Source organism: Staurois parvus, unplaced genomic scaffold (genome assembly GCF_062004578.1).
Source record: "Staurois parvus isolate SC_StPar_1 unplaced genomic scaffold, SC_StPar_1.0 ptg002113l, whole genome shotgun sequence".
In the NCBI taxonomy this organism is placed as follows: domain Eukaryota; kingdom Metazoa; phylum Chordata; class Amphibia; order Anura; family Ranidae; genus Staurois; species Staurois parvus.
Window position 1 is genome coordinate 4,434,359 of NW_028319909.1, and position 72,089 is coordinate 4,506,447.

At 43.9% G+C, this 72,089-nt stretch overlaps 2 protein-coding genes across 3 annotated transcripts; both read left to right on the forward strand.

Moving 5' to 3' along the window:
- Window positions 1-3,598: 3,598 nt before the first annotated feature.
- LOC149432756 (B-cell receptor CD22-like) lies at window positions 3,599-25,563 on the forward strand. 2 transcript variants are annotated; one of them, XM_089665004.1, is made up of 11 exons: window positions 3,599-3,682; window positions 3,770-4,126; window positions 8,161-8,451; window positions 13,000-13,263; window positions 14,484-14,747; window positions 14,834-15,079; window positions 18,104-18,221; window positions 19,049-19,112; window positions 22,543-22,637; window positions 22,771-22,825; window positions 25,262-25,563. In XM_089665004.1, exons 1-11 carry the CDS (start codon window positions 3,640-3,642, stop codon window positions 25,385-25,387), a joined length of 1,923 nt encoding a protein of 640 aa, XP_089521130.1. In that variant the 5' UTR covers window positions 3,599-3,639; the 3' UTR covers window positions 25,388-25,563. The 2 variants fall into 2 exon arrangements, with proteins under 2 accessions (XP_089521130.1, XP_089521131.1); XM_089665005.1 differs by lacking the exon at window positions 14,484-14,747.
- A 4,639-nt stretch (window positions 25,564-30,202) lies between these two features.
- Window positions 30,203-56,541, forward strand: LOC149432757 (B-cell receptor CD22-like). Its single transcript, XM_089664950.1, has 8 exons — window positions 30,203-30,341; window positions 32,443-32,562; window positions 35,404-35,760; window positions 38,394-38,690; window positions 43,458-43,545; window positions 45,232-45,310; window positions 56,119-56,175; window positions 56,356-56,541. Exons 2-8 carry the CDS (start codon window positions 32,523-32,525, stop codon window positions 56,431-56,433), a joined length of 996 nt encoding a protein of 331 aa, XP_089521076.1. The 5' UTR covers window positions 30,203-30,341; window positions 32,443-32,522; the 3' UTR covers window positions 56,434-56,541.
- Window positions 56,542-72,089: the final 15,548 nt, after the last annotated feature.

A 72,089-nucleotide genomic window follows, 5' to 3' on the forward strand; every position in this document is an offset into this window, starting at 1 on the left:
TGTGAAAGTGTCTCTAACGCGGGGCGGACTGAACATTCGAGCACTTGGGCATTGCCCGAGGGCCCGGGGTCAGTAGGGGGCCCCATGAGATGTCCCTGGTACCTTTCATGAGCTTGTTTGGGTGTGGTTTGAGTGTGAGCAAGGACACAGGGGCCCCATGATCCCCTACTGCCCTGGGGCCCCATGAGTTGTCAGTCCGCCCCTGCTCTCACGTATTCTAAACTTGGCCATATTCATGTACCTGGCTGGAATTTGGCGCACGCTGAGCCATTTTTAGAATGCACGAAAGACGCTTTCGTAAAATCTGTCTGCGTCAGTTTCTCTCTCTGTACGCCAAGAGAGTTGGTCCTAATTAGCTCCACTTTTGTAAGATACAGACTGTCGGTATTTTATTTTGAATATGGTGCATTCAATGCGACACAACGTAAAGCGGCACAAGTTGCTGTCAGAACCAAAAGTGTCGCAGATGCTTCATGAATTTGGCGCAACACAATAACATGAGGTATTGATGCCAGAAAAGTGGGGCAGCAGATTTATTGAATTCCCCCCTCCCCAGTTTGTTTTACGTATTATTATGAATCCCAACCATGACACCACCTGCCTGGAGTTTGTATGTTCACCCAGTGTCTGCGTGGGTTTCTTCCGGATACTCCAGTTTCCTCCCACACGCCAAAGACATGCTGGTAGGTTAATTGGATCTTGTCTAAATTGGCCTTAGTCAGGGGTGGACTGACAGCTCATGGAGCCCCCGAGCAATAAGGGATCATGGGGCCCCTGTGTCTTTGCCCAAACTCAAAAAGCCTATGAAAAAGGTACCAGGGGCATCTCATGGGGCCCCCTACTGACCCTGGGCCCTCGGGCAGTGCCCGAATTTCCAAATGGACAGTCCGCCCCTGGCCCTAGTATGTGTAGGTATGAATATGAGTTAGGAACTTTAGATTGTACACCCCTTGAGGGTCAGGGACTGATGTGAATGTACAATATATATGTAAAGCGCTGCGTACATTGACAGCACTATATAAGTACCTGAAATAATAATAATAATTATTGCTGTCATTCATAAAAGTACAACCCCACATAAAGGTGTTATATCTATTAATGTCTTGGCATTGATGCATTAAAGCTGAGATCTAGGCAAGCAGCTATATATATTATATATACTATAGAAGTTCACATATCCTGATTAAAGTTTTGTATTTTGTCCACCCAGTCCTGATATATACACAGCTCTGCACGGCCTTCCTGGCATGGCAGCAAACCTGATTTTTCTCTGCTACAATTAAAGCTGATCTCAGGTAGAGATTTACGATTGCAGTAAGTCCCCTTCCCCTCTCCAAACGTTTTTTGCTTGTTTTGCCTAGAGCAGGGGTCTCCAAACCTTCTGAACAATGGCCAGTTTAGTGATAGTTTGCATGCTATGAATAAGGCTTTGTGAAGCCGAAACGCATTAGTTTTTGGATTCTGTATTTATGTAACCAATAAAGATTTCCATTAAGAACCTTTCCGAGTTTCCGGCTATTTGTATTGTGGATATTTGCTGTGAGGAGTAGATGCCTCAGCCAGTGCACCGGCCTCATGTGGTGAATAGAGCCGTTGAGCTTGGGTAAGATGTGTTTTCAAGGGCCAGTTTACTGTTCTTCAGACTTTAGGGGGTCCGGACTGTGGCCATTGGGAGTAGAAATTATCCTGGCATCAGTGGGAGAAAACAATGCATCTTTGGTTTTGGGGGGAGAAATAGCACCCCATTGTTGGTGTCAGCAGGAGAGATATTGCCCCACTATTGGTGTCAGTAGGAGAAATAGCGGCCTGTTGTAGGTGTCAGTGGGAGGAAATAGTGTTTGTTGGTCATGTTAGTAGCAGGAATTATGCCCCATTGTTGATGTCAGTGGAAGGAATAGTGTCTTATATCGGGAGGGTGGTGGGGGGGCAGGAACGGACTGACCATTTGGAAACTCGAGCACTGCCCGAGGGCCCAGGGTCAGTAGGGGGTCCCATGAGATGCCCCTGGTACCTTTTTCATAGGCTTTTTTTGAGTTTGGGCAAGGACACAGGGGCCCCATTATCCCCTATTCCCCGGGGGGCCCCATGAGTTGTCAGTCCACCCCTGGGGGGGGTGTCCCAAAGGCCGGATAAGGGCAAGCAAGAGGCCACAGTTTGGAGACTACTGACCTAGAGGATGATAAAGGTAATATACTTTCTTTATTCCATGCTCTCTCAGGCTTCCTCCTCTTTGTGCGATCAGTTCCTCAAAGCCTCCAGTCGCAGCTCCCTGAATTCCAAAACAATGCAAGACAAGTCGTATATGGGAGATATGGAGAGATATACCTTTTTATTTTAATTTGCCCCAACATACAATTAAATTAAATATTAGATGGTGTCCCCCCCAATCCTGATTCACTGCTACTTATAGTAGCCCAACGCCAGACCTTCCTCCACCTCTGCGGATACAATACATCCAGGCCTACCAGGAATAGGCAAGAACATGACCTCCACCTATGTGACAATGCTGGGCCTTAAGGCCAATCCCGAGTCCTCAACACTTACCTGCCAAAAAAATATTTAGTACGTTTTATTTCTCATCCTTGACCATAAAAAATATATATACAAATCCCCATACATTTATATTCCATGTAAACACAGTGCCATGGACTATATATGACGTTATTGTACCTTGACTATTTATTTGTTTTAAAGGTGCGGCATTACCCAACTCTTGGAAATGTATTAAAGTGGAACTAAAGTTCTGCTATTATTCACTAGGATCAGGAAGGTTTTTGACTGCAAATGAGACATGTCTCTTCTGCACTTAAATATGCCTAACCCCTTGCCCTCAGTGATCCCTGCATTCGCAGCTCAGCTTACAGTGGTTGGCCCCATCCCTGTGTGCTGGAATGATGGCAGAATTGACATCATCCACCGTTGGCCAGGGGAGGACTGACCATCGGGCACGCGGGCACTCAGTAGGGGGCACCATGTGATACCCCTAGTACCTTTCCTAGGCTTTTTCATAGGCTTTTTTGGGTGTGCTTTGAGTGTAGGTGAGGACACAGGGGCCCCATGATCTCCTATTGCCCGGGGGCCCCATGAGTTGTCAGTCCGCCCCTGCTATCGGCCAGTGGCCGGCCCCAACCCTGTGTGTTGGAATGATGGCAGAATTGACATCATCCACCGTCGGCCAGGGGAGGACTGATCATCGGGCATGCGGGCACTCAGTAGGGGGCACCATGAGATACCCCTAGTACCTTTCCTAGGCTTTTTCATAGGCTTTTTTGGGTGTGCTTTGAGTGTGGGTGAGGACACAGGGGCCCCATGATCCCCTATAAGCCCCATGAGTTGTCAGTCCGCCCCTGCCATCGGCCAGTGGCCGGCCCCAACCCTGTGTGCTGGAATGATGGCAGAATTGACGTCATCCATCCTCGGCTAATGATGATGGCCGAAAACCAGCACACTGAAGAAGATGCCGACACCGGCAAGGGATGGGGCTGTCGGAAGGAAGGTAAGCATTTGCTGCCTTCAGTTCTACTTTAATATCATCTTTGAAGGCCCTCGTTGTCTTTTTTGTTCAAAATTAAGGTGTATCATATATGCAATTTTTTAGAGTTGAACCTGTGACCGAACATTGTCTCTGACCAGCACAGGATGGGTATCACAAAGAAGTTTCTGCTCCTCACTCTTTTTCAAGGTAAAGTAGATTCATGTTTTGAGGAAACTTGATTACCATAAATTTAGTACCTTAGTAATCAACTTATATTTTTATGTTTTTGGCCAGGACTTGTGTGTCAGAGGTGGGAGTTCCCTACTGAAATTGTTGGATTAATTGGATCCTGTGTGGAGATTCCCTGTACATTCCAGCCTCATAAGAGTTCCACGACAACCAGTACTGTTTGGTATTTATTTCAAACTATAGGATATCCTCAGGTGTTTAACAGTCAAAGAAGTTCTTCAGTAATAAAGGAATACAGAGGCAGAACCTCACGAGTACCTGGGAGTAATAGCTGTTCCCTGAGGATAGACCCTGTGAGAAGTGATGATGGTGAGGAATACTATTTCCCAGGAATAGCAGAAGATCAGGACACTAATGCTTGGTCAAAACAAGGCCAGAGGAGGCTACATCTTGATGTCACAGGTAAACGTTTCTTTATGGAGGGAGTGGGTAGGCTGCATAAGGCAGCACAGTTCAGGGTACGGGATTGTAGGTTGCCGTATGCAAGGGCGGACTGACCATTTGGAAACTCGGGCACTGACAGTAGGGGGGCCCCATGAGATGTCCCTGGTACCTTTTCATAGGCTTTTTTGAGTTTGGGCAAGGACACAGGGGCCCAGGGGTGGACTGACCATTTGGAAACTCGGGCACTGCCCGAGGGCCCGGGGTCAATAGGGGGCCCCGTGAGATGTCCCTGGTACCTTTTTCATAGGCTTTTTTGAGTTTGGGCAAGGACACAGGGGGCCTATGATCCCCTATTGCCCGGGGGCCCCATGAGTTGTGAGTCCGCCCCTGGCCATATGTTATATTTATTTGCATATACAGTATGTAAGCTGTTTGGATTTGAGCACAGGCATTTTCTTCAGTTCTTTTGCTAGAAGTGTCAGAATCTTTATTGCAGTTTCTGTAACTACTAAAGTGGTCATAAACAGAGGAAGTGATCAGATCTCAATAATGAGGGTTCAAACAGTAGTTAATGCGGGTCTCCGTGAATTTTGGACCCCACCCCAGAAAAATGAGAAGAGAGCTGTAGCAGTATGATGACCAGCAGGGCTGTGCTGCCAATGAGGTCAACTGAGATGGCCAACCCAGACAGCATGGTGTCATGGTGGGGTGACAACGAGCCTTGATGTCTATGTACTTTGTACTTAGTGCAGCTCAGTAATAGAGAAAATGATAAAAGCACAGGTTCAAAATTAATGAGCTCTCTGCCCAGGCAGTATGCCATTCACACAGGCAGCAGCAATGCCTGAGGCTCCACAGTGATGGTTCAGCATCAACAAGTGCAGTCCTGCTCTTCATTCAACCAAGGACAGATACTTTTACTCAGTTACACTGATCTTGCACTTTTAAAAGGCTCTGTGTCACTAAACTGACTGCCTGTGTGTATGCTAATGCCCCCAAAGTAGCCATCTTTACTACTGGAATGAAGGGTTATGGTCAGGGGCAGACTGACAACTCACAGGGCCCCCGGGCAATAGGGGATCATGGGGCCCCTGTGTCCTTGCCCAAACTCAAAAAAGCCTATGAAAAAGGTACCAGGGGCATCTCATGGGGCCCCCTACTGACCCTGGGCCCTCGGGCAGTGCCCGAGTTTCCAAATGGTCAGTCCGCCCCTGGTTATGATGGAGATCAAGCTGCAGAGGGGGTTTCTCCTGCACCTTTTATCCAACACCCCTGGTGGTGATGACAGGGAGTGTGAAGACACGAGGATCGGGATAGCAGGTAGTGCCAGCTGGAGTTTGCAGGAAGCAGTGACCATGGATCACCAGGCAGGGACCAGCAGCTGGAACACGGTGATACTTCCTTGGCAGGAGTGTAGCCAGGACACGACCCAAAAGGTCATCAAACAGCTGGGCAATGAAGTACAGGAACAACAGGCCTCTGTTGTTTTCCTGACACCAAGAGAAAAAAGGTGACGGTTGTGGGGGATGGGGTGGTTAGCTCCAGCACACAGCATCAGTCAGGCGTTCCAACTTTTTTGCAAGTTACTTTTTTATACTTTGAAGAATCTGAACTGAAAGCATTAAAGTGTTACTAAATCCACGACAGTACAATCAGTCTGTAGATGCAGTAAAGCATGCTTGGTATACTCCCTGTGGAACCTAAGGGGTTAATTCTCTGCATTGTGTAAAAAGGCTGTTTGATTCTGTCTGCTCTGATCTTCCCCTTCTTCCAGTGTCCCCCTCTTATCTCCTGATAAGACATAGTGTAGAGTCACTCTGCATGTGCTCAGTTTGGTGTGTATTGCTAGAGAGGCCTTTTTTTTTTCCTTGGGAGAGTGCATGTGATCAGCACAGAGCCAATCAGCACTATCCAGACAGTGGTGAAAGAAAACTCCTCCTACAAGCTTTAACCAGTGCTCTGCTGGACACTTTAAAGCAAGCCTCATTCATTTCTATTGCTATAAGCATTGTTGAGAAATTTGTCTTCAAATTCAACTGGTTGTCTTTGAGGATGAAATAATTCACAGTACAAGCAGCTAGAGAGGTTGGGGATGACATGTTTTAAAGCTCTTTTACTGTTTGCTTGGACACTGATAGAAGTCACAAGACTGCTCTATACTGCAGATGAGAAAAGATATTTAGCAGTTTATATTTACTAAAATAATTGCATTTCCATGTTGTGTGTACTGTGGGAGACCAGATATAGTGAATGCAGGGTCCGGGGAGACCAGATATAGTGAATGCAGGGTCCGGGGAGAGCGGATATAGTGAATGCAGGGTCCGGGGAGACCAGATATAGTGAATGCAGGATCCGGGGAGACCAGATATAGTGAATGCAGGGTATGGGGAGACCAGATATAGTGAATGCAGGGTCCAGGGAGACCTGATATAGTGAATGCAGGGTCCGGGGAGACCAGATATAGTGAATGCAGGGTCCAGGGAGACCAGATATAGTGAATGCAGGGTCCAGGGAGACCAGATATAGTGAATGCAGGGTCCGGGGAGAGCGGATATAGTGAATGCATGGTCCGGGGAGAGCGGATATAGTGAATGCAGGGTCCGGGGAGACCAGATATAATGAATGCAGGGTCCGGGGAGAGCCGATATAGTGAATGCAGGATCCGGGGAGACCATATATAGTGAATGCAGGGTCCGGGGAGAGCGGATATAGTGAATGCAGGGTTGAGGGAGAGCGGATATAGTGAATGTAGGGTCCGGAGAGACCAGATATAGTGAATGCAGGGTCTGGGGAGAGCGGATATAGTGAATGCGGGGTCCAGGGAGACCATATATAGTGAATGCAGGGTCCAGGGAGAGTGGATATAGTGAATGCAGGGTCCGGAGAGGCCAGATATAGTGAATGCAGGGTCCGGGGGGAGCGCATATAGTGAATGCAGGGTCTGGGGAGAGCAGATATAGTGAATGCAGGTTCCGGAGAGACCAGATATAGTGAATGCAGGGTCCAGGGAGAGTGGATATAGTGAATGCAGGGTCCGGGGAGAGCGGATATAATGAATTCAGGGTCCAGGGAGAGCGGATATAATGAATGCAGGGTCCGGGGAGACCAGATATAATGAATGCAGGGTCCAGGGAGACCAGATATAGTGAATGCACGGTCCGGGGAGACCAGATATAGTGAATGCAGGGTCCAGGGAGAGCGGATATAATGAATGCAGGGTCCGGGGAGACCGGATATAGTGAATGCAGGGTCCGGGGAGAGCGGATATAATGAATGCAGGGTCCGGGGAGACCAGATATAGTGAATGCAGGGTCCGGGGAGAGCGGATATAGTGAATGCAGGGTCCAGGGAGACCGGATATAGTGAATGCAGGGTCCAGGGAGAGCGGATATAGTGAATGCAGGGTCTGGGGAGACCGGGTATAGTGAATGCAGGGACCGGGGAGACCAGATACAGTGAATGCAGGGTCCGGGGAGAGTGGATGTAGTGAATGCAGGGTCCGGGGAGAGCGGATATAGTGAATGCAGGGTCCCAGGAGACCAGATATAGTGAATGCAGGTTCCGGGGAGACCAGATATAGTGAATGCAGGGTCCGGGGAGAGCGGATATAGTGAATGCAGGGTCCTGGGAGAGCGGATATAGTGAATGCAGGGTCCGGGGAGAGCAGATATAGTGAATGCAGGGTCCGAGGAGACCAGATATAGTGAATGCAGGGTCCGGAGAGAGCGGATATAGTGAATGCAGGGTCCGGGGAGAGCGGATATAGTGAATGCAGGGTCCGGGGAGACCAGATTTAGTGAATGCAGGGTTCGGGGAGAGCGGATATAGTGAATGCAGGGTCCGGGGAGAGCGGATATAATGAATGCAGGGTCCGGGGAGAGCGGATATAATGAATGCAGGGTCTGGGGAGACCAGATATAATGAATGCAGGGTCCGGGGAGAGCGGATATAGTGAATGCAGGGTCCGGGGAGAGCGGATATAGTGAATGCAGGGTCCGGGATTTAGTAACACTTTAACCTCACTTTAAGAACTTAACCATAATATTTTTCAGATACTCCAAACATGCCGGAACTTACTGGAAATGGAGAAATGATTGAAGGACGTCCTGAAATTGTTTTATGCTCTGTGGCGCACACATGTGGCTCCAATCCACCTTCTCTAAGGTTTAACAAACCTGGCCAAACCGAGAGACAATCTGAAGATCTATCTGGAGGAAAATGGAGAGAAAGATTAACAATCAGATATTTTCCTTCACACGAGGACGATAAAACACAAATTCAGTGCACAGCAACTTATTATAATGGGATAACATCACGCAGGGCAGGAAGACTGAACATCAGATGTATGTATTGCAGTCATTTAAAATTTATCTTTAAGCAGAAAATTTCCATTTATTGAACCCCGTGCTATTGGCAAGAAAATCATAATAGTAGATTGTAAAGTGTTACTTTGGGGAATTGGTGAGATATTCACTGTCTATTCCTGCACGTGCACCGAGTACAATTGCCAGCAGAGAATGTTTTGTGAAAGGCAGATTTACTCCATAATAAATACACTACTTGGTGTTACGGATTGAGGGCAAGTTTAGGATTTGGATAAAAGGAGTAAAAATTAAAGCAAAGCTCCACCCAAAAGGGGAAGTTCCGCTTTAAGGACTGATCCCTCACTCTCCATTAAGGACTGGCACCTTTGGGAAGCGGGGAGGAGTGGGTACCTGAAGTCGACAGGAACCTACTCTCACTTCTGGAATCGGAAGGTGTCCTCCCTCCTTCCCTGTAGTCTTTTGGGACACGTGACAGTTCCCAGAAGACTACAGGACCATTCATGAAGCGCAGCACTACTAGCGCATGCGCAGTGGCTACCCGGCTGCGAAGCTGCAAGCTGTCACAGCCGGGTGCCCATAGTGTGTGTTTGTCTCAATCCAGAGCACTAAGTGTCATTTCTGTCTGCTGCCTCCTTCCTCTGCTATCAGCATGAATCACTTCTGACTAGTTTTTCTGACACCAAGAGAAAAAAGGTGACGGTTTTGGGGGGTGGGGTGGAGGTGGGCTGCTTAGCTCCAGCACACAGCATCAGTCAGGCATTCCAGCTTTTTTTGCAAGTTACTTTCTAATACTTTGAAGAATCTGAACTGAAAGCATTTATGTGTCACTAAACCCACGACAGTAAAATCAGTCTGTAGATGCAGTAAAGCATGCTTGTTAGACTCACTGTGGAACTTAAGTGGTTAATCCTCCACATTGTGAAAAAAGGCTGTTTGATCCTGTCTTCTATGATCTTCCCCTTCTTCCAGTGTCCCCCTCTTATCTCCTGATAAGACGTAGTGTGGAGTCACTCTGCATGTGCTCAGTTTGGTGTGTATTGCTAGAGAGGCCTTTTTTTTTTCTTGGGAGAGTGCATGTGATCAGCACAGAGCCAATCAGCACTATCTAGACAGAGGTGAAAGAAAACTCCTCCTACAAGCTTTAACCAGTGCTCTGCTGGACACTTTAAAGCAAGCCTCATTCATTTCTATTGCTATAAGCATTGTGGAGAAATGTGTCTTCAAATTCAACTGGATGTCTTTGAGGATGAAATAATTCACAGTACAAGCAGCTAGAGAGGTTGGGGATGACATGTTTTAAAGCTCTTTTACTGTTTGCTTGGACACTGATAGAAGTCACAAGACTGCTCTATACTGCAGATGATCCTGTCTTCTCTGATCTTCCCCTTCTTCCAGTGTCCCCCTCTTATCTCCTGATAAGACGTAGTGTGGAGTCACTCTGCATGTGCTCAGTTTGGTGTGTATTGCTAGAGAGGCCTTTTTTTTTTCTTGGGAGAGTGCATGTGATCAGCACAGGGCCAATCAGCACTGTCCAGTGCTGAAGTGTTAAAATGCACCTGTGTCCAGACTATGGACATTAACTGCTGTCCTGCTTCCCTATAGCAGATATACTGCTACAGGTCGGCAGGGGTGCTCAAAATCACGTATATATAGTGGGAAGAACAGTGTACTGCTGTTTCTCCTCCTGTAGCTCTCTGAATTCCTTATGCAGCTGAGAACTGAGGGTTTGTGATTACTTAAAAAAGGGGTTAAAAAAAGGTATTTATAGTACTTTCTATATACACTCACTGGCCACTTTATTAGTTACACCTTGCTAGTACCGGGTTGGACCCGCTTTTGCCTTCAGAACTGCCTTCATTCTCCGTGGCATAGATTTAACAAGGTGTTGGAAACATTCCCCAAAGATTTTGGTCAATATTGACATGATAGCATCACACAATTGCTCCAGACTTGTCGATTGCACATCCATGAACCGTTGATACAAGGCAGAATGGGTCCACCACACCATGACACCACCACCACCAGCCTGAACCGTTGATACAAGGCAGGATGGGTCCACCACACCATGACACCACCAGCCTGAACCATTGATACAAGGCAGGATGGGTCCACCACACCATGACACCACCACCTCCAGCCTGAACCACTGATACAAGGCAGGATGGATCCACCACACCATGACACCACCAGCCTGAACCATTGATGGATGGATCCATGCTTTCATGTTGTTTACGCCAAATTCTGACTCTACCATCTGAATGTCGCAGCTGAAATCAAGACTCATCAGACCAGGCAACATTTTTCCAATCTTCTATTGTCCAATCTCGGTGAGCCTGTGCGAATTGTAGCCTCCGTTTCCTGTTCTTAGCTCACAGGAGTGGCACCCATGGTGGTCTTCTGCTGCTGTAGCCCATCTGTGTCAAGGTTGGACGTATTGTGCGTTCAGAGATGGTATTCTGCATACTTTGGTTGTAACGAGTGGTTATTTGAGTTACTGTTGCCTTTCTATCATCTCCAACCAGTGTCCCCATTCTCCTCTGACCTCTGACATCAACAAGGCGTTTTCCTCCACACAACTGCCGCTCACTGGATATTTTCTCTTTTTCGGACCATTCTCTGTAAACCCTAGAGATGGTTGTGTGTGAAAACCCCAGTAGATCAGCAGTTTTTGAAATCCTCAGACCAGCCCTCCTGGCACCAACAACTATGCCACGTTCAAAGCATTGAAAAGCATACTTTTTGTTGGACATAGGGACTTTCCAAGCACCACCATCAATCTTGGACATAAACACCATAATTCTTCTATTATGACTGACCAGTGACTAATATATTTCATGCCACGTACCAAGTCACCGAAATCCCAGTTCTTCCCCATTTCTGATGCTCAGTTTGAACGTCAGCAAGTCGTCTTCACCACGCCTAGATGCCTAAATGCATTGAGTTGCTGCCATGTGATTGGCTGATTAGCAATTTGTGTTACCAAGCGATTGAATAGGTGGACCTAATAAAGTGGCCGGTGATCCCGAACAATTATTACCCACATACTCTTTGCAGCAAAAATTAATATTACTAGATTATGAAACATGAATAATACCCCCTCAATCACTTCATTAATTATAGACCTTAACACCCAATGTCAAATGGAAAAACTATCCGCAATCAACACTTCCTCCTACCACAAATTTAATACCCAGTGGACCCGATGGCTAAATCACCCAAAATGTTTTCTACAACCCCGATGACATTTCAAGAGATGAAATCACATCCCATACCAAGACTGGTATCTCCTCAATTTCCCAGTTATATCCTTCCCCCCTCATTCCTATCCTCCCCCACCTCCCCTCCAATACCACCCCCCCATAACCCCCAAAATCTCATCACCAAAGTTCATCAAATACACACGAATACCTCTGATGTTATTGCTAAAACAAGACCAACACCTCATCCGTCCAAGAACGGAATTACAACAAAATGCTCAACCATATTTTGTCTATTGTAATATTGTATGACTGAACCATTTATCTTTTTCCTGTTTTTTCCTTGTGTACCCTTGAAAAACTCAATACAAATTATTGAAATATAAAGCGGCCGGTGAGGGTATATACACAAATGTTTTAAGCAGGCCATACATGGGTTGAAAACCAAAAACATCTTTCATTCTGTAATGTAATGGTGCCACCAATGATTTAGAAAATTGGTAATTTCTCACGAATTTTCCAGCATGCCCGATAAACGAAATGGGGAAGAACCACGAAAATCGTCCGGTGCCATTGCCCCACTAACAGAGCAAAAATTGGCCGATTATTCTTAGGTCGTTCGAAAATCGACCCATGTATGGCCAGCCTTACCTTTCTTTTCTACTTTCAACTGAATGGGTTGTGTTACAAGGTGAGCGTTTACATATACTTTAAGGAGTTAAAGAACACCGAAGGGTTATCGCACCTTTGGGCTGACAACGGTGACTCCTGTTGGGAATGCAACAGCATGTACTATAATGTACTATATAGTATTGTGTGTTAATATCACTTGACCAGTAGATGGCACTATACACTAAAGGTTACTAGTTGTGTATATCTGAAAACTTGTTGGTTCTTTTCTTCTTCTCTATCATCTTCAGGAAGTAATCTGTCTGCTGTTATCACTGTCTGATGAAATGTGCTCTGTATGTTTGTAACTTAAGCCACACAAGTAAAGTCATAGTTCTGCCTCATCACTACCAGTGTCTTCTATAACACATAACCAACAACTCCCTGGCTTCTTATTCCATTGTTTCAAAAGCCCCAGTAATACAATTTGCTCCTTACTAAATTGTGCCTTTAATGACCTCTCAGCATTTTCTGTGTATTTTAAATTGTAGAGAAGCCACCATTTGGGCTTTTAATGACAGCCGTAGTAGGGTACACCTAGAAATTGTGCGGAGAATATTTTATCATTGAAAGTCCTGAGAGAGTTAGGAAGTCAGCATGTCATGAAATTCATCAACAAGCAGGAGAAATGGAAATAACAAGAAAAAAAAAGTTTATAGTGGAATTGTCTTTTAAGCAAAAATATTCTCTTTATCACCAGATGCACCAAAAGACGTGACGGTCAGCTTACCCAACACGGAAGTGTTTTTGGAGGGTAAAGATGTGACTTTAACATGCTCCAGCAGATCTAACCCTCCTCCACTCAGATACGAATGGTACCACGGGAATGACAAAATTAAATTAAGAAATGAAGATCCACTAATCATAGTACTGAATGTCAGCAAAGACATGGGACCTTTTTTTTGTGCTGCAATAAATCAAGTTGGGAGAGGAGAATCACCACCAACACGGATACCTGTGCAATGTACGTATATCATAACCCAGCAGTACTAGGCGGCCCAAGAGGGTTTGGTCAAAATGAACGGTCAGATAGTTTTTGAAGTCACTTTATATTTAGATGAGTTTTTGGCCTCAAAACCCTTCACTGGAAACCACCAGGATGTTCCTCGGCTCCCAAAAAACAAGGTGACTTTAAGTATCTAAAGAAAAGTAAATGGGATATCTGATCTTTCGGTCAGCAATAGTGACTCCCTAACTTATTCTTTCATTGTTTTAACCTCCCTGGCGGTATGATTATTTCAGATTTTTGGTGCTGAAAGCGGTACCATTATTTTGCATGGAAATATGTAGTTTTTTTATTGTAGGCTGTAATTTTTAGGAATAACTCCCTGAAATCTGTCCGAACAAGAGTCTAGTAAACATCCCGGGTATGATAAAACTTGAAACACGAAATCATAAATTATAATTTAATAAATAATCATAAAAAATAACAATAATACATTTAATTCAATAATATAATCAAACCAAAAACACTGAAATTTGAAATAGAGCGCCAAGTTCGCACATCGCTGAGCAAAGTCGCAGAATCGTTTTCAGTGTCTGATGAGGACCAGTGCCATTAGTACAGTGTCAGTGTCAGTGCTTTTATTGGCATTGATCAATGCGTAAATATCACTGGGGATGTCAGTGACACCAAGTCAGTTCCCCCCCAGTATCAGAATGCCCGCCGCAGTCCCACTATAAGTCACTGATTGCCGCCATTACTAGTAAAAATAAAAAAATGTACAAAATTAAAAATCCCAGTATCTATACCGCCATTTTTAAACGCTATAACTTTCACGTAAACCAATTAATTTACACGTATTGGGATTTTTTTTTAGCAGAGACATGGAGCAGAATACATTTTGGCCTAAATTTATGACAAAATTTGATTTTTTTACATTTTTTTCCTGGACATGTTTAATAGCAAAAAGTCAAAAATATTGTTTTTTTTCCTCAAAATTGTCAGTCTTTTTTTTTAAAGCGCAAAAAATAAAAAACGCAAAGGCAATCAAATACCACCAAAAGAAAGCTCAATTCATGGAAAAAAAGGACGTTGGGTGCAGCATTGCATGACCGCGCAATTGTCAGCTAAAGTAATGCAGCTCCATAACGCAAAAAATGGCCTGGTCAGGAAGGGGGGGGGGGACTGTAAATCCTCTGGAGGGCGAGGGGTTAAGCAAAAAATATTCTCTTCTTCACCAGATGCACCAAAAGACGTGACGGTCAGCTTTTCCAAAAATGAAGAGATTTTGGAGGGTAGGGATGTGACTCTAACATGCTCCAGCAGATCTCACCCTCCTCCACTCAGATATGAATGGTACCGCGGGAACAGCAAAATGAAGTTAAACTCTCGAGAGGAGAAGTTCAGAGTATTGAATATCAGCAAAGACACGGAACCCTATTATTGTGTTGCAATAAATAATCTTGGGAGAGGAGAATCACCACCAATAGAGATATCTGTGCAATGTATGTATATCATATCTCGGCAATAATCGAGACAAACCTTTAGATTGTAATGTATGATTTTTCAACGCATTTTATGTATTTTGTAGATGCTGCTACTGGAGTTCAAGTTGTTGCGCATCATCCAGCAGAGGGAGCCGCTGAGCTAAAGTGCACTTTTATGAGCAGCAACCCCAAAGTGACTCGTTACACCTGGATCAAGGATGGAGATAGCCTAATAAATAAAACCGAACAGATCCTGGTATTAGACAGCGATGGAGATAAATCTGGCTCATACTCCTGCATTGCTCACAACACAGCTGGAAGCTCCACCTCCGCAGAGCTGGTATTTACAGGTCAGGAATAAAATTAATTTTTATATTGCTGTCAGGAATGGACTTGCCAATAATGGTGGGACTCACCTGCCTTGTGGGCTGCAGCACCAGGGCTGGCCAGCGGGTGCTCTCAGCAATCAGAGACTCACCCCTGCAATCAGCCAAACACCTGAAGCTGATTGCGGGGGTTGTATTTAAGGAATGGCCAGACTCACAGTCAGGGCCTTGGTGTGTGTTTTTCCATGGGCCCCTGTACCTTGTATCCTGTATTCCTGTTCCTGTTCCTGTCTGACTTGTTGCCGACCCTGCCTGATCCTGACCTCTGCTGACTTCTCCTGCTTGATCCCTGGCTTGTGACCCTGACCATTCTCTGCCTGACCCTCTGCACCGCGCTGCCCGTGAGTTACTGAACCCAGCTTGTGACCCCGACCACTCTCCCGCCTGTTCCTGGTACTCCATTTGCCCGTTTGCTACTGACCTGGCCTGCCTGACTATTCTTTGTATTGTATGTATTGTTATCGGTGGGTGGTTTGGTTTGGTTTGTTTGCACTGTGTTTATGTTTAGTTTTGCATTGCGGTTTGTATTGTTAGTCTTAATAAATTATATTGTTTATACCATATCTGAAGCCTGCGTTTCCCTGTGTCAGTCCACACACCTCTGGTCATACCTGGAGCCCTGACAATTGCATACAATTTTAGGAAAATCTTTTACATTTTTACAGCTATGTCTTTTTATCCCTACCTAAAAAAAATGTTTTTTGCAAAGCACGCTAGCAATCCTGTTCATCCTGTACTAAAAATCACCTGCATTTTGAACCCTAGGCTTTAGGGACCCTGCATACTAGTCAATGACAAGATCACTATGCAGAGCACAAACTGTATGTGAATGCTTCTTTGTTTCGCTCCGTCACTCCTCAGAATGCATAGAAGGCATGAAGGTAAAAAGCCTTTAGAACCACTTTAAGGGTTAATGAATGACAGATAGAAGCTGATTGGTTGTCATGCACAGCTGCTCCAAATTCTAGCTGCTCTTTTCTTATTAAGTTTCCCTCACTGGACCCAGCCGATTTGATGGGCTGAGTACCATGTGATTGCTGTGATTGGTCATCACAGCAATCAAATTGTACTATTTCAAGTTACCATCCAAAATTTGCTGAAATTTTATTGAATCCATTTTTCCTTCTACTCGTGAGATGTTCCCTGTTCCACTGGCTGCAACACAACCCCAAAGCATGATTGATCCAACCCCATGCTTAACAGTTGGACAGAGGTTCTTTTCATTCAATGCTGTGCCCCTTCTTCTCCAAACGTACCTTTGCTCATTCCGGCCAAAAAGTTCAATTTTAAGATCATCGGTCCACAGAACTTGTTTCCAAAATGCATGAGGCTTGTCTATATGTTCATTTGCAAAGTTCAAACGATGATTTTTGTGGTGAGGACGTAGAAGAGGTTTTCTTCTGATGACTCTTCCATGAAGACCATATTTGTACAAGTATCTCTTTATAGTGGAATAGTGTACCACAACTCCAGTGTCTGCCAGATCTTTCTGGAGGGATCGTACAGTCAAACGTGGGTTTTGAATTGTTTTTCTCACAATCCTGCGAGCTGTTCTGTCTGATATTTTTCTTGGTCTTCCAGATCTTGCTTTAACTTCCACTGTTCCTGATGACTGCCATTTCTTAATTACATTCCGAACAGAGGATATTGACATCTGAAAACGCTTTGCTATCTTCTTATAGCCTTCTCCAGCTTTGTGAGCGCCAACTATTTTCAGTTTCAGTTTTCTAGACAACTGCTTAGAAGAACCCATGGTGCTGATTGTTGGGGCAAGGTCAGATGAGTCTGGGCATTTAAAACCTTTGAGATTGACATCACCTGGTCTTCCCAGACGATGATTGAGAACAATCCATGACACTGGCAGGTCTCAGCTTTGCAAAGGGGGCAGTGCATGCTATAAATTCTGCAGGGTGCCCAAATTTTTGCAGATGCCATTTTTTTGTTTTCTGTTATTTTGAAAGTGTAAATGATGGAAAAAAAATCTAAATTTTGTTGACATATTATAAGAATGTCTAATCTGTAATTGGATGCCTTTTGGAGATTTTTCCATCTTTCCTCGGCTTATTTATGCACATTAATACAAATTTTTAGCTGGGGTGCCCAAACTTTCGATCCCCACTGTACAGTGCTGATCCTTCCCCTTCCCTTACAGGGGAAGGAGAAAGATTAGTACTTATGCATGGGCACAGAATGAATGGATCAGCTGCTGCAGCTGAGAGATAGGTCTGCAGACAGGATGTGCCTGTGCGTGGTATGCAAGCCCTTCTGGGATTTAGATGTTTACTGGGTAGTTGGCTCAAGCCAAGGTCAGGTACAAGGTGGGAATCAGAGCAGTAGTCAGATGGGATAGCCGAGGTCATTTACAGAGGAGTGAGAGAGAGAGAGAGAGAGAGAGAGAGAGAGAGAGAGAGAGAGAGAGAGAGAGAGAGAGTATCTGTAAGCCAAGCCGAGGTCAGATCAGGGGTAAATCAGAGTAGACAGGTCCAGGAGCAAGCCGAGTCGGTAACAGGAAATCACAGGTCAGGATCACAGGAACCAGGAGCAGGGCACGGGGAGCTAGAGATCATCCAGTAACTTGAGGAAGTGATGAGCCTCCTTATGAAGACCGTCTGGCACCAGACTGAGGCTGATGTGTACTTCTGCGGCCATGTAGAGTACTGGCAGAAATTCTAGATCTTGCAGAACTTCTGCCGTGGACAGGACCCTGACATTATTATTCTTTCTGTTGCAGGGAAACAGGGCCTTTTTTTTCCCCTTTCAACCCCCTTCTTTCTTATACACACTTCTACTTACTACTACACAACTGTGGGTTCCTTTAACATGAACTGTAATGGGAGGTCAATCCAGTGTATGAATAACTTCCCCCGCCCCCACCCAGAAGTCTACTATATTTTGTTGGATTTCGTTGTTTTATTTTCTATGTGACATTGCTCAGTATCTGAGCATTTGTTGTACCTACTAAAGCTCTCATCATTTTCTTCTGCATAGACAATCCATCCAATTCAAATTTGGCTGAAGACCGTGCTAATTTACCACTGATCTTGGGGGTTTTGGCTGGAGTCATCCTTCTGCTTTTTCTTGTGATGATTGTCTTCTTTTATACAAGGTAAGGCAGAAAAGTCACCCTAAGGAAACCATAGCCAGTTTTTGGTCTCAGACAGTTTTAGTTAAAGTGCAAAATGATATTCTAAGAATTGAGCGTTCCAACCAAGATTGTTAGGTCCAGTTGATTTTATATTTCCAAAATGGGAGTCAGTGGAGTAACTGATGCATTTCAGGTCTCACTAGTCCATCAGGGCTAATGAGAAAAATGGTTCGAAGGAGTGTCATCTCATATCCTTCTTTGTTGTCCTCAACTGGTTATGCCTGGAATGAAGGCCCAACTATTGCTCAGTTTTTGGTCTCAGACAGTTTTAGTTACAGTGCCAAATGGTATTCTAAGAATTGAGAGTGTCAACCAAGATTGTTAGGTCCAGTTGATTCTATATTTCCAAAATGGGAGTCAGTGGAGTAACTGATGCATTTCAGGCTTCACTAGTCCATCAGGGCTAATGAGAAAAATGGTTTGAAGGAGTGTCATCTCATATCCTTCTTTGTTGTCCTCAACCGGTTATGCCTGGGATGAAGGCCCAACTATTGCTCAGTTTTCTCCAACCCATAACACCTCCAAAATGTTTCAGTGTGCTCACAATAACACTTTAAAGGCTTGGTTATACCTGCGTTGCTCTTCTAAGAGCAACCTGTAGAGAATTACTTCTTTTAAAGAGCGGTGCAGGCACAGCCGATGTGATACTGGCGCCTCTTGAATGCCCAAATGGGCGAGAGAAGTGCAAGCTTACTTGGCCAACAAGATGTCTATGATTAAATAATGTAATTTCTTTGTTTGTCCTTATGGATTGTATTGAGTTTGGTTCTGTTTTCTCATTTCGGTAGGGGAAAAAGAAAGCCAACTGCTCCATTATCTCCAATACCTGGTGAAATTCGTTCTGATTTTCCAGTGAGTATAGTTGATGTAATCCTTGCTTGTCTTAGTGTGTTTACTTGGATCTTTATTGAAGTGAAGGCCTAGATCTGGCCAAGCTTTTCCCATTCTGCAGTGGTTCATTCCTCTTGGTCCATTGATGTCACAAGCTATCTTTGCCCTCTTCTTCCTTCCAACGGGAGGCAGATCCTAAATGCTTCAAAGAGCAAAGCCATGTAATTGAATGCAAAAGAAAAACAAAAAGAGGGCGCACCGGCCTAGTGCATTATCTTTTAAAATATTTATTGAAAGAATAAAAAAGTAGGTATCATACTCATAATGGACATATAAAACACAGGCACATCACAATGAACAAGGTGTTCAATCCATATAGCATCTGGCTGACGCGTTTCTAGGACTCTAGCCAGAGGTTGGCTCTGAGTAAGAGACTGAGTCCTCAAAATGCGTCAGTCAGTTGGTCATCCAGGGTTCCATCGTTGCTGTATGGATTGAAGTTCAGTGACTTTGGACTACCCCAGTCCATTGAGGGCAGCAAGCAGTGCATATTGCAGAACATTTGCATTGTCATCCTAGCCTCTTCTGAGTCTATCCCCAGCGCAGGAGTAAAGTATTTGCTGTGTTTGATCAAAGCCATGTAATGCCATAATTTCCCCCCTGCATCATTCCTCCCTTGAGTTCAGGACCGGGACAGAGCATTTATGCCAATGGTGTATTTAGGTTTTGTGCTGCCCTAGGCAACACAAAAATTGGGGGCCCCTCGCCGCAGAAAGAGCCTGATATTGACCAAGAGCACCCCATCCATCCGAACCTTCCACTACCACTGCCCCCCATACACCAGCCACCATCCCCTATGGCGAGAGAGAGAAAGACACTCACCTTCACAGGTCCGGACATCCCCAGGAACGAGTACACCATCATGAAACCCGCAGCATCTCTCAGAACCCAACAGGTCCCCATGCCGCCTGCGTCCCTTCTTCCGTCCTTTTTTCCAAGGGGCAGTGCTGCCCCCCCTGAAAAATGCTGCCCTAGGCAAATGCCTTGTTTGCCTTGTGGTAAATACACCCCTGATTTATGCCCTGGACTGACAAGAAGTGGTTTGAATGGTATTAGGCATCGATCAACCCAGAAGAGGAGCGAAGATCCGTAGTTGGCTGGGAAAGCTTAGTTGGAGATGCTTTTTCATTTTCAGAGGTTGTTGGCTGAACAATATTATCTTAACCTCTTCATGCCGGCCGAATGCAAATGTGCGGCCTCCCGGAGTCTGGGCCTGGACGCCGAGCGGCCGCACATTTGCGTTCTATTAAAAAAGAACATATGTGCTCAGAGCGCACGCGCTCCCAGCACACATGTCTGGTACGCACGGAAAGGTCCCGATCTCCTCTTTCGTTCAGGACCTTTCCCAATCATGTCACCGCCATGATGGCGCGTCATGGCGGTCACATAAACCTAAACCCCGCCCCACCTCCTGGCTTCTGAAACCCTTAAAGGGCCGGGAGGTAACGGTGCAAACGGGTTAAGATGTCCAAACTAGACAAGGGCTTTAAAGGTAATGGAAAGTTCTGGATGTGTGTGGAAGGGTTAGACCCTCTATCAAATTTTTATTTCCTATCTGAGCCCTTGCTGGGGAAATTTACCATCTCTATTTGTCCTGGTGTCCATTGTCACCAAGACAGAAGGTGATGGGAAATCCTACATTTTAGAGGTGTCAGGAGAGCAAGGTGTGAAGTGAAATCTTCCATTGAGAACATCTTTTCCTGTAAGACCATCAGATCAGAACTCCCCTCATTTTGGAGAGATTTCCTCTCACTACCTGTTGCTTCTCCAGGGTGGGAAGCAGGAGCAGACTGACCATTTGAGCACCCGGGCACTATCCGAGGGCCCGGGGTCAGTAGGGGGCCCCATGAAATTCCCCTGGTACCTTTTATAGGCTTTTTTGGGTGTGCTTTGAGTGTGACCAAGGACACAGGGGCCCCATGATCCCCTATTGCCCGGGGGCCCCATGAGTTGTCAGTCCGCCCCTGGTGGGAAGTGAAGGGAAATGTACCCAGCAGGACAAAGACAGGAAAAAAAATAAACTGGCAAAGGTTTTAAAGTGGTTGTTAAGGCTCAAGGCTTTTTACCTTCATGCATAAAGGTAAAAAACCTTTTGTGTGCAGTACCCCCCTCCCCAGCCTCCCCTAATACTTACATGAGTCCCCTCTCGACCCAGTGATGTCCATGAGAGCCTCAGCTCTCCAGGGACTCTCACTCCTAATTGGCTATGGCTGCAGTGGGAGCCATTGGCTGTCAATAACAGTCAGTGAGACTATCAGGAGAGGGAGGGGGCGGGGCCAAGCCATGGCTCTGTGTGTGAATGGACACGCAGAGCTACAGCTTTGGTGCACACCTGCTTGGGTGCCCCCAGATCAAGCTGCTTGCTCTGGGGGCACTAAGCAAGAGGGAGGGGCCAGGAGCGCCAATGGGGGACCCAAAAAGAGGAGGATTCGGGCTTCTCTGTGCAAAACCACCACACAGAGCAGGTCAGAATAATGTATTTGTTATTTTTTTTCTTAAAAAAATAAGAATTTAATATTGCTTTAACTCTTCCCGCTCCAAATACAAACATTATTTGGCTTTTCATACACTTTAAAATATCAGTTGAAAAAAATAAATAAATAAAATTATATATATATATATATATATATACAGTATATACAGTGGGGATCGAAAGTTTGGGCACCCCAGCTAAAAATTTGTATTAATGTGCATAAAGAAGCCAAGGAAAGATGAAAAAATCTCCAAAAGGCTTCAAATTACAGATTAGACATTCTTATAATATGTCAACAAAAGTTAGATTGTATTTCCATTATTTACACTTTCAAAATAACAGAAAACAAAAAAATGGCGTCTGCAAAAGTTTGGGCACCCTGCAGAATTTATAGCATGCACTGGAGATTTCCATCTTTCCTTGGCTTCTTTCTGCACATTAATACAAATTTTTAGCTGGGGTGCCCAAACTTTCGATCCCCACTGTATATGATGGAGGTATTGCACAACAACTAGAAGACAGGATCCCACCTGTCGAAGCAGCTAGAGGCTCCAAACGCGTAGCCTGTGATTACAGCTATCCCCTTTCGGTCCTCTGTGTTCGTCCTGTGACGTCACATCCGTCCATGCGTTACGTGCTGGTTGGCTGGGTAATTTCCTGCTCTACTTCAGATTGCCTCCCTGAACCAACTTCCAGCACTATCATCGGACTCTGGCGGTCCCTGTGGGATGGAGAGGAGAGAACCCCCTCCTTGGATATGTAGCTATGTCTACATTCTCACCGTGCTTCATTAAAGTTGAACCCAATACTGCACTTAGTGGCGCCACCTTTTTCCCTCTCTTCCTTCTTACAACAATCTCTGTGCACACTGTCTAAAATTTGTGTTCATTTATTTTATTTCATTTTTATTTAATTCAGAACATAAGAGACCAAGATAAAACATTAGTGCAAGAACACCAGTATGGAAACATCCACATGAAACCAAAGGTCCATCCAAGGTCCCTGCGATCACCGTAAGTTTCTCTTACCATACTTCTCTTTGTATTAGATGTTCTTAGGAAGCTCCACCAGGATCCCAACTTCCTACGGTGTGTAAAGAAAAAAGCTGAAAATCCCATTACAAATATAATCTTGTTCTGGTTTCAGGTATTCATCTCGTGTGTCCAGGGAACAAAGCTACGCCATCTATAGCAATGAAGAGGTAAGGCTTTGTGTGCTGAGGTGCCCACATGGAAGAAAAATATATTTGAAATATATTTTTAAAATATTCTTCTCCAATATATTGACATATATATGAAATGCTACAATTTTGGCCGTATTCAATATATTTCAAAATATTTATACATATATATATACTGTATGCTGAAATGCGTTTTTATTACAATATGAAAAATATTTTTAAAAATACATTTTCAAATATACTGTATGTCTTTAAAAATAAAAATCTACATTTTTGGAATGCATTTACAAATATATGTAAACATATATGTTAAAATGACTCTCTAAAATTATTTCTAACAATTATAGTAAGATGCCAGGATCCTGATAACATTGTTTCTTTTAAAGCATAGTGCATTTTATGTGATTGCATATCTTAAATTCTTTTCGTGGTTCGGGGAGACCAGATATAGTGAATGCAGGGTCCAGGGAGACCAGATATAGTGAATGCGGGGTCCGGGGAGACCGGATATAGTGAATGCAGGGTCCGGGGAGAGCGGATATAGTGAATGCAGGGTCCGGGGAGACCGGATATAGTGAATGCAGGGTCCGGGGAGACCAGATATAGTGAATACCGGGTCTGGGGAGACCAGATATAGTGAATGCAAGGTCTGGGGAGACCAGATATAGTGAATGCAGGGTCCAGGGAGAGTGGATATAGTGAATGCAGGGTCCGGGGAGACCAGATATAGTGAATGCAGTGTCCAGGGAGAGCGGATATAGTGAATGCAGGGTCTGGGGAGACCAGATATAGTGAATGCAGCGTCCGGGGAGAGCGGATATAGTGAATGCAGGGTCTTGGGAGACCGGATATAGTGAATGCAGGGTCCGGGGAGACCAGATATAATGAATGCAGGGTCCGGGGAGAGCGGATATAGTGAATGCAGGGTCCGGGGAGACCAGATATAGTGAATGCAGGGTCCGGGGAGACCAGATATAGTGAATGCAGACTCCAGGGAGACCAGATATAGTGAATGCAGGGTCCAGGGAGACCAGATATAGTGAATGCAGGGTCCAGGGAGACCAGATATAGTGAATGCAGAGTCCGGGGAGACCAGATATAATGAATGCAGGGTCCGGGGAGACTGGATATAGTGAATGCAGGGCCTGGGGAAAGCGGATATATTGAATGCAGGGTCCGGGGAGACTGGATATAGTGAATGCAGGGTCTGGGGAGAGCGGATATAGTAAATGCAGGGTCCGGGGAGACCAGATATAGTGAATGCAGGGTCTGGGGAGACCAGATATAGTGAATGCAGGGTCTGGGGAGAGCAGATATAGTGAATGCAGGGTCTGAGGAGACCAGATATAGTGAATGCAGGGTCCGGGGAGAGTGCATATAGTGAATGCAGGGTCCGGGGAGACCAGATATAGTGAATGCAGGGTCCGGGGAGACCGGATATAGTGAATGCAGGGTCCGGGGAGAGCAGATATAGTGAATGCAGGGTCCGGGGAGACCAGATATAGTGAATGCAGGGTCTGGGGAGACCAGATATAGTGAATGCAGGATCCTGGGAGACCAGATATAGTGAATGCAGGGTCCGCGGAGACCAGATATAGTGAATGCAGGGTCCGGGGAGAGCGGATATAGTGAATGCAGGGTCTGGGCAGACCAGATATAGTGAATACAGGGTCCGGGGAGAGCGGATATAGTGAATGCAGGGTCCGGGGAGAGCGGATATAGTGAATGAAGGGTCTGGGGAGACCAGATATAGTGAATGCAGGGTCCGGGGAGAGCGGATATAGTGAATGCAGGGTCCGTGGAGAGCGGATATAGTGAATGCAGGGTCCTGGGAGAGCGGATATAGTGAATGCAGGGTCCAGGGAGACTGGATATAGTGAATGCAGGGTTCGGGGAGACCAGATATAGTGAATGCAGGGTCTGGGGAGACCAGAAATAGTGAATGCAGGGTCCGGGGAGACCACATATAGTGAATGCAGGGTCCAGGGAGACCAGATATAGTGAATCTAGGGTCCGGGGAGACCTGATATAGTGAATGCAGGGTCCGGGGAGACCAGATATAGTGAATGCAGGGTCCGGGGAGACCAGATATAGTGAATGCAGGGTCTGGGGAGACCAGATATAGTGAATGCAGGGTCCAGGGAGAGCGGATATAGTGAATGCAGGGTCCTGGGAGACCGGATATAGTGAATTCAGGGTCCTGGGAGACCGGATATAGTGAATGCAGGGTCCTGGGAGACCGGATATAGTGAATGCAGGGTCCTGTGTTTAGTAACACTTTAATATAACACCAATTAACACGCTAAGCTAAATGCTAATTTTGTTTGTAAGGCCTTTTCTCTGTTTTGATGTACAAATTTGATATCAATCTAGCATTACACAGTATTAGGATCAGGTGGATATAGTATAACTGATCAATTGCAAAAACCATGACCATCTTCCCATTTTTCTGAACAGTTTATACAAGCAGAAACAGATATTGAATATTCCACGATCGCACACCCCTCCAATGGAAGAAGGCAAGATGTAATCGATGGTGATGGCTACGGAGAAAATGTCAATTATGCGTCAATAAAACATTAGCGAATCCACAAAAATGATTCTTTCTTAAGGAGAGAATGGGCGGGATCATTTATATAACACATGCAATATATACTGTATATAGACTGTACAGATGTTGCCACTTTTGTTTCTAACTTTGTAACAATTTTCTATATTTTTGTAATTATTAAGTCAATATAATACAAACATAGAAAACACATTTCTGGATATTTTTTTGAACATGCTGTATTTAAAATTTAGAGCATACAGTAATGCCATCTGATAAAATTGGTACCATGCGTCTCACTGAACTACTGCTTGCAAGAAATCGTCTTCCCAATAAAATTTTTATTTTTTTTTATTATTTTTAAAATCTGATTTATTTCCCTGAATCCTGACCTTGATATTACACACAGAGGTGTCCCTAGGGTTGGTGTCACCCGGTGCGGTAACACATGGTGACACCCCCTCCGACGATCCCCGCAGAATGGATCGAATCTGCGGATTGAGCCTAATGGATTGGAGTCCGATCCATTATCCTCCACAGTCCGCAGATCCGATCCATCCTGCGGGGATCGTCGGCTTGCTTTACAACTTACCTTTTCATGGAGCGGGTCCGGTGTCACCCCGTATAGGTTGCTTGCCGACGATCCCCACGGGATGGATCGGATCTGTGGATTGGGGAGCATAATGGATCGGAGTCCCATCCATTATGTTCAATCTGCAGATCCGATCCATTCTGCGGGGATCGTCGGAGGGGGTGTCACCGAGTGTTATCACACCGGGTGACACCAACCCTAGGGATGCCCCTGGCTCTGACCCTGGAGGACACCCGAACAAAGAGGGTGCTGTCTTTCTGGAGTGAAAAGCAGAAGGCTGCATTTTAGGGGGGGGGGGGTGCTGTGATCTCCATGAGAAGTAATTAATACCTGAAAGTGTTACAATGACACATTATTTTTTTTCATCAGACGCCCAGTTTGAGTTGACCAGGTGCGGGGGTGCGCACCGGGTAACACCTACCGCACGGGGTGACACCGGACCCCCTCCACGAAAAGGTAAGTTGTAAAGCAAGCCGACGATCCCCACAGGATGAATCTGATCCATCCTGCGGGGATCGTCTGCTTTCTTTACAACTTACCTTTTCTTGGAGCGGGCCCGGGACAACTGCGCATGTCCCTGTTTCAGTCACGATCAATCGATAATAGCAGTAGTTCTATCATTGATTGATCGTGCCTGAAACCGGGATATGCGCAGTTGCTTCAGGGGCACATATCTACATGGGAGACATACAGTGAGGAACAGAAGTATTTGAACATCCTGCGATTTTGCAAGTTCTCCCACTTAGAAATCATGGAGGGGTCTGAAATTCACATTGTAGGTGCATTCCCACTCTGAGAGACAGAATTAAAAAAAAAATTCAGGAAATCACATTGTATGATTTTTAAACATTTATTTTTCTTGCACTGCTGAACAGAAGTTTTTGAACACCTGAGAAACAGCAAGAATTCTGGCTCTCAAAGACCTGTTACTGTGCCTTTAAAACGTCCACCTCTACTCCACTCATTAATCTAACTTAGTAGCACCTGTCTGAGCTCTTTAAAGACACCTGTCCACCCCACAGTCAGTCAGACGCCAACTACTACCATGGGCAAGACTAAAGAGCTGTCAAAAGACACCAGAGACAAAATTGTGGACCTCCACAAGGCTGGAAAGGGCTACGGGGCAATTGCCAAGAGGCTTGGTGAAAATAGATCAACTGTTGGAGCAATTGTTAGAAAATGGAATAGGCTAAAGACGACTGTCAGTCTCCCTCGGACTGGGGCTCCATGCAAGATGTCACCTCGTGGGGTATCACTGATGATAAGAAAGGTGAGGAATCAGCCCAGAACTACAAGGGAGGAGCTGGTCAATGACATGAAGAGAGCTGGGACCACAGTTTCAAAGGTCACTGTCGGTAGAACACTACGCCGTCATGGTTTAAAATCATGCATTGCACGGAAGGTTCCCCTGCTCAACTCATCACATGTCCAGGCCCGTCTGAAGTTTGCCAATGACCATCTGGATGATCCAGAGGAGTCCTGTGGTCAGATGAGACCAAAGTAGAACTTTTTGGTCTAAATTCACTTGTCATGTTTGGAGGAAAAATAAGGATGAGTTGCATCCCAAGAACACCATCCCTACTGTGAAGCATGGGGGTGGAAACATCATGCTTTGGGGGTGCTTTTCTGCGAAGGGGACAGGACGACTGCACTGTATTAAGAAGAGGATGAATGGGGCCATTTATTGTGAGATTTTGAGCAACAACCTCCTTCCCTCAGTCAGAGCATTGAAGATGGGTCGTGGCTGGGTCTTCCAACATGACAACGACCCGAAGCACACAGCCAGGATAACCAAGGAGTGGCTCCGTAAGAAGCATATCAAGGTTCTGGAGTGGCCTAGCCAGTCTCCAGACCTAAATCCAATAGAACATCTTTGGAGGGAGCTGAAACTCCGTGTTGCTCAGCGACAGCCCCGAAACCTGACAGATCTAGAGGAGATCTGTGTGGAGGAGTCGGCCAAAATCCTTGTTGCAGTGCAAACCTGGTCAGGAACTACAGGAAACGTTTGACCTCTGTAATTGCAGACAAAGGCTTCTGTACCAAATATTAACACGGATTTTCTCAGGTGTTCAAATACTTTTGTTCAGCAGTGCGAGACAAATACATTCTTTACAAATCATACAATGTGATTTCCTGAATTTTTTTTTAAATTCTGTCTCTCAGAGTGGGAATGTACCTACAATGTGAATTTCAGACCCCTCCATGATTTCTAAGTGGGAGAACTTGCAAAATCGCAGGGTGTTCAAATACTTCTGTTCCTCACTGTATCTTGCCGATACACTGGTGCCACCCCACAGGATCGTCCACATGCAACCTATATGGGGTGACACCGGACCTGCTCCAAGAAAAGGTAAGTTGTAAAGAAAGCCGACGATCCCCGCAGGATGGATCATCAGCAGAGGGACAATGGGCTCTGCCGGGGGGTTGTCCCTCCCGTGGTCAGAGCATGTGACCTAGTATGTGTTCTGGAGAAAGGGCACATGCTTGGCCCCCTTCCTGGTCAACCAGGGCTCGGGCTTGGATTAAGCATCTGGTATGGGTTTTTAAAGGGACCTCACACTTTTTTTTTTTAATGGAGCCACCCCCTTAAAATTTGTACCAGACCCAAGGTGTCTGTTTGGATTTCCTGGGGGGACCTCACACACATTTGTTTGTGAGGAGTACCCCCTTAAAATTCATACCAGACTCAAATGCAATTTTTTTAATTCTTGCTGTAAGATGTACCATAGCTAAAGACATTTGCAAAGAAATAAAATGGTAGTTTAAAGCGGTTGTAAAGATTCAAGACTTTTTACCTTTGTGCATTCTATGCATGAAGGTTAAAAAACCTTCTGTGTACAGCAGTGCCCCCAGCCTCCTCAATACTTACCTGAGCCCCATTGCAATCCATCAATGTGCACAACAGCCTCAGCTGCCCTGGGTCTCTGCCCTTCATTGGCTGAGACAGCAAGTGGGAGCCATTGGTTCCCACTGTTCTCAACCACAGGCAGTCAGCCAATGAGGAGAGAGAGAGGGGGCGGGCCAAGCCTTGATTCTGTGTGTGAATGGAGACACGGAGAAGTGGCTTGGGAACACACCTGCTTGGGTGCCCCCATAGCAAGCTGTTTTGTGTTTCTTCCATTTGCGAATGATTGCACCAACTGTTGTCACCTTCTCACCAAGCTGCTTGGCGATAGTTTGGTAGCCCAGTCCAGCCTTGTGTAGGTCTACAATCTTGTCCCCGACATCCTTGGATGTTTTGGAGATGTCCCAGAAGAAATGTAGAGACCTCCCTTATTCCTCACCAGGGCCTTTACAAATGTTGGGCAGGAGGAGCAGCGGCCCTGGGTGCAGCCATTGGGGAAGTCCAGCCTTGTGTAGGTCTACAATCTTGTCCCTCACATCCTTGGACGGCTCTTTGGTCTTTGCCATGGTGGAGAGTTTGGAATCTGATTGTTTGATTGCTCCTGTGGACAGATCTCTTTTATACAGGTAACAAAATGAGATTAGCAGCACTCCCTTTAAGTGACTGCTTCTAATCTCAGCTTGTTACCTGTATGAAAGACACCTGGTAGCCAGAAATCCTGCTGAATGATAGGGGATCAAATACTTATTTCCCTCATGAACATGCAGATCAGTCATCATTTGTTAGATGCATTTCTGCTGAATTTGTTGTTGCTATTCTATCTCTCAGTGTTACAATACACCGAACATTCGATTTTTAGACCGATCATTTCTTTGTGAGCGGGCAAACATTCCAAATCAGCAGGGGAGCAAATACGCATTTCCTTCACTGTATATATATATATATAGAGAGAGAGAGAGAGAGAGAGAGAGAGAGAGAGAGAGAGAGAGAGAGAGAGATAGATAGATAGATAGATAGATAGATAGATAGATAGATAGAAAAAAAAAAAAAATATATATATATAAAATATATATTTAAAAAATATTTATATATATATATATATATATATATATATAAAATATATATTTAAAAAATATTTATATATATATATATATATATATATATATATATATATATATATACACACACACACACACACACAATGAAACCCGCTTGTCTCTGGATTTTCCTTTATTCACTTATCTTTGGGGGTAAACAAGATTCATACTTCAAAGAGCAGTTGTGTTATCTTTGAGTTGATTGCAACAGAAAGTGTTGACGGGGTTGAAGTGAAGGGTGGGTGGAGAAAAATAAAAAAAAAAAGAGAACTATTATTTACTGGATATGAATTTCGTCACAAACGGAATGTCAGTGCAGTGTACGGTGGCAGACAAACATAAATTACCCTGTTTGTTTGGGCCACCAAGGAAATTGAGTAAAACAAGAAGAAGTTACAATGTATTTAGAAAATTGTGGTGGACCATTGCTACTGTCGAGACTCTACAGTACACAAGTAGGTACCGATTTGATTTCTATTTTTTCCATTTTTTTTAAAGCGTTACAGGTGTTCCATTGTGTTACATTTGTACATTTTTATTTACAAAAAAAGATGCTTGTAAACTCTTTCTTTTTGGAGATTTCAGCTAATGAACATGTTGGATCAGGTTGCGTATTGTTAACCAACATTATGTAAAGGCTTCATACCAGGATATGCTATAATAATAGGCACTCTAGGGATGAACTGAGTGCTTTCAGCAAACTGATTTAGCTGGAACACTACAAAATTTGCAGAAAATCTCTTAATTTTTCTGAGTATAGAAGAAATATACTTGAAAAAAATAATTTATTTGTGCTTTTATCCTTGTTTGTGTACTTAGATACCGTCACTTAAAGTTGTTATTTTTATATGGCTTTTTTGTATGGTCTGATGTTTGTTGCTTTCGGATAAATTAAATAAATACATGAATCCAGGGGTGGACTGACAACTCATGGGGCCCCCGGGCAGTAGGGGATCATGGGGCCCCTGCGTCCTTGCCCAAAGTCAAAAAAGCCTATGAAAAAGGTACCAGGGGCATCTCATGGGGTCCCCCACTGACCCTGGGCCCTCGGGCCAAGTTTCCAAATGGTCAGTCCGCCCCTGCATGAATCCATCCCTCATATAGCATAATTAATTTTTAGTTATTAATAAGTAATTATACTTGTATAGCAAATGCATTTTCATGCTATTTATTTTTATCTGTAATCTATATATATATTTTTTTTTCTGAGTATAGAAGAAATATACTTGAAAAAAAGAATCTTTCTCTTTGGGCTTTTATCCTTGTTTGTGTATTTAGATACCGTCACTTCAAATAGTTATTTTTACTTTTTTTTTATGGTCTGATGTTTCTTGCTTTCGGGTAAACTACCGTAAATAAATACATTAATCCATCCCTCATATAACACAATTAATTTGTAGTTATTTGTAAGTAATTATATTGGCATAGCAAATGCATTTTCATGCCATTTATTTTTATCTGTAATATATATATATATATATATATATATATATACAATATATATATGTATTATTTTTATTTTTTTCTGTGTATAGAAGAAATATACTTGAAAAAAAGAATCTTTCTATTTGTGCTTTTATCCTTGTTTGTGTATTTAGATACCGTCACTTCAAATTGTTATTTTTACTTTCTTCTTTATGGTCTGATGTTTCTTGCTTTCGGATAAATTAAATAAATACATTAATCCATCCCTCACATAACATCATTAATTTGTAGTTATTTGTAAGTAATTATATTTGCATAGGAAATGCCATTTATTTTCATCTGTATATATATAAAAAAATGTTCTGAGTGTAGAAGAAATATACTTGAAAAAAAAGAATCTTTCTATTTGTGCTTTTATCCTTCTTTGTGTATTTAGATACTGTCACTTCAAATTGTTATATATATATATATATATATATATATATATATATATATAGTAAGCTCTGATGAGCCGGGCCCTCTTTTTCCTCTTGTACAAAATTGTATTGTAACTGTAATGTCTACCTTAATTTTGTAAAGCGCTGAGCAAACTGTTGTCGCTATATAAATCCTGTATAATAATAAATATAAATTATATATATATTAGATAGGATCCAAGTTAGATAGGATCCAATTCACCTAGCAGCATTTCTTTGGAGGGTGAGAGGAAACCCACGCAGGCACAGGGAGAACTTGCAACCTCCATGGTGGTACCATGGTTGGAATTCGAACCAATGATCCTAGTACTGCCAGGCGAAAGTGCTAACCATTTAGCCACTGTGCTGCCCTAAGGTTTAGCAACACCAGGGGCGGACTGACAACTCATGGGGCCGCCGGGCAATAGGGGATCATGGGGCCCCTGTGTCCTTGCCCAAACTCAAAAAAAGGTACCAGGGGCATCTCATGGGGCCCCCTACTGACCCCGGGCCCTCGGGCAGTGCCTGAGTTTCTAAATGGTCAGTCCGCCCCTGAGCAACACTTTAACTTTTATAGTTTTTATTACCATTGTTGTCATGTAATGGATTGTGCTGTATATGTTGTTGATGAATGCAGTTTTTGCCATTTGTTATAATTATTATTGTTATATTTTAGTAGGTGAAGCATCATTCAACTAAACCTAGGAGCGTACAACTTATCACGTCAGTTGCTTCTCAGCTATTTTATGTGTCAGCATGAATGGAAACAATATTTTTATCATTGTTCTTCTTCAAGGTAATTTGGTTCTTGTTGTGGTTCACTGTGATACTGAAATGACATTTGGGGTTGGATGTGTGTTTAGGAGGGTGCAGTGTATACATTGTATGTACAGTACAGACAGGGCTGCTGTTAGAAACCACGAGGCCCTAATTAGTCGGGAGAATATTAAGGAGGAAAGGAAACACATTAATCCCAAAGAGCAAGGTAAAAAAGAATGAGAAAGACCCTATTGGACAGATGTGAGGGGTGGGATTGGGGGAGGGGAGAGGGTGGGGGGGCGGTAGGGGATATGATATATATGGATTGTAATGAGATGGTATCGATATGATTAATTTATTGTAAGAAATTAAAACTTAATAAAAGATATAAATTTAAAAAAAAAAAAAAAAAAGACCACGGGGCTCAATACAGCCGACCTGACAGGGCCCCTTTGAAAAAAAAAAAAAAAAAAAAAACAGTTTACTATGCTTCAGTTATGAATGCACAGTGAGTGGTTGGCACCGATCCCTCATTGTGTTCATTCAGGAAAGGAAGGGGCTGATAAAAATGTGACATATTTATCGGATCCTTCCCCTACTCTCCATCCTGAAGGATCCTATTGTGTGCTTGCAGCTGCCGGTGGGAAGGAGAGGAGGGAAGCTGGCAGAAATGCGGATATGGGGGCATACAGGGGGGTCTGGGCCGCAGGGGTAAAGTATGGTGCACAGGGAGGGTGATGGGGTGGCAGGGGAGGAGGGGACAATTATTGGAACCGATCCCCTATATGGCTCCCTCTGCAGCAGCTGAAAGCTAGCGGGAGGGAGAGAAGAAGAAGCCAGCTTTTAGCTGCTGCAGAGAAAGCCATATAGGGGATCGGTTCCAGTAATTGCCCTTGTCCTGTCGATCACCCTCCCTGCCCATATTTGATTCACCCAGCTGCCTGGGCCCCCCTGCTGGTTTGGGCCCCGTACAGGAGGACTGGTGGTACCCCCTTATCCACGGCCCTGGCCACATTCGATTCACCCAGCTGCCCGGGACCCCCTGCTGGTCTGGGCCCCGTACAGGAGGACTGGTGGTACCCCCTTATCCACGGCCCTGAGTACAGAAGTCAAGGATAGAAGGGTGGAATCTGAAGGAACTCTCATACATCTTTTGGTTTTTGTGTCCGAAACTAGCTGGTTTCTGGGATGACATAGAGAAAAGGATGCAGACCCTGGCAGGAGTCTCCCTTCACAAGAACCCGGCTGCATACCCTTTGAATGACACCCCATTATCCAACAAGAAATGTAAACATCTTCTACTTAAACATTTCCTACCGGCAGCCAGGACCTGTATACCGGCATTGTGGAAAAGTACAAGATCCTCCACAATAGCCCAGTGGTGGGCGAAAGTCTCAGACATCCAGGAAATGGAAAGCCTTGCTATGATCTTGAGAGAACAGGACAACAAATATTGGAAGATTTGGACCCCCCAGGGCTTTTATTCAATGGGAACGCAGTTCCGGCAACTCCAGCACTGAATGTATGCAATGGCAAGGGATGGGGTGTGTTGGAGGGTCTATTGATGCTGGCTGTTGGGAACTATTGTGTGTGGGGGGTCTATTATGCTAGGGAGGTCTATTGTTGCTGGCAGGGGATAAGTTATTTCTGGGGGGTTAATTGTTGATGTGATGGATCTACTGTTGAGAAAGAGGTTATTTTTGCTGATTGCTGGAGGGTTTATTGATGCTGGCTGAGGGGGAATCTGTTGTTACTAGGGGTATCTGTTGTTTCTGTAGGTGGGTCTATTGATGCTGGCTGTTGGAGATCTATTGGTTATTTACACGTATTGGTTTTTTTTTTAGCAAAGACATGTCGCAGAATGCATTTTGGCAGAAATTTATGACTAAATTTGATCTTTGCATTTTTTTTTTACTGGACATGTTTTATAGCAAAAAGTCCAAAATATTGTTTTTTTTTCCTCAAAATTGTCAGCCTTTTTTTTTATAGCGCAAAAAATAAAAACCGCACAGGCGATCAAATACCACTGAAAGAAAGCTCAATTTGTGTGGAAAAAAAGGATGTAAATTTCATTTATGTATCGTATTGCATGACCGCGCAATTGTCCGTTAAACTAGCGCAGCACTGTATAGCAGAAAAATGGCGTAAATTGCAGTATTTATACCATAGTTTGTAGACGCTATAACGTTCACACAAAGCAATCAATATACACTTATTGGGATTTTTTTTTACCAAAAACATGGAGCAGAATACATTTTGGCCTAAATTTATAACCAACTTTGAGTTTACTATATATTTTTTATAGCTGAAAGTAAAAAATATTGTTTTTCTTCAAAATTTTTGGCATTTTTATGTTTATAGCGTGAAAAATAAAAAGCGCACAGATGATCAAATACCACCAAAAGAAAGCTCTATTTGTGTGAAAAAAAGGACGTAAATTTTGTTTGGGTGCAGCATTGCATGACCGCGCAATTATCAGTTGAATTAGTGCAGCGCCGAGTAGCAAAAAGAGGCGTGGTCATTAAGGGGGGTAAATCCTCAGGAGCTCAAGTGGTTAACAAATTTGTCTTCCAGTTAGGGTTTATTTTTCTTTTTTTTTCTTTTTTTAATTTAAATGTTTATTAATTTTTCAGATAAACAAGTTGCACAAACATACTCATTAAAACCTTAGCATATTATCAAAACATGTATTGTTTGATCCCTGGATAATATCCAGTTCGGGTTTAGATCTAAGGATATTATTTCTACTTTTCCACTATGTTCAATTCTTACTAGGAAAGGATGCATGATATAAAAAAAGCATTTTAATTTTAACTCACATTTTTTGATGCGCATATACAATCTCAAAATTATTTATTTTTTTTCTCTTGTTCAACAGCAATTTACACTGTTCAGCAAAAGGAGTTTAATTTCCCATCTGAGATCCAAGCATTGATTGGCTCCTGTGTGGAGATCCCTTGTACGATCAGAACATCTGCAACAGAGCCGAGGAACGATAAGGTGGTGTGGCGCGTAGCGAGGAGTACTTTTGGTTCCAGGATTATATACAGCTCAAATCCTTCTGAAATATCATCAGAGTATAAAAACCGAGCGGCGCTAATAGGCAGTCCAGAGGACAGCTGCAGTCTCCGAATTCATACAGTGCAGCAAAAAGATGAAAAGGAGTATTATCCAGGCAGTAGGAAGTTTTCGCTTCGTGCAAAGGTTTCGGAGTCTGTTCAGTTACGGGTTACAGGTAAAAAAAACTATTGAACATTCTATTTTGTCTCATGTTCTTCTGAGGAACAATAACCTCAAACATTTTCCAGGTACACATGTACATGGTTGTGAAGGCCTTAGGGCCTCACAAGTACCAAGGGGACTTTTGGCCTTAACCTCCTTAGCGGTGTTCCCGAGTGTAGCTCGGGGTAAAATTTCAGTACCAAGAGCGGTAACCCCGAGCTACACGCGGGCTTACCATGCGGCGTTCTCCGGAGGTCCCTGCAGCACTTACCTTGTCCTTCGCTCCCGCGATGTGTCCCCTGCAGCGTCCCCGGCCATCTCCTCCGGCCGATGCCAGCATCCGGCTCCTGTGTTCTGACGTCGGGATGTACGGGCGCCGGAACCAGCGGGAAATTTGAAATTTTTAAAAAATTTCATTTTTGCTGTCATTGCTGTTTCAATGCATTTCACATATATTTTGTCCCTACTGCTTTGTCCGGCGCCCTGCCTGCATTTTGTCTGTTCTTTCTGCCTGGAAACTTAGAAAAGTCCATGGCGTCCAAAAAGCGTCCCTTTACGTCAAAAGCGGTTTTAGAACAGCGATAGTAAATCAGAACCACTTGCAGAATTGAGTGATAATGATTCGTGGGGGAAATTCCTCATCAGACACTGAAAATGATTTTGCGACTTTGCTCAGCGATGTGCGAATTTGCCTCTGTATTTCAAATTTCAGTGTTTTTGGTTTGATTATATTATTGAATTAAATTTATTATTATTATATTATTATTTTTTATGATTATTTATTATATTATAATTTATGATTTCGTGTTTCAAGTTTTATCATCCCCGGGATGTTTACTAGACTCTTGTTCGGACAGATTTCAGTGAGTTATTCCTAAAAATGACAGGCCTACAATAAAAAACTACATATTTCTATGCAAAAAAATGCACAAAAAATCGGAAAGAATTATACCGCCGAGGAGGTTAAGGACACAGGCTAGGCACCAGGGTCTTTGAGGTGACCCATATATGTTTTGGCGTTGACCAACTGTACATTTTAACCACTTCAAGTCCGGACTCTTTCACCCCCTTCCTGTCCAGGCCAATTTTCAGGGGGGTGATGATTGCTTTTACATAAAGGCTGTAAAAGCAATCATTTCTCCATCTCTTAGGCTGCATTCTTGCAGCCATTGAGAAATACTGTGTGAGCTGTGATTGGTCACAGCTTGTCACATGGTACAAGGCTGTTGTGAATAGTCCTGTACCATGTGATCTCTGTGATCATTCACAGATTTCACACGTAGTAAGCAATGATGTCAGAAGTGACATCTTGCTTACACCTATTCATGTGATCACTGATTGGCCAATCAGTGATCACATGATCGGGACCTCACACAGAGGTACCGTACAACGATTGGCGTTCCACTGTGTCTGGAGGACACAGCGGGCACCGGATCGCGGTGCTGCACGCTCCCAGGGAGTGCACACAAGCAGGGGGCAGGGAAGCCATTTATAAACTGCACTGCTCCCGTCCAGCCGTTTATATACATGGGCCTGATGGGAAGTCATTAAGAAGTATTGAAATCCCAGCACCTCTTAGATATATCCTCTTAATCCAGGAATCAGAGGCAAACAAAGCATTTGCCTAAAGCGGCATTTTTGTTGTGAATAGCCTTGTACCATGTGACCTCTGTGATCATTCACAGATTTCACACGTAGTAAGCAATGATATCAAAAATGCCATCTTGCTTACACCTATTCATGTGATCACTCATTGGCCAATCAGTGATCACATGATCGGTACCTCACGCAGAGGTCCCGTACAGCGATCGGTATTCACAGCGGGCACCAGATCGCAGTGACATGTGCTCCCAGGTAGCGTGCATGATCCAAAATGGCGGGTGCCGTTTATGAACAGCAACCCGCCCTGCACTGCCACCATCCGGCCGTTTATATACAGAGGCTGGACGGGAAGTGGTTAAAGCATGCCCAAAACTCACTTTTATTTTAGTGAAATGCCTTGAAGTGTAGGCATATAGGGGTGCATAGAGGGGCAAACTGACAACTCATGGGGCCCCCGGGCAATAGGGGATCATGGGGCCCCTGTGCCCACGCCCACACTCAAACCACACCCAAAAAAGTCTATGAAAGGTACTAGGGGCATGTCATGGGGCCCCTTACTGATCCCAGGCCCTCGGGCAGTGCCCGAGTTTCTGAATGGTCAGTCCGCCCCTGTGTGGATACCTTTAGTGGCCTCCAAAACCCTTCTATTTCTGAGCCAAATACAAGGCTTTTCTCAAAAGATATGACACATTCTGGTACTGCTGAAGCTTTCCCATCCCTTCTTGCCTCCTGTGTAATCCTAATTGCCAGTAATGCTGTCCATCCTAGTGAATGGTTATTAGAAATGTTAAGGGCAGGCCTATAGGCACGCTCCAGTACTAGCCAGACGTGTAGGAACGTTGCCTCCAAGAATGGTCCTGTATTCAATGAATACCTGAACTAGGCGGTACTCCTGTTCTTGTTGCAGTTCAAACATTTCATCACATTAATAATCACTGTATCTCATAGTTTGATTTTTTTCAGTTGCGGACTTTCAATCTTTACTTTTCTTCAGGAATATTTAAACATAACATTTATCCATAACTCTTTGAACTTCTTCCATAGATGTTCCGCCACAGCCGGTGTTGTCCGTGCCTGGAGAGATAGTCGAAGGAATACCAACTCTGATCAACTGTTCTGTAGAACATACCTGTGCCACCAGTCCACCGGTTTTGAACTGGAACATCTCAGGTTTGCCTGTGACAGAGTATAACAAGACCCTTGAGAAGGGGAAGTATCTGAAAACATCTGAACTAACCTATGTACCCTCTGGAGATCATAAGGGTTCAGGCATCCTGTGTATTGCAATTTTCTTTAACGGGCAAACAAGTCAAACTGAAGCTAAGCTCAACATTATTAACAGTAAGTTAGTCACCGTATGACTGTGGTAGAGTCTTAGATATTAGTTTGTTGGTAACATTTATTGGTAAAGATATTATTTTCAACTTCTTTCCTCTTTTGGGGCTTGTCAGTGGTTCCTCTTTCCTCTTTCAGCCACTTCCTATCTACATGCTCCAATTCCAGTGTTGGTCGCCCAACACTACTCTGAACCGGCTTCCTGTGACAATGGTGGTCCATGCCTGCGTAATGTGTGTTGGCATGGCTGTTTGTAGTCTCCACCAAGTGCTTATGTGATAAAATGACTATGCAGAAGCACAACCGGATGACAGAGCCAGAACAATGACAACCTGTAACAGGAAATGTGTTAGAAAAATACCTGTAGACAGTGGAGACCAATTTCTGAGAACATCATGCTAAGTACCATTCACAGTTCTTAAGAGGTTGAATTGTTTGAACCGCTAGACAGATGATAGGTGTCATAGTCATTAGCCATGGTCGATGCATGAGAAGAGTTTCATAGTTGGGGTCACAAGCCAAGGTCAATGCAGGAGAAGAGTTTCATAGTCGAGGTCACAAGCCAAGGTCTATGCACGAGAAGAGTTTCATAGTTGGGGTCACAAGCCAAGGTCTATGCACGAGAAAAATTTTGTGGTGAGAGTCACAAGTCAAGGTCTATGCACGAGAAAAGTTTCATAGTTGGGGTCACAAGCCAAGGTCGATGTACGAGAAAAATTTTGTGGTGGGGGTCACAAGCCAAGGTCGATGCAGGAGAAAAATTTCATAGTGGGGTCACAAGCCAAGGTTGATGCACGGGAAGAGTTTCATAGTTGGGGTCACAAGCCAAGGTCGATGCACGAGAAGAGTTTATTAGTCGAGGTCACAAGCCAAGGTCTATGCACGAGAAGAGTTTCATAGTTGGGGTCACAAGCCAAGGTCTATGCACGAGAAGAGTTTCTTAGTTGGGGTCACAAGCCCAGGTCGATGCACGAGAAGAGTTTCATAGTTGGGGTCACAAGCCCAGGTCGATGCACAAGAAGAGTTTCATAGCTGGGGTCACAAGCCAAGGTTGATGCACGAGAAGAGTTTCATAGTTGGGGTCACAAGCCCAGGTCGATGCACGAGAAGAGTTTCATAGTTGGGGTCACAAGCCAAGGTCAATGCACGAGAAGAGTTTCATAGTTGGGGTCACAAGCCAAGGTCGATGCACGAGAAGAGTTTCATAGTTGGAGTCACAAGCCAAGGTCAATGCACGAGAAGAGTTTCATAGTTGGGGTCACAAGCCCAGGTCGATGCACGAGAAGAGTTTCATAGTCGAGGTCACAAGCCAAGGTCTATGCACGAGAAGAGTTTCATAGTCGAGGTCACAAGCCAAGGTCGATGCACGAGAAGAGTTTCATAGTCGAGGTCACAAGCCAAGGTCGATGCACGAGAAGAGTTTCATAGTCGAGGTCACTAGCCAAGGTCTATGCACGAGAAGAGTTTAATAGTCGGGGTCACAAGCCAAGGTCGATGCACAAGAAGAGTTTCATAGTTGGGTTCACAAGCCAAGGTCGATGCATGAGAAGAGTTTCATAATTGGGGTCACAAGCCAAGGTCGATGCACAAGAAGAGTTTCATAGTTGGGGTCACAAGCCAAGGTCGATGCACGAGAAGAGTTTCATAGTTGGGGTTACAAGCCCAGGTCTATGCACGAGAAGAGTTTCATAGTTGGGGTCACAAGCCAAGGTCAATGCACGAGAAGAGTTTCATAGTTGGGGTCACAAGCCAAGGTCGATGCACGAGAAGAGTTTCATAGTTGGGGTCACAAGCCAAGGTCAATGCACGAGAAGAGTTTCATAGTTGGGGTCACAAGCCCAGGTCGATGCACGAGAAGAGTTTCATAGTCGAGGTCACAAGCCAAGGTCTATGCACGAGAAGAGTTTCATAGTCAAGGTCACAAGCCAAGGTCGATGCACGAGAAGAGTTTCATAGTCGAGGTCACAAGCCAAGGTCGATGCACGAGAAGAGTTTCATAGTCGAGGTCACAAGCCAAGGTCTATGCACGAGAAGAGTTTAATAGTTGGGGTCACAAGCCAAGGTCGATGCACAAGAAGAGTTTCATAGTCGAGGTCACAAGCCAAGGTCGATGCATGAGAAGAGTTTCATAGTTGGGGTCACAAGCCAAGGTCGATGCACAAGAAGAGTTTCATAGTCGAGGTCACAAGCCAAGGTCTATGCACGAGAAGAGTTTAATAGTTGGGGTCACAAGCCAAGGTCGATGCACAAGAAGAGTTTCATAGTTGGGGTCACAAGCCAAGGTCGATGCATGAGAAGAGTTTCATAGTTGGAGTCACAAGCCAAGGTCGATGCACAAGAAGAGTTTCATAGTCGAGGTCACAAGCCAAGGTCTATGCACGAGAAGAGTTTAATAGTTGGGGTCACAAGCCAAGGTCGATGCACAAGAAGAGTTTCATAGTTGGGGTCACAAGCCAAGGTCGATGCACGAGAAGAGTTTCATAGTTGGGGTCACAAGCCAAGGTCGATGCACGAGAAGAGTTTCATAGTTGGAGTCACAAGCCAAGAGCCAAGATCGATGCAGGAGAAGAATTGTGTAGTGGGGGTCCCAAGTCAAGGTCGATTTCAAATGCTAATAGTGGTAGCTTGGGGCTGCAGATAGAAATACTGAGAGGAGTACAAAAATCTAGCAACAAGAAGTGCAGAGACATGACTTAAATCAGGAAGTGCATAGGAGGAGCAAAAAGTTCAAGGTTCAAAACAAGGTTCAAGACAGGATCATCCAAAGATCTGTACTGGGACATATCCAACATTCCAGGTAGCTCAACAAGGAGCAGTACTACCCCCTCCCCCACAGCAGAGGTCCTGGGTTCAAATCCAGTGCCTTAACAAGGACCTTCATGATAGGATCACCAGGGATTATTATTTAAATAAAAGATGCCAATTTAAAAAAGATTAAAAATGTCGATAACATGTTAAAGCTTGTATGAGATTTTAGTATTTGGGTCCTCCACTTTGCATGATCGGGTCAGGTTAATGGTTAGTGACAGGGTGGTAGTCAGGGCCATTGTTACACATTTCCTTGTTTTTTGGTGCCGAATGCACAACACTGACAACCAACAAATCTGGAAACCAACCTACCTAAAATAAAACCTTTAAAATGATAGTGATGAAAATGTATTTTACATAATGGAGCATGAAAATGCTTGGAAGTCAGAGGGCTACCATACCAAAAATATACAGCATAGTCATAACTACAACATTGACAGCTGATGATACAACTAGTGGATACAATTAGAGATGAGCGAATTTTTCAAAAATTCGATTCGCCTGATTCGCCGAATTTTCCGAAAAAATTCGATTCGATTCAAATTTATTCGCCGCAAATTTTACTTATAAAAAGGGTTTCTAGGCTTCAGAGAGCCTTTATATTAGTGCAGAACACTGTACCTTTAATTTAAATGCCCTTGGAGTCTGCTGGGGAAGAGAAATAATACTGTCAGTCAGTATGACATGCAGATGAGTGCCGTCGATCTTAGAATCACCGCACACTTCACTCATTTGGGCAGTCACGGGGCCAAAGAAGAAGAAGGAGAAGAAGAAGAAGAATGAAAAGAATGAAAAGAAGAAGAAGAAGAAGAATGAAAAGAATGAAAAGAAGAAGAAGAAGAATGAAAAGAATGAAAAGAATGAGAAGAAGAAGAAGAATGAAAAGAATGAAAAGAAGAAGAAGAAGAATGAAAAGAATGAAAAGAAGAATGAAAAGAATGAAAAGAAGAATGAAAATAAGAAGAAGAATGAAAAGAAGAATGAAAAGAATGAAAAGAAGAATGAAAATAAGAAGAAGAATGAAAAGAAGAATGAAAAGAATGAAAAGAAGAATGAAAAGAAGAATGAAAAGAATGACAAGAAGAATGAAAAGAAGAATGAAAATAAGAAGAAGAATGAAAAGAAAAATGAAAAGAATGAAAAGAAGAATGAAAATAAGAAGAAGAATGAAAAGAAGAATGAAAAGAATGAAAAGAAGAATGAAAATAAGAAGAAGAATGAAAAGAAGAATGAAAAGAATGAAAAGAAGAATGAAAAGAATGACAAGAAGAATGAAAAGAAGAATGAAAAGAAGAAGAAGAATGAAAAGAAGAATGAAAAGAATGAAAAGAAGAATGAAAATAAGAAGAAGAATGAAAAGAAGAATGAAAAGAATGAAAAGAAGAATGAAAAGAATGAAAAGAAGAATGAAAATAAGAAGAAGAAGAATGAAAATAAGAATAATTCCAGTAAAGCAAAAAGTGTTTCTGCAGAGTTCCTCTATTTCTGACAGTTCTCTGACAGTTCTTTCACATTTACAGCGATTGAAACATTGTATCTATTTGTTTCCTAATAAAAACATCTGTATCCTAAATGGAAACAAATACATACAATGTTTCAACCGCTGGAAATGTGAAAGAACTGTCAGACAGCTGTCAGAAATAGCGGAGCTCTCTGCAGGGACATTTTTTCCGGCTGTAGAAGGGATGAAAACGGCCGATCAGGAAAAATTCGATTCGACCATCCGAAGTCGGCAAAAATTCGGATTCGCCGCGAATTGAATTTTTCCTGAAATTCGAAACGAATTCCACTTCGCCTGATTCGATTCGCTCATCTCTAGATACAATGATCATGTCGATTATATTGATTATGAAATAAACAAAATTTAATGATGGCTAAGTCAGCTGACAAATTATGTCAAATATGGAGGGAAAATTGACCAAGTAAAGGTAATAACAATTTTTTTGTTCTTTTTTTTTTTTACAGCGGAAAAAAATTCGAACAGAGATTTTAGGGCGATCATTGCTGTTGCATGCGTAATCTCATTGTCATTGATCGCCTTCTTTATTTGGAGGTACAGTATAATAAAACTCCTATCGCTTAGCAGTAATATGCACAAAACCCATAGAAAAAAATAATCAAAGAAATGCTTGACACAATTACACAATATTACACAACGTATTAATTGACGCAATGGATCAACAGCAGGAAGTCAACCTTTTTTTCAGCTCATAGTCCCTTCATTATACCTAAGAATAAACAAAAAATTCCCAGTGTTCGTACAAATTTTTATTGAAGTTTGAGAACTTTGCAGTGAACCCCACAATAGTGCATGAAAGGGGGGGTGCAGTTATTGTGGCCATTTCTAAGGCTACTAAGTAAGATATTGTCAAACAAAAGGTATGGGAAGTGACGAAGGACATGTACCAATGCCTTAAAGGAGATGCATGGCCAAAGCTATTTTGGCCCTATTTCTCCTAAGGATCTCTCATATATGGCACTGATAGGCGGCACTGATAGGTGGCACTGACTGGCACTGTTAGGTGGCACTGACTGGCACTGACAGGTGACGCTGAAAGGTAGCTCAGATGGGCACTGATATGTGGCACTGATGGGCACTGGCAGGTGGCACTGATGAGCACTGACAGCTGGCATTGATGGACATTGACAGGTGGCACTTCTGGGGCCACACTGATCATCAGGACACACTGATCATCAGTGCCCTGATGATCAGTGTACATGTCCCCTCTGAGGAATGCTGATTACCTCTCCTCTGTCAGCGTGACAGCTCGTGAGGAGAGAAAGGCCGATAACTGGCTTTTCCCTGTTTACATGCGATCAGCTGTGATTGGACACAGCTGATCACATGACCGAGCCGACAACTTCGGCTCTTTCCGTTGATCAGTGATCCGCTGTGTCCGAGGGACACAGCGCACCACCGATCTCCGCGCTCCCGAAGCCGTGCACGGTTACAATGGGAGGACGTCATATGAACTGCCTTGCACCTGTTATTTCCTTCTATGGCAGGCGGGAGGCAGTTAAAAAAGAGCACCGGTCAAAAATAAATAAGCAAAATAGCCTATCAGAGATAAGATAAAAAGCAGCCTTTGCTGCCATACTCACCTTCAATTTGAAGCTGTCCTTCCTTTCCCATAGTACTTGTTTTTTTCAGTCCATTCTGGTCACATGATCCCCTGTGTCAATCAGTGCAGCTGCAGGGAAGAGGATAGAATGCTCATTAATGTCTGGTAAAGCCTGGGAGCGATGACATCACCTGTAGGCTCCTACGGCCCATCTGTTGTTGGCGCCCCCAGCTCTCCCCTGCAGCTGTTGCTGAAAGACATAGGGGAGCCGGATCACGTGACCAGACTGGACCGGGCTGAAAAAAGGTAAGTACTGCAGATACATCTTTATTGTTTAGGTTGGTCAGCATAGGTGAGAGTAGGGGGACTAGTTAGTTAGAATTCTACTTTAAGCCGTGGCTGGTGTTTTTGTCTCGTCTTTTGCACTTGCAACATTTTTTTCTTTATAAAGACATTTTCTTAGTACCTTATAAACACATAAAAGTTTTTTCAGGAAGTATATCACGACTTTGGGCCATAGCACAGTACTAAAGGTTTGTTACTTCCTTTTCCACTGACATTTTATCACAATCATTCGTCATGGTGTTGCTAAATAGCAAAGCTTCTGCCTTTTACTCACAAAAACATACTGCCAGGTTCTCTCTACAAATGACGCCAAACCCTTCTCTTTGTTTAAGATTTCTTCTAGGTAACAAAGCTTCCACATCCAGAGCTTCGGATTCATTTATAAGAAAAAAGTATTCAAAAGACACCAAGGTGAGTGCATCTGAAGGCAACATAACCCAACTTGCTCAAAATAATGTTTTTAAATCCAAAGTTCTAAGGTGCATCATCAATTAAAATCCACCGTGTTAAGGTCCATCAAAGACCAATAGAAGGTACATTCTGACTGGTTGAATAGGTACCTTCACCTAGAGTGACCCTGTCACTTATTCACCCAAGTAAAATGTAGTCTGCAAGAGAAGAAGATGAATATTTATAGTGAGATAAACTTCACTCTCTTGTAGACGTTTCGGCATAGCTGCTATCCAACATTTCTGGGTATGTTAATAGCATGGAGTCCAATTGGTCACTATGGATCCTCCCACCGACCTCTACATCACTACTGTGTCTTATTCCTCATGCACTGTGACGGGAGTCACTTTTGGTGGGGGGCCCATGGAACCCAGCTCAATTTGGAGAGGTGGGGAGACCCCTGTCTCAGCTCCCCATATCCCTCTTATGTGTAAGTCACCCTGTGCCTGTTAGGGGTACAGAGAGATCTGTCCTAATATTGGGATGGGTGGCCCATGGAATCCAGCTCACTTTGGAGAGGTAGGGAGACCCCTGTCTCAGCTCCCCATATCCCTCTTATGTGTAAGTCACCCTGTGCCTGTTAGGGGTACAGAGAGATCTGTCCTAATATTGTGGTGGGTGGCCCATGGAACACAGCTCACTTTGGAGAGGTGGGGAGACCCCTGTCTCAGCTCCCCATATCCCTCTTATGTGTAAGTCACCCTGTGCCTGTTAGGGGTACAGAGAGATCTGTCCTAATATTGTGGTGGGTGGCCCATGGAACACAGCTCACTTTGGAGAGGTGGGGAGACCCCTGTCTCAGCTCCCCATATCCCTCTTATGTGTAAGTCACCCTGTGCCTGTTAGGGGTTCAGAGAGATCTGTCCTAATATTGGGGTGGGTGGCCCAAGGAACACAGCTCACTTTGGAGAGGTGGGGAGACCCCTGTCTCAGCTCCCCATATCCCTCTTATGTGTAAGTCACCCTGTGCCTGTTAGGGGTACAGAGAGATCTGTCCTAATATTGTGGTGGGTGGCCCATGGAACACAGCTCAATTTGGAGAGGTGGGGAGACCCCTGTCTCAGCTCCCCATATCCCTCTTATGTGTAAGTCACCCTGTGCCTGTTAGGGGTACAGAGAGATCTGTCCTAATATTGGGATGGGTGGCCCATGGAATCCAGCTCACTTTGGAGAGGTAGGGAGACCCCTGTCTCAGCTCCCCATATCCCTCTTATGTGTAAGTCACCCTGTGCCTGTTAGGGGTACAGAGAGATCTGTCCTAATATTGTGGTGGGTGGACCATGGAACACAGCTCACTTTGGAGAGGTGGGGAGACCCCTGTCTCAGCTCCCCATATCCCTCTTATGTGTAAGTCACCCTGTGCCTGTTAGGGGTACAGAGAGATCTGTCCTAATATTGTGGTGGGTGGCCCATGGAACACAGCTCACTTTGGAGAGGTGGGGAGACCCCTGTCTCAGCTCCCCATATCCCTCTTATGTGTAAGTCACCCTGTGCCTGTTAGGGGTTCAGAGAGATCTGTCCTAATATTGGGGTGGGTGGCCCAAGGAACACAGCTCACTTTGGAGAGGTGGGGAGACCCCTGTCTCAGCTCCCCATATCCCTCTTATGTGTAAGTCACCCTGTGCCTGTTAGGGGTACAGAGAGATCTGTCCTAATATTGGGGTGGGTGGCCCATGGAACAGAGCTCACTTTGGAGAGGTGGGGAGACCCCTGTCTCAGCTCCTCATATCCCTCTTATGTGTAAGTCACCCTGTGCCTGTTAGGGTTACAGGGTTATCTGTGCTAATATTGGGGTGGAGGGCCCATGGAACACAGCTCACTTTGGAGAGGTGGGGAGACCCCTGTCTCAGCTCCCCATATCCCTCTTATGTGTAAGTCACCCTGTGCCTGTTAGGGGTACATGGTGATCTGTCCTAATATTGGGGTGGGGAGTTGTTGATTGTTTGATATTATGTGGGTGCATCCCATTGTTCTATTGTGTGTCTGGCTTGGGAGCAAACTATTACAGGATGTATGTGTTTATGTGCATTGGCTTGGTGGGGGGTGTCTCCAGCAGCCCTCCCTCCTGATGGGACTGTCTGTTGGTGTGCCTCTTGTTACTAAATGTAGATTGCCCGCCTTGTGTCATTTTGCAGGGAGAGGGGATTGTCCCCTTGAGTGTATATATCTTGTATTTGTGTTAAAATAAACTAGTCTACCTTCTGGATTACTTCAAGATTGGTGTTGTCTAGTCTTGTATGGTCAGCTGTGGTGTCTGTTGTCGGTGTTCGGATGGGGAAGCGGTAGTCTAACGGAAGTATGCAAGCACAGTCTGGGTTTGGTTCTGTTACATGCACACTGGATGTTTTTACAGCGGCTGTATTTGGCTTTTGACTTTTTTTTCTACAGCCAGTAAACCCCCCAGCATGTTATCCTATGTAAAATAAATAAATGAAAAGTGAGCGCTCTAAAATCAGCGGCCAATGCACTCAAGGTAATCACAGCAAACCTCGTAGGATAATGAATAAATAAAAGTGCAGCGCTATATGTGAGTGAACAGATATGTAATAAAATGTCCCAAAAAAAGAATTATTGTAAACGCATGTATAAATAGTTTGATATAAACGCATAAATAAATAGTTCATAAAATAGGTAAATATAATTAATCCACTTGATGTCGCAGTAAACCAAGCCAAGTGATAATAGGAGCAAATGGTAGAAATGCGCACTCACCTGACGCGCATAGATATTGCGCATGTAATCAATATCCAACCAGGTCACTTAGGAAGGCGGATTAGGTGAGCATCCATCTAAAGGAAGGAAATCTTGTCTTGGTGGTAATTAAAACTGCCAGGTCCAGAGGTCCCCTTAAGTTTGGATGGGTGCATAGACTGGATACAGGGCTCCCTCCCTCTGGTGGTAGTGGATTGTAGTGGGATATCCCCTTATTAAAGATGGCCGCCGGGCCTCCTCGTGGCTCCAGGCAGCAGTGATATCACGCTCTGTTGGCTCCTCCTAAGGCCTTTCGTGCAATGCACATCATCAGAGGGGCCATAGGTACACACCACCTATGGCTCACCAGGCCTCTCTGGTGATCAGGAAGGCATTTTTTCCCCTGCAGGAACAAATTGGATCATGCTTCGCTGGGTCTTATTGCCTTCCTCTGGATCAACTGGCTGTGTCACTCCTGGAGGCTCCACGAGGAGCAAATGTTATCCAATGTGTACATAGAAAAAAAAACCCAGAACTAGTGTGTTTTTAGAGGAGTTTTTAGCTGTAAAAACTCTGTAATGCTGAAAAACAATGCAAAACGTGGTAAAATTACGCAAACCGGCGTTTTTGGACTTTTTTTGACCCCCCAGAAAAAAAAAACACTAAAAAACGCGTACGCGGAAACATGCGGCAAAACGCCGCAAAACGTGGCAAAACGCTGCTAAACGCTAATGTAAAGATGCAAAAAGAAGCTGAAAAACTCATGTTTTTAACGTGACTTTACACAGCTAACGTTACCAGTGTTATTAAAATGCTCCGTGTGGATGGAGCTGTATAGAGATATATTCATGTATAATATTTCCATTGCATGTATTCCTGGGCATGGCAGAGGATTAAGCAGGTTCAGTAGTAGCAACTACTAGCTGGAGACTGGTAACATCATAAGGCTACATATACATTGGGACTTCCTTAGATGTAAACTCTACTGGAAACAGAAAAGCTCTAAATGCAGCAAAAGCACATTGATATGACCCTGGTGCTTTTAGGCAGAAGTGCTAACCATTTAGCTACTGTGCTTAGGGATATTTATATGCATTTTTGCTGCATTTGGTGATTTTCGGCCAAAATGTTCCTCTCCTGAACGCGATTCTTCTGTGTTCAGGAGAGGGACATTTAACTCCCCTTAAATGTTTCAGTACCAAAAGCAGTAACCCCGAGCTACACTCGGGAACAGGGGCAGACTGACCATTTGGAAACTCGGGCACTGCCCGAGGGCCCGGGGTCAGTAGGGGGCCCCATGAGATGCCCCTGGTACCTTTTTCATAGGCTTTTTTGAGTTTGGGCAAGGACACAGGGGCCCCATGATCCCCTATTGCCCGGGGGCCCCATGAGTTGTCAGTCCGCCCCTGCTCGGGAATACACTGCAGTGTTGCTCTGGGATCTCTTCTGCATTTACCTTGTCCTGCGCTCCCGCGATGTCCCCCCTGCAGTGTCCCGGCCATCTCCTCCAGCCGATGCCAGCATCCATCTTCAGGGTTCCTTTCCCTGAGACGTCAGGACGTACGGGGGCCGGAACCGGCAGGAAATTCAAAAATTTAAAAAATTTACATTCACAAAATAAAAATCTATAATAAAATCTATAGTATCTAAAATAAAAAATCTATAATAAAAATCTATACTAAAATCACATAGTATAACATTCCTGTATCAAACCATTTCACATACATTTTGTCCCGAGTGCTTTGTCCGGCGCCCTGCCTGCATTTTTACCGCCCTTTCTGCCTGGAAACTGAGAAACGTCCATGGCGTCCAAAAAACGTCTTTTTAGGTCAAAAGCGGTTTTAGACCGGCTAGAGAACAGCGATAGTAAATCAGAACCACTTGCAGAATTGAGTGATAATGATTTGTGGGGGAAATTCCTCATCAGACACTGAAAACGATTCTGCGACTTTGCTCAGCGATGTGCGAACTTGGCGCTCTATTTCACATTTCAGTGTTTTTGGTTTGATTATATTATTAAATTAAATTTATTATCATATTATTATTTTTTATGATTATTTATTATATTATAATTTATAATTTCGTGTTTCAAATTTTATCATATCCGGGATGTTTACTAGACTCTTGTTCGGACAGATTTCAGTGAGTTATTCCTAAGAATTACAGGCCTGCAAATTTCCATGCAAAATAATGGTACCGCTTTCAGCACCAAAAATCTGAAATAATCATACCGCCAGGGAGGTTAAGAGCAATAGAGGTCTCATATATCCATCTTAAAAGTAACAAGAAAAACTCCCATGGTGGAGTACATGCTATCAGTAATATTTATAAAAAAACAGTGTTACACTCACATGTATTCGAAGATAAAAAAAGCCTTAAAGCATAAAATCATCAAATGCAGGCTGTGAATCCCATCAGCTGGTTTCAGTAATCTCGTCTGCTCAGAGCCACGCCCCTTACACGTTACGTCATGCCCTGACATGACATGACAGATTTTAGTGAGTTATTCCAAAGAATTGGCCTACAATAAAAAAATGACATATTTCCATGCAAAAAAATGTACCACTTTGAGCACAGAAATATTGACATAATCAGACCACTAGGGAGGTTTACTTGCCCCCTAAACTCTGGTAAAAGCCTGTATGTACATGGACACATAGGCTTTTATTGAGTTCAGTTCAGGAGCTTTGGCAAAAAAACGCCAAAAGCTTCTAAAGGAGCAGCAATGTACATGAAACCTAAGCGCACAGTGGATCTTGAAAATGTTGTCCAAACATTTTTTCAAGAGATGACATCACAGTAGCAACAAGTGTAACAATTTGGAGCCACGCAGGACCCCTTTGTCAAGTATGATCACATGTCGGACAAAGGGGTCCTGCTTTTTCCTGAAAAACCCCTTTACCACTGGGATATGATCTTATGAATACTTTTTTTGACGTCTTTTTCAAAATCTATGGCATGCTGGCAATATATAGAGAATTAGGAGTCGGCATTCAAAATCACTGCGCCCTGTTGGGGGCATGCTATCCAACACACATGGATGGGTCCGATAACCATGGTGCCCAGAGCTCTTCAACAGAGTAAAGGTGTAACTTACCATCTGCCAGGAAGGTTCATCTTCTTTTTACAAGAGACTGCTGGATTGATTTAATTCATCTTGGGATGGATCCAATCAGGGGCGGACTGACAACTCATGGGGCCCCCGGGCAATAGGGGATCATGGAGCCACATTGCCACTCACCACAGAAGGTGCAGGCTCTGACACCTTGTTTGTTGTTTTTACACATTGGCCCCTAATGTTTATGGTCCTTTTTATAGGGGCTGCTCAATAAGGATCTGCTGCAAGTTTACATTGTTTTTCTTTTTATATGGATTACCGTTCCTGTACAGGGGCGGACTGACAACTCCTGGGGCCCCCAGGCAATAGGGGATCATGGGGCCCCTGTGTCCTTGCCCACACTCAAAAAAGCCTATAAAAAAGGTACCATGTGCATTTCATGGGGCCCCCTACTGACCCCGGGCCCTCTGGTGGTGTCCGAGTGCTCGAATGGTCAGTCTGCCCCTGGATCCAATGTAAGTTAATGATAGATCCACTTTTAGAACCTTTTAGATTTCCATCACCGGGGCCAGGGGTCTGACCGTTTGGAAGTTCGGGCACTGCCCGAGGGCCCAGGGTCAGTAGGGGGCCCCATGAGATGCCCCTGGTACCTTTTTCATAGGCTTTTTCTAGTTTGGGCAAGGACACAGGGGCCCCATGATCCCCTATTGCCCGGGGGCCCCATGAGTTGTCAGTCCGCCCCTGCCCGGGGCCTATAGATGCACAACGTCTGGCACCCAAAGTACCACCAAGCCTTATGGTTATCAGATGCAAAACTACATTAGCGCTGGGGAAAATCTTAAAACTTTACTGGTGCTAACATTGTTTAGAATATTGTAACAATGTATCGTAAGCTTGTAAGGGGCGAATGTATATCTTTATAGGAATTTTTTTTGCCTTCCTCTGGATCAACTGGGAGTATAGAGTTCTGTACATGAATATATGGAGGTTTTCAATTTATTTATTCGATTTATTTTTCCCTCAATTGCTTGAAGATGAATATATGTCTTTTATTCAACCCAGCTTACTGTTTTTTTAATAGATACATTATTTATCTATTTGTTACTTTAACTCACAGTAAAGAAACAGTGGAAAAGGAAGTTGCATTTGGATGGTGTAATTTTTCTTAATAAATGTCTCAATTTCTCCATAACTCTGTATTTCATCATTCTTTCCCATTTTGCTTCAGCATATTGCAAAGTTGGTATTTTACCCAAATTTTTTGCCACACAGAATTCTTTTTTTTTTTTAAAAATCAATGTAACTGACTGATGTATGGAAGATGTAGAGACTGTTCATTATGTTCACTTAACCACTTGCCCTCCAGACGATTTCCCCCCTTCCTGACCTGGCCATTTTTTGCGATACGGAGCTGCATTAATTTAACTGACAATTGTGCGGTCATGCAACGCTGCACCCAAATGAAATTTACGTCCCTTTGTTCCCACAAATAGAGCTTTCTTTTGGTGGTGTAACGGAACCGACCCCAGACTGCGCTTGGATACTACCCCATCCGAACTTCGACAACAGACACCACAGCTGACCATAAAAGACTAGACGACACCAATCTTGAAGTAATCCAGAAAGCAGACTAGTTTATTTTAACACAGATACAAGATATATACACTCAAGGGAACAATCCCCCCTCCCTGCATAATGACACAGGGCGGGGCAATCTACATATAGTAACAAGGGACACACCAACAGACAGTCCCATTAGGAGGGAGAGCTGCTGAAGACACACCCCACCAAGCCAATACCCATAAACACATACATCCCATAATAGTTTGCTCCCAAGCAAGACACACAATAGAACAATGTGATGCAACCACATGGCATTAAACAATCTACAACCCCCCATCCCAATAGGATAGATCACCCTGTAACCCTAACAGGCACAGGGTGACTTACACATAATAGGGATAAGGGGAGCTGAGACAGGGGTCTCCCCACCTCTCCAAAGTGAGCTTGGTTCCATGGGCCCCCCACCCAAAGTGATTCCCATCACAGGTGGTATTTGATCGCCTCTGCTGTTTAAATTTTTTGGCACTATAAATAAAAAAGACCGACAATTTTGACTAAAAAAAACAATATTTTGGACTTTTTGCTATTAAACACATCCAGTAAAAAAAGTTTAAAAATAAAATTTCATCATAAATTCAGGCCAAGATGTATTCTGCTACATGTCTTTTCTGAAAAAAAATCCCAATACATGTAAATTAATTGGTTTAGGTATGAGTTATAGCGTTTACAAATGGCGGTATATATACTGGAATTTTTTTTTTTACTAGTAATGGTGGCAATCAGCGACTTATAGCGGGACTGTGGGACTGCGGCGGGCATTCTGACACTGGGGGGAACTGACTTGGTGTCACTGATATCCCCGGTGACACCAATACAGTTATCAGTGCTAATAAGAAGCACTGACACTGTACTAATGGCACTGGGCAGGAAGGGGTTAAAATCTGGGGCGATCAAAGGGTTAACTGTGTGTTGTTTCACTACTTAGGCTGTGTGTGTGATTCACTGTAAGCTCACTGCTTTGTATGGCTCTGCTATGCAGAGCCATACAACACAGTGTGCATGAGCTGACAGAGGAGAGATCTGTGTTGTTTATACACAGGTCTCTCCCCCATCTGAGATACTCGGCGATCACCGGGTGCTGGCGATTCATCACCGGCCGAGGCCCAGTAATGGACAGCCAAGGCCGCGAACGGCGGCACAGGTAGGGTGCGCGTGCCGCCTACCCAGAACTGCAAAATATCATATATGTGATTTTGCGCACCTGTGCCGCCCTGTAGCAGTGTTTCTGCCATAGGGAAGCACAAAACTGGTTAAAGTAGAACCATAGGCAAAACATTTTTTTCATTTTGGATAGATTTGGGTTGCTTCTAGCTATTTAGGGGGTTCCCAAATCACCTTCCCTGATCCCCAATGCCGAAGAGGATTGGGATTTAAAGCCATATATACGCCTTCTACCTACTAAGGCAGACTTGAACACTGTGTTGCCAGACTTGAGACCACTTACAGGCATGAGGTGAGCCTTATGACAACAGATATTAGCAGAGTGGATGCAGAGGTTAAAGAGCACACATCTGATGTCCAATCTCTCAAAAAAACAGTTGCGCACCATGACCAATCCATCAAGAGCAGACAGTAAGCCATCATAATCTCATTTATCACCTTGACAATCTTGAAAACCACAGAAGAAATAATATTTGCATACGGGGACTTCCTGATTTGGTCCTTCCAAAAGATCTTCCAACTGCCCCTACATCTATCTTCAATCAACTTCTTCAGATACCAAAAGACTCTACCCTGGAAATCAGTCATGCCCATCATACATTTGGCTCTAGACCCCCAGACGACTCCGAACCCAGGGATGTCCTATCAAGGGTCCATTACTTCAAAGTGAAGGGGGCCATCATGTCCACGGCCAGTAGCCTAGAGGAGATGTGATTTAATGACACACCTATCATGGTTTTCTGGATCTTACTCGCCATACTCGGAATCTTCATAGGGTTCTCAAGCCGCTCTTGGAACAACTTCAGGCAGCTGATATTTGATACGGTTGGGGATACCCGTTAACTGTCATTGCCACCATCAAACCCGCCCCGCAGGCCAGAGTACTTGGTGTCATTCTGGACTCCAACCTATCCTTCTAGCCCCAAGTCCAATCTTTAACAAGCTCGTGCAGACTCCACCTCCGCAACATCGCCAAAATCCGCACGTTCCTAACCCCAGACACCACTAAACAGCTCATCCCCTCCCTCATCATATCACGACTCGATTACTGCAACTCCCTCCTCACTGGCCTGCCTCGCCACAGGCTATCCCCGCTTCAGTTGATCCTGAATACGGCTTCCAGACTCATTCACCTTTCCAACCGCTCCATCTCCGCCACCCCCCTCTGCCAATCCCTCCACTGGCTTCCGATTGCCCAATGGATCAAATTCAAAATCCTAACACCGGCGTACAAAGCTGTCCACCACACTGCCCCGAACTACATCACTGACCTAATATCCAAGTACCCCCCAACACGCACACTCCGCTCCTCACAAGACCTCCTTCTCTCTAGTTCCCTGGTCTCCTCCTCCCATGCCCGCCTCCAGGACTTCTCCAGGGTGTCACCCATCATCTGGGACTCCCTGCCCCAACCTATCAGATTATTACCTACTCTCCTCTCCTTTAGGCGCACCCTGAAAACCCATCTCTTCAGGAAAGCCTACCCCACCCCCTGCTAACTTGCCGACCTCCTCCACTCTTCCTACCACTCCATCCCCCACAGCTATCTCCTCCTGTGCCACCATCCCCTCCCTCCTAGATTGTAAGTTCAAAAGAGCAGGGCCCTCAATCCCCTCATGTTTTGCATTGTATTGGTATTGTTCTGTCACATGTTCTGTCCCCCTTTGTAATGTACAGCGCTGAGCGAACTATCAGCGCTTTATAAATACTGTATAATAATAATAATAATAATTGTCTAAAAATGGCAAATCAGCTGTTTTCCATCACCTTGGAGATCTACCCAACTTCTTAGTAACAATAAAAGCCTGACAGTTGTCATCCCTCTCCACCCTTTCCAAAACTCAAAAAAGGAAAGTTTTGCCTTTACTTATACTTTAAAGTGATATTAGAGACGAAAAAAAAATTAAATCATAACATATCATACTTACCTGCCGATTCTCCTCCTCTCAGGTCCTCCATTGTGCTCCTGGCCCCTGCCTCCTGCCAAATGCCCCCCCGAGCAAGCAGCTTGCTATGGGGACACCCAAGCAAAGTTTGCTCTCAAGCCACTTGTATGCTCTGTGTATTTTTATAAAAATTTTGCTGGCGTACGTAACATGCCTACGGTACAAGACAGGTTAAGATACGTGAATTTTCACTTTGCCATGAGAGTGGTCCTTTAGAAACTCATTCAGGAAATCTACCAATCTCCCAATCTAGTAGTAATTTTTTTTTCGTATACTATTCTTTTATATAGGACACTGGGTATACAGATCTTACGGAGAGAGAAAATGCAACGTATTGTGTAGTAGAGGTAAGCCAGTTAAAACAATTCAAATTTATTTAATATGTTTCAAATTATTTCTGGTAATCGAAATATCCATGTGTGTCCATTGTGACAAGGACACATTTATATAAATGGAGATCACATATACTGTAAATGGAGATCACATAAAGATATTGCAATATAACCAACTGTTCTTATTTTCTTCAGCCAGCAACTCGGAAGAAAATACAAGGAAAGATCCATCGAATGGAAAATTCAAACATATATGAGGATATGAGGCCCTAACTTGAAATTCCATGCTACCAATTACTATCAAATACTGCCAAAATAAAACAATAAAAGTCTTTTTCAATATTAACAACACATGAGTAATAAAAGCAGATTTGTATATTCCTTTTGGTTCTTTTTTTTTAAATTTTTCAGTAGGCAAATCTGATTGGGGTTTTCATAGCTGATTATGTGCAACCATAGGGAGGCTGCCATAGATCGCTAAAACTGCCACTAAAAAAACATCTTTTTCCTGACTTCTAGCAATTTTTTTGCCGTGTATAGTGTACATTTCTGCCCCTTTCCCAGTATCCATAGATACAGAGAATGGAGTGGGGTTCTATGACCAAAAATCCTCTGCACATATGTGGCAACTCAATGGTTGAAAAGGAGTGGTGGGAATCTGGAAAAAGACCCAGAGAAGATGATATTGGCACTGGACTGATCATTTAGTAAAATTGAAGGACTGCTCTGCTCTGTCAGTGCTGGAAGAAGGTAAACGGACAAGTGAAGATGCCAAAATGTGCAATATGTGCCGTATTTATTCAAAAATGGTTGTTTAGCTCTCTGGCTAAGCCTTGTGGTGGCCATACACCATGTGATAGAATCAGACATGGATTGAATGGGAAAAATATGGCATGGGCAACCAATGAGCTATGAATAGTGATGGTTTTGAATGACCCAAGTTAATCGATTGTGGTGTAAAAAAATATTGATCATATTAGGTGAGACATTGTTGAATTGGACATCAATTGTGTTCAGTTGTATCACACCATGAATGGCCTCCTTTAAAGTGAGAGTGTAGACAAAACTTTTTTTTAGTTGTTTATAGAGTATGGAAGGCCTAAAAACCCATTTTTTCCACCTGTGTGCTGTTGGAGAGCATTATCTCCACTTCCTGTCCCAAAGATAAAACAGAAAGTGAGAGGACATCTTCCCAGAGTGATCAGGAGCTAGTTGCCCCCAAATATTAAAAATTATAATTTGGAGAGGCGTCTCAAACTGGTTTTATAAGATAAGTCTTAGATGTGGACAGGGGCGGACTGACCATTTGGAAACTCGGGCACTGCCCGAGGGCCCGGGGTCAGTAGGGGACCCCATGAGATGTCCCTGGTACCTTTTTCATAGGCTTTTTTGAGTTTGGGCAAGAACACAGGGGCCCCATGATCCCCTATTGCCCGGGGGGCCCCATGAGTTGTCAGTCCGCCCCTGGATGTAGAATATTAGAATTTTCATGGCTCCTTGAAGTACTATTTGTGAAGAAGCATGTGAAATTTGGAGTCTTTTTGTAACTTCTGAACTTCTTATATTTAGCAATTGAAGCCCTGGAAGGAACGTGGACAACCTATATTATTTACACCATCACAAAATATTTTAAACTCTAATGGACAAAAAACAGTTACAGAACCCAGGAATGCCTTCCTTGGGAGGGCCAATATAGGTAATACAAGCCTAGCTGTTCGAAGGTTTCCGTGATCCTGTTACATCCCCCGTTCCATGTTCCAGTGCCAAATCTTTCCCCTGTTCACATGGCTAGCAGACAGACCCCCTGTGTTCGCCTGAATGCTCTCTTGTAGTACCCAGCAAATTCCAGTATATGTGACCCATGTTCTCTTGTAGTACCCAGTGCATTCCAGTATATTATTATTATTATTATTATACAGTATTTATATAGCGCCAAAAGTTTGCTCAGCGCTGTACATTACAATGGGAGACAACACATGAGACAGTACAATAACAATACAATACACGAGGGGTTCGAGGGCTCTGCTCCTTGGAGCTTACAATCTAGAAGGGAGGGGATAGTGGTAAAGGAGGAAATGGCTGTGGGGGATGGATTGGTAGGAGGAGTGGAGGAGATCGGCAGTTAGGTGAGGGCGGGGTAGGCTTCCCTGAAGAGATGGGTTTTCAGGGTGCGCCTAAAGCTGAGGAGGGTAGGTGACAGTCTGATGGATAGGGGTAGTGAGATGCAGAGGATGGGGGAAGCCCTGGAGAAGTCTGGGAGCCGGGCATGGGAGGAGGAGACCAGGGAGCTAGAGAGTAGGAGGTCTTGTGAGGAGCGAAGAGTACGGGTTGGGTGGTATTTGGATATCAGGTCGGTGATGTAGTTTGGGGCAGTATTATGAATGGCTTCATACGTCAATGTTAGCAATTTGAATTTTATGCATTGGGCAATTGGAAGCCAGTGGAGGGAATGACAGAGGGGGGTGGCAGATACGGAGTGGTTGGTAAGGTGGATGACTCTGGCCGCAGAGTTCAGGATAGACTGAAGCGGGGATAGCCTGTGACGAGGTAGGCCGGTGAGGTGGGAGTTGCAGTAGTCGAGTCGTGAGATAAGGGAGTGAATGAGTTGCTTAGTAGTTTCTGGGGTTTGGAAAGAACGTATTTTGGAGATGTTGTGGAGGTGGAGCCTGTATATGTGACCCGAGTCTTGTAGTACCCAGTGCATTCCAGTATATGTGACCCATGTCTTGTAGTACCCAGTGCATTCCAGTATATGTGACCCATGTTCTCTTGTAGTACCCAGTGCATTCCAGTATATGTGACCCATGCTCTCTTGTAGTACCCAGTGCATTGTAGTATATGTGACCCATGTTCTCTTGTAGTACCCAATGCATTCCAGTATATGTGACCCATGTTCTCTTGTAGTACCCAGTGCATTCCAGTATATGTGACCCATGTCTTCTAGTACCCAGTGCATTCCAGTATATGCGAAACATGTTCTCTTGTAATACCCAGTGCATTGTAGCATATGTGACCCATGTTCTCTTGTAGTACCCAGTGCATTCCAGTATATGTGACCCATGTCTTGTAGTACCCAGTGCATTGTAGTATATGTGACACATGTTCTCTTGTAATACCTAGTGCATTGTAGTATATGTGACCCATGTTCTCTTGTAGTACCCAGTGCATTCCAGTATATGTGACCTATGTTCCCAATGTGTATTTCCTTGAATGCTTCAGCCAACTACACACCCAACACTTGCAATCTGTTTCCTATTATCCCTGTGTGATTCTGTGCACCTCAGCCCATTCCCAGTGCCCTGTGCTGTCCTGGCTGCCTGGCCTGTGTTACCCACTGACACCCCAGAGCTGCTAATGACTCTCTCCAGCAACCTACATTGAATTCCCTGCAGCTGCCTGCTCAGGGGAGTCAAAGGGCTGCAACCTGGACGTCGCCTGCAGCCAAATCCATCTCCACCATCAGGAGCTCTGGTGAATACAAGGCAGTCCATTAAACTCTGCACCTCAGCCCTTCTAAGCACTCTCACTTCTACTGTTGAGTAGACACACTGGGTTCCCTCCATCAGCATCTCCAGGTATCCAGCTACCACATAGCCATCTGTGTGTCCTCCGTGGCCAATGCCACTGCTTAGTTTCAGCTGCTGCTATCAACTCCTGATTTCCTCGTCTTCTCCCTAGTGAGAACAGATTCCTTGTTCCATAATATATCCAATCTGCAACCAAAAATCATTGGGAGTGATGGAAATTATTTGAAATTTGCCTTGTCTACAGACAGCATATGTTGTGTGTACATGGGCTTTTCTCACATTGGAAATGCTTATATTTCCATATCAATGGGAATGCCAAAGCTGCTGGAAGTAACTTAGAAGGAGATCAACTGCAGGCTAGAAGAATCTTAGAAAGAACTCAGAAGTATCTCAAAAGATATTTATTTATGTACACAATCCTTTTCCATCTATGATGTGCTAAGTGTTTTGAGTAACAAAGAATATATGTCGAATGGTAATGAAAGTCATCTTTGTCATAAGGAAGGAAAATCTTTCGCAATGTTTGCCGTTTTGTGGAGGCAGTCATCTTCTCTACATGTGCATTGTTCAATAGTTGACAACAGAGATACACAACAATGTCATGGAAGAATCTGACAGTCCAGCTACTCTTTGCATAATCCAAACTTTCAAAATATTTGAGTGAGGAAGTTATGGAGAAACCACATGACAAACTTTTTCTTAGTATGACATATTTTTAGATTCCTTCTGTTCCTTCCAGTTGTGTGGGTTTTGTTCATATTGTATTTTCGTTTATTATTATAGTCAGGACAAAAAAAAAATAAACAAAAAAATGTAATAAACCATTTTTCCTTACTGATACTACACTACAATATATGTATTGTGGAGATGGGTCACCACACATGTTTGTAAGAGTCCCCCCTACATCAACTGTCTTCATCAGAGTGTCCCCTTACATAAGATAAGTTATCCTTCATCAGAGTACCCCCTTACAGCAGGTGTCCCCATCAGAGTGCCCCTTACATCAAGTTCCCCCATCAGAGTGCCTCCTTTCATCAGGTGTCCCCATCAAAGAGCCCCTTACATCAGGTGTCCCCATCAGAGAGTCCCTTATATCAGGTGTCCCCATTAGAGTGCCGCTTACATCAGCTGTCCCTATTAGAGTACCCCCTTACATCAGCTGTCCCCATCAGAGTGCCCCCTTACATCAGGTGTCCCCATTAGAGTACCCCCTTACATCAGCTGTCCCCATCAGAGTGCCCCTTACATCAAGTTCCCCCATTAGAGTGCCTCCTTTCATCAGGTGTCCCCATCAGAGTGCCTCCTTTCATCAGTTGTCCCCATCAAAGAGCCCCTTACATCAGGTGTCACCATCAGAGAGTCCCTTACATCAGGTGTCCCCATCAGAGTGCCCCTTACATCAGCTGTCCCCATCAGAGTACCCCCTTACAGCAGGTGTCCCCATCAGAGTGCCCCTTACATCAAGTTCCCCCATCAGAGTGCCTCCTTTCATCAGGTGTCCCCATCAAAGAGCCCCTTACATCAGGTGTCCCCATCAGAGAGTCCCTTATATCAGGTGTCCCCATTAGAGTGCCCCTTACATCAGCTGTCCCTATTAGAGTACCCCCTTACATCAGCTGTCCCCATCAGAGTGCCCCCTTACATCAGGTTTCCCCATCAGAGTGCCCCTTACATCAAGTTCCCCCATCAGAGTGCCTCCTTTCATCAGGTGTCCCCATCAGAGTGCCTCCTTTCATCAGGTGTCCCCATCAAAGAGCCCCTTACATCAGGTGTCCCCATCAGAGAGTCCTTTACATCAGGTGTCCCTATTAGAGTGCCCCTTACATCAGCTGTCCCCATTAGAGTACCCCCTTACATCAGCTGTCCCCATCAGAGTGCCCCTTTACATCAGCTGTCCCCATTAGAGTGCCCCTTTACATCAGGTGTCCCCATTAGAGTAACCCCTTACATCAGGTAGGAAAAATGTCACCAGCACACCAAGAATCACCAATATGGGTCCAAAGGTTTTAATAAACGATCACATAGTTACAGCAAGGCAAAGTTTCGGAGTCTCGCAGGACCCTTTCATCAGGCATGTGATGAAGGGGTCCTGCGAGACTCTGAAACGTTGCCTTGCTGTAACTATGTGATCATTTATTAAAACCTTTGGACCCATATTGGTGATCCTCAGTGTGCTGGTGACATTTTTCCTTGCTGATTTTGTTTGGTTCCAGCCGACGGTCGCTGCATCACCCACTTATACGCACAGCCATTTTTAATGCATTTGGATTGTACACTTCCCTTACATCAGGTGTCCCCATCAGAGTACCCCTTACATCAGGTGCCCCCATTAGAGTGCCCCCTTACATCAGGTGTCCCCATCAGAGTGCCCCCTTAAGTCAGGTGGACACATCAGAATGCTTCCTAACAGCAGTGTGTCCCTATCAGAGTGCAGCTTACATAAGTGTCCTCGTCAGGGTGCCATCTAACATGGATTGTACCCATCTATGTGCCTCCTTACTGTCTGCATCAGACTGGCTCAGCTCATGAATCAGTGGATACACTCTGAGACCTTGGGAGGGGTCCCATCTAAAATCTGGGGTGGCACAGACCACCCCAGCACCCTCTTAGATCTGGCCGTGTGCCTGGTGCTACTTAAAATCAATAAAAATGGCAAAAAGCAGAAAATAATACACAAAAGTAATTCAAAATCCCAAAAAAAGGAGTACCGCCAGTTCATTTACTATATTGCCTTGAACAATGCCTCAAACAGGCTGATAATTTTACAGGGGCGGACTGACAACTCATGGGGCCCCCGGGCAATAGGGGACCATGGGGCCCCTCTGTCCTTGCCCAAACTCAAAAAAGCCTATGGAAAAGGTACCAGGGGCATCTCATTGGGCCCCTTACTGACCCCGGGCCCTCGGGCAGTGCCCGAGTTTCCAAATGGTCAGTCCGCCCCTACTGATAAATACCGGATGACTTGAAATGAATAAATTAGCAAAACAATATTTATAAATATAGAAAATATCATCTAGAATATAGAAAATATCATTCATTTTTTTTTTTTAAAAGTGGACCAAAAAGTTAAAAACACCAAAAACATAGTTTAAATTCCCATTTGGATACCTGTGGCCAGAATAAAACAAATATATAGTAGCAGCTGTTATATTTCAGTCACCCACCATATACCATCATAAATGATAAATGTATTTTAAAAAAACTTAACAGAAATGAAGTAAAAACTGTAATATCCTGATGCCTCAAAGCAAATTGAATAAGAAACAAATCGGAGCTGTTTACTGAAATCTTAATATGATGTTCAAAATAACATCCCTAGTTGGATTAAAAACACATTGAATCTGTTGTGCAAGGCTTGAGTACCGGCAGGGGTGGACTGACAACTCATGGGAACCCCGGGCAATAGGGGATCATGGGGCCCCTGTGTCCTTGCCCAAACTCAAAAAAGCCTATGAAAAAGGTATATGATGACAAATCAGTGGCTGCAAATCATATATATATATATATATATATATATATACATACAGTATCTCCCAGAAGTGAGTCCACCTCAGGGGCAGACTGACAACTCATGGGGCCCACGGGCAATAGGAAATCATGGGGCCCCTGTGTCCTCGCCCACATTCAAACCACACCCAAAAAAGCCTATGAAAGGTACCAGGGGCATCTCATGGGGCCCCCTACTGACCCCGGGCCCTCGGGCAGTGCCCGGGTTTCCAAATGGTCAGTCCGTCCCTGAGTACTGGTATAGTCCATCACCATTCTGAGGAGTTGTAAAAAAAAAGGAAAAATGGAAATGATAACGTAGAAATAAAAGCAAAAATAAAAAATAACCCCAAACCCTTCACTGTCCTTTAAAGAGGTAAAATATATTCTCCAATATTTTTTAGGTCTAATGAAGGTTTTCCTAATCATTGCACTTCAATGATTCTCTTCTTCAGGTAATGGGTACTCCGGGGGGTACAGTCTGTAAAAGAGATGAGACGCATCAAGTGGAAATATTGGGATAATAATTATAGTTGTAAGCGAATCCGTATGCACTGCAGTACACGTACTGTATACAATATTTGTTTTCCTTACATATATAAAATAATAAAATTATATCCAGTTGCCCAACGGATAAAATTCAAAACACTAACACTGACGTATAAAGCCGTTCATAACTCTGCCCCAAATTACATCACTGATCTTGTCTCTACATATCACTCAAACCGTACTCTCCGCTTCTCCAAAACCTCCTACTCTCTAGCTCCCTTGTCTCCTCCTCCCATGCTCATCTCCAAGACTTCTCCAGGGTTTCCCCCATCCTCTGGAACTCCCTACCCCAATCTTTCAGACTATCGCCTACTCTGCTCACTTTTAGGTGATCACTGAAAACCTATCTCTTCAGGGAAGCCTATCCCACCCTCAGCTAATACTGGAATCTTCAACTCTTCCAACCAGTCCATCCCCCACAGTTACTACCTTTTGTACCACTAGCCCCTCCCTCCTAGATTGTAAGCTCCAAGGATCAGGCCCTCAAATCCCTCTTGTATTGAACTGTATTGTTACTGTATTGTCTCCCACTATAATGTAAAGCGCTGAGCAAACTGTTGGCGCGATATAAATCCTGTATAATAATAATAATAATAATATATAAATCCTGTATAATAATAATATAAATCCTGTATAATAATAATAATATATAAATCCTGTATAATAATAATAATAATAATAATATATAAATCCTGTATAATAATAATATATAAATAAATCTTCTATATACGCACTAGATGGCAGTAAAATGACTATAGTCTACAATCCACACCGAGTCCCTTTAGAATTGATTCATACTTTTGTGATCCATTGCTGTGCATGAATAGAACTGCATTAATCAAAGTTGCACCAAGACAGCTCATTCATTATGAAATGTGCCACAACGGATCAAAAAAACCCATCTAGTGGCCATAATGTGGTATTTCCACAAACCATTCTTTTTTTGTATGAATGAACTCCATTCCTGTAGAGGAATTAGGAGAGCATTTGATTTTGCTCCATTCACACAAAATGAATGTACCAGCAGTTTCGCTATAGGAAAATCTATGGAAAAAAAAAACCAACAACAAATATACATTATATTGCCAAAAGTATTGGGACCCCCCCCCCCCCCAAATCATGTGATTCAGGTGTTCCAATCCCTCCATGGACACAGGTGTATACAATCATCCCCTAGGCATGCAGACTGCTTCTACAAACATTGGTGAAAGAATGGGTCGCTCTCAGGAGCTCAGTGACTCCAAGCGTGGTCCCGTGATAGGTTGTCACCTGTGCAATAAGTCCATCCGTGACATTTCCTGGCTACTAAATATTCCACGCTCAACTGTTAGTGGGATTATAACAAAGTGGAAGCAACTGGGAACAACAGCCACTCAGCCACCAAGTGGTAGGCCACGTCACATGACAGAGCGGGGTCAGCGCATGCTGAAGCGCACAGTGCGCAGAAGTCACCAACTGTCTGCAGAGTCAATAGCTAAAGACCTCCAAACTTGGTGTGGCCTTCAGATGAGCCCAACAACAGTGCGTAGAGAGTTTCATGGAATGGGTTTCCATGGCCGAGCAGCTGCATCCAAGCCTTACATCACAAAGTACAATGCAACGCGTCGGATGCCATGGTGTAAAGCACACCGCCACTAGACTCTAGAGCAGGGGAGCCGTGTTCTCTGGAGTAATCAATCACACTTCTCTGTCTGGCAATCCGGTGGACGTGTCTGGGTTTGGCGGTTGCCAGGAGAACAGTACTTGCCCGACTGCATTGTGCCAGGTGTAAAGTTTGGTGGAGGGGGGATTATGGTGTGGGGTTGTTTTTCAGGGGTTGGACTTAATCCTTTAGTTCCAGTGAAGGGAACTCTTAAGGCGTCAGCATACCAAGACATTTTGGACAAATTCATGCTCCCAACTTTGTGGGAAGAGTTTGGGGATGGCCCCTTCCTGTTCCAACATGACTGCGCACCAGCGCACAAAGCAAGGTCCATAAAGACATGGAGGAGCCAGTTTGCACATATTTTGTTTTGATATACCTGGAATGTACACTGCTCAAAAAATGAAAGGAACACTGAAAAGGTTAAAAGTGTGAATGAAAGAGGTGGTCTTAAGGAAGCCATGAAAGGGAAGGACATGAAAAGGGTGTCATGGTGGGTATTAAAGCAAAGTAGTAAAAAATGCATATACATTGTAATATATTGCACAAGTTGCTTTGTGGAATAAATTATGTTTCGGAAATTTTCATTATTTTTTGATCGCAACTTAAAGTGGAGTTCCACTCACCCTGTCAAAAAATAAAAGTCAGCACCTACAAAAACTGTAGCTGCTGACTTTTAAAAAAAACAGCCACTTATCTGTTCCTCAATCCCATGGTGTGTCCCCCATTTCACCAGCCGTCCTGTATTCCAGGAGGCTGGCATCTTTACTATGGGCACCCAGCTGTGATAGCTTGCGGCTTCACAGCCAGGTACCCACTGCGCATGCACGAGTAGCGCTGCGCTTCATGAATGGTCCTGTAGTCTTCTGGGACCTGTCACTTGTCCCAGAAAAACTACAGGGAGGGAGGACATCTTCCGCTTCTGATCGCCTAGGCGATCGGACTAGAAGTGGGAGCGGGTACCTGTCAAATTCGGGTACCCACTCCACCCCTGCCCCCCAGAGGTGCCAATCCTCAATGGGGAGCAGTCCTTAAAGCGGAACTTCCCCTTTTGGGTGGAGCTCCGCTTTATGGTTAACAGAGGCTGCACATTTGTGAACGCTCTCAGGATTTCTGCTAACGTGGGCTGCCCCCCATTCTCCTGGTCAATCTCCTCGCCCCCCTCTGTATCCGTAGGCTGTAAGATGGTAAAGCACCATGGGATGCCAGGCAATGACACCGCTAGGTACTTTTCCTAGGTTGCTGCTAGGTGATGGAGAGAGCATTTTGAAAGGAGAGAAAAAAACAGGAAAGTGATGGCGATGGGGTGTGGGGGGGGGGGGGGCTGAAATGCATGTAAGAGGATGACTGAAGGAAAGCATGAAAGGGAAGGACATGAAAAGGGGGTCATGGTGGGTATTAAAGCTAGGTAGAATAGGTAGAATGCATATACATTGTAATATACTGCACAAATTGTTTTGTGGAATAAATTACCGGTATGTTTCGGAAATTTGTATTATTTTTGGTCGCAACTTAATGATCAAGGACAGATGTGGATCCTGAGGTTCCATAAGCTGAGAACCACTGAGTTAGGGGACCCAAGCATGCCTTCCTTGGGATTGCCATCATGATTACTTTAGGCCTAGTTGTTTAAAGGTTTCCTTGATCCATTCAGTTACTGCAAACAAAAATTGACTGCGAGTGAATGAAATAATTTGAAATTGCCCCATCATTTCAGATAGCCTACGTCTTGTGTTCATGGGCCTTTGCTCACATTGGAACTGCTTATACCCCAATACATATCAATAGGAATGTCAAATCAGCTTGGGGCAAAAAAAAAAAAAAAAAGGAGGTCAACTTCAGGCCAAAAGCATCTTAGAAGGAACTTAGGCGTATGTCAAACTTTACTTACACAATCCTTTACCTTCTATGATGTGCTAAGTGTTTTGAGGAACAGAAACTAAAGCATGGTAAATGGTACGAAGCTAATGCTTGACTTCTCTATGTTACCAAAATGATTCCTTGTTTTGTGAGGGCCAACATCACCTTCTCTACTGCTTAGTGGGTTTTCTTGTCAGATAGCATACGACTTGTGTGCACGGGCCTTTGTTCACATTGGAACTGCTTATACCCCAATACATATCAATAGGAATGTCAAATCAGCTTGGGGCAACAAAAAAAAGGAGGTCAACTTCAGGCCAAAAGCATCTTAGAAGGAACTTAGGCGTATGTCAAACTTTATTTACACAGTCCTTTATCTTCTATGATGTGCTAAGTGTTTTGAGGAACAGAAACTAAAGCATGGTCAATGGTACGAAGGTAATGCTTGACTTCTCTATATTACCAAAACTATTCCTTGTTTTGTGAGGGCCAACATCACCTTCTCTTCGTGTACATTTTCTACTGAGTGAGGAAGTTATGGAGAAACCACGAGACAAACTCTTTTCTTAGTGAGATGTATTTTTAGATTGCATTGCACCCTTCTGTTCCTTCCATACAGGGAGTGTTTAGTGGGTCTTCTTGTCAGATAGCCTACGTCTTGTGTTCATGGGCCTTTGTTCACATTGGAACTGCTTATACCCCAATACATATCAACAGGAATGTCAAATCAGCTTGGGGCAACAAAAAAGGAGGTCAACTTCAGGCCAAAAGCATCTTAGAAGGAACTTAGGCGTATGTCAAACCTTATTTACACAATCCTTTACCTTCTATGATGTGCTAAGTGTTTTGAGGAACAGAAACGAATGCATGGTAAATGGTACGAAGGTAATGCTTGACTTCTCTGTTACCAAAATTATTCCTTGTTTTGTGAGGGCAACATTACCTTCTCTAGTGTTCAGTGGGTTTTCTTGTCAGATAGCATACGACTTGTGTTCATGGGCCTTTGCACACATTGGAACTGCGTATACCCCCATACATATCAATAGGAATGTCAAATCAGCTTGGGGCAACAAAAAAAAAGTAGGTCAACTTTAGGCCAAAAGCATCTTAGAAGGAACTTAGGCGTATGTCAAACCTTAATTACTCAGTTACACAATTCTTTACCTTCTGTGATGTGCTAAGTGTTTTGAGGAACAGAAACTAATGCATGGTACGAAGGTAATGCTTGACTTCTCTATGTTACCAAAACTATTCCTTGTTTTGTGAGGGCAACATCACCTTCTCTACGTGTACATTTTCTACTGAGTGAGGAAGTTATGGAGAAACCACAAGACAAACTCTTTTCTTAGTGAGATGTATTTTTAGATTGCATTGCAGCTTTCTGTTCCTTCCATACAGAGAGTGTTTAGTGGGTTTTCTTTATTTATTATAGTCAGGACAAAAAATACAAAATAACAAAAAAGTAATAAACTTTCTTTTCTTTTACTGATACCATGCTGCAAGATATTGTAGGCATCCAACGGTTTCAGACTTTAATTGCTTCAATACCAGGCACCTTTACCCCCTTCCTGCCCAAGCCATTTTTCATGTAAAATTATGTACAGTCTTGAGGCTACCTTTAAAATTATGGACAGTCCCAAGGCACCCTTTAATATGGTGGACAGTCTTGAGGTACCCTTTAAAATTATAGACAGTCTTGAGGCACCCTTTAAAATTGGACAGTCTTCAGGCACCCCATTCTAAAATGTGAAAAACTATTCCAATAGTTTTATATAACGCAGCAATTTCCACACATGTAGGATACCCAACATTAGAGTTGATTTATTCTTCCAAAGCAAATACACTTTTGCACACTGATACTGACTAGTATTCCAATGTTTCTCCTCTCCCTCAGTTTTTCTCCATCGCTGAGCTAATGTGACTCCAGCACTGATGGACAGGGGTGGGGGAGGGTCAAACCAGGTGCTGTGCAGGCAGCTGACATCCTCCTTATCAACGGATGATGTGACTGGTTGTCAGGACACCAGTGGCTAGAAGGTCGTAATGGGGCACAATGAAAACCTGTGACTTTGTGTAACTAGAAGGCAGGCTTGTTCTACCCGCTGGTGTGTATACAAGTTTTGGGCAATTTTTTGACATTTTGCCAAGGAATTCCTGAAGAAACCTCAAGGCACCCTGGTTGAGAAAGGCTGTGTTAGACCTCTGCAGAGAGGCCACTGCTTCCACACCAAGCACAAGAGTTCTTCTCTGCAGCACTTTGGCAGGGGACAAGCTTTTCTACTCAGGCTGTGGAATATAAATGGTAAGGTTTTCAACACATTGGGCTGATTTAAACTGAAAGTTCAATTGTGCTTTAAGCCTATACAGTACTTACCTTTAGTGCAGCATATTCATCCTGTATTTCTCTTTTATTGAGAGCAGTGTAGGTATTATCAGAGGGCTGCTCGGAAAATAAAAAGAATAATATTTTTAAAATTATTAAAAAAAAACAAACTAGAAGGCGGATATATTTTTTTGCCAATAAATATTTACAAAAATATAAAAAAATATTTAAATATATATATATATATATTAAAAAAATGCAAAATTCTTCTTCCAACCATATTATCAATACAAAGCTTCTTCTTCCAACCACCTGATGTCCTCAAAGGATGTCATAAGAATGTGTTCTCTATTAGAATAGTCAAGGTGGGTGCTACTGCTTTATTCACTTTGTCCAGGGTAGTAGTGATCTGGATAAAGTGGGTTTTGGGAAAATTGCCAATTCTATACTGGAAAAGATTGGAAGTCACCCCCTCCAAGGGTTTATAGAGCAGATTCCCCCACCTTCCCTCTTCTGTGATATTACAGACCCCAAAATGAAGCATGTGTCCATAAAAGGTGCTGATCGCGAAGTATAGTAATTGTTCATAGGGAGGTGGGAATTCTTGCCCCATGAGTCCCAATGTCTTTAAGACTCGGTTCACACTAGTGTGACCCCATTGTCATGTGACTTCCAGTGTGACTATTCAATGCCACTTTCATGCAACATTAGTTTTCAAGAAACTAGAATTTGCATTAAAGTAGTACAGGAACCTTTGTTGAAAATGCTGCGTCTTGAGTCACGTAGATTGGAACGGGTCCTATTGAACTAGTTGAACTGAGTACTTATTCATCTTAATCACTATATACACTATATTGCCAAAAGTATTGGGACACCCCTCCAAATCATTAGATTCAGGTGTTCCAATCCCCTCCATGACCACAGGTGTATAAAATCCAGCACCTGGCAATATGATGGACATGCCTAAGTTTGGCGGATGCCAGGAGAACGGTACTTGCATGACTGCATTGTGCCAAGTGTAAAGTTTGGTGGAGGGGGGATTAAGGTGTGGGGTTGTTTTTCAGGGGTTGGGCTTGGCTCCCTAGTTCCAGTGAAGGTAACTCTTAAGGCAACATTTTGGACAATTTCATGATCCCAACTTTGTGGGAAGAGTTTGGGGATGGCCCCTTCCTGTTCCAACATGACTGCGCACCAGTGCACAAAGCAAGGTCCATAAAGACATGGAGGAGCCAGTTTGGGGTGGAGGAACTTGACTGGCCTGCACAGAGTCCTGACCTCAACCCCATAGAACACCTTTGGGATGAATTAGAGTGGAGACTGCGAGCCAGGCCTCCTCCCCCCACATCAGTGCCTGACCTGACAAATGTGCTTCTGGAAGAATGGTCCAACCTTCCCATAGACACCCTCCTAAACCTTGTGGACGGCCTTCCCAGAAGAGTTGAAGCTGTTATAGCTGCAAAGGGCGGGGCCAACTCAATATTGAACCCTACGGACTAAGACTGGGAGGCCATTAACATTCATGTGCGTGGAAAGGCCGGCAGCCCAATACTTTTGGCAATATAGTGTATATATATATATATTTGTCTTTTTAACAACCTACAGTAATGTATTCATACAGAAGAGAGGACAGCTATAATATGGAATTTGAAAATTTGCAACCATTATCATACCTGAGAACTGAGAGGTGGGCGAAACTTAAAAAACACACACCTATTTTGGGTTTACTGGTTTCAAGAAGCACTGTCTGATGTGAACCATGCCTCGCAGAAAAGAGCTCTCAGAAGACCTACGATCAAGAATTGTTGACTTGCATGAAGCTGGAAAGGGTTACAAAAGTATCTCCAAAAGCCTTGATATTCATGTGTCCATGGTAAGACAGACTGTCTACAAATGGAGAAAGTTTAGCACTGTTGCTACTCTCCCTAGACGTGGTCATCCTGTAAAAATGACTGCAAGAGCACAGCGCAGAATGCTGCATGAGGTAAAGAAGAATCCCAGAGTGTCAGCTAAAGACCTACAGAAATCTCTGGCACATGCTAACATTTTTGTTGACACATCTACAATAAGGAAAACATTAAACAAGAATGGAGTACATGGGAGGACACCAAGGAGGAAGCCATTGCTGTCCAAAAAGAATATTGCAGCACGTTTGAAGTTTGCAAAAGAGCACCTGGATGTTCCACAGCACTACTGGCAAAATATACTGTGGACAGATGAAACCAAGATTGAGTTGTTTGGGAAGAACACACAACACTATGTGTGGAGAAAAAAAGGCACAGCACACCAACATCAAAACCTCATCCCCACTGTGAAACATGGCGGAGGGAGCATCATGGTTTGGGGCTGCTTTGCTGCCTCAGGGCCTGGACGGATTGTTGTCATTGATGGGAAAATGAATTCCAGTGTTTATCAAGACATTTTGCAGGAAAACGTACGACCATCTGTCTGCCAACTGAAGCTCCGCAGAGGATGGGTGATGCAACAGGACAATGACCCAAAGCATACAAGTAATTCAACAAAACAATGGCTGCAACAGCACAGA

Excerpts from the sequence above, each read along its gene's own strand:
- LOC149432756 (XM_089665004.1), top strand. The coding sequence starts at position 3,640 with ATGGGTATCACAAAGAAGTTTCTGCTCCTCACTCTTTTTCAAG. Across the intron at positions 8,452-12,999 it reads AGGAAGACTGAACATCAGAT|ATGCACCAAAAGACGTGACG; the intron begins GTATGTATTGCA and ends CTTTATCACCAG. Across the intron at positions 22,826-25,261 it reads CCATCTATAGCAATGAAGAG|TTTATACAAGCAGAAACAGA; the intron begins GTAAGGCTTTGT and ends TTTTCTGAACAG.
- LOC149432757 (XM_089664950.1), top strand. The coding sequence starts at position 32,523 with ATGAATGGAAACAATATTTTTATCATTGTTCTTCTTCAAG. Across the intron at positions 32,563-35,403 it reads TATCATTGTTCTTCTTCAAG|CAATTTACACTGTTCAGCAA; the intron begins GTAATTTGGTTC and ends CTTGTTCAACAG. Across the intron at positions 45,311-56,118 it reads AGTATTCAAAAGACACCAAG|GACACTGGGTATACAGATCT; the intron begins GTGAGTGCATCT and ends TCTTTTATATAG.